A 72,089-nucleotide genomic window follows, 5' to 3' on the forward strand; every position below is an offset into this window, starting at 1 on the left:
TTGTGGGGTTAGTGATGCATCCGTTGTTGTGGAATAATCTGTACTTGCACGTTAGGCAGGTTCTTTCTGAGTTTAAAACTTATCTGAAAACATATTGATTTGCTGAAGCCTTTGGCACTATTTTAAGGGGCTGACCCAACTTTCTTTAAAAACATTTTTAATTAAATTATTTTATTTTACTTATTTGTTTATTTTTTCAAATCTACCTGTATATATACAGTACTTTGTAAAGTGCTGTATAAACTTTAACATAAAACCCTAAAAATAAAGCTGGTACGGTCGGATGGATGGAATAAAAGAGGAGTATGGATATCCAATCTTGAGGAACGGAGAGGCAAGAGCAGTGAAAAATAAGGAGAAGGCAAATGTGTTGGCAAAAACTTTTGTTAAAATCCACAGTTCAGGCAATATTAGAGAAGCAGGGCGAAGAGGAAGAGAAATGCCATCATAGAGAATAGGGATTTACTGAAACAGATAGAAGATACGGATGATTTATTAAATCACCATAAAAATGAGGTTGTGGTTGTGCCCATACATGAACCAGGAAAGGATGATACAAATCCAGGAAATTACAGACTCATAGCTTTAACATCTGACATCTTTAAAATCACGGAGCGAATAATAAATCACAAATTAATGTATTATACAGAAAATAAAGGATACATATCTAAACATCAAAGTGGTTTCAGAAGAGGGAGGAATACAATGGATAAAGAAAGGAGGGGACGATGCTTGTAATAACATTCAAAGGAGAGCAGGAGGAATGAGAAGCACAGTTTGGAGGAGGTGGTCATGTCTAGAATAAGGTTTGGACATACTGGTTTGAACACAAAACTATTCATGACAGGGAAACATGATGCAGGGAAACATGATTACTACAGAGAAGGGTGAACTATAGAACATGTTAGATTACACTGTCAGAAATATCAGGTGGAGAGAAGGTAACTGATCCAAAACCTCAGTAACATAAAAATGAAACTGGATCTTATTGATTTACTGCAAAAGGACTCAAGAGGTGAGTCTTATCAGGCCCTATTCCAGTTTTTAAAACAGAGTAAACATTTGGGGAGGGCTTGAGGGTCGACACTCCATACCAGTTGGTGGCGGTAACGCACCATTTTACTGTTTGCAAACCGCCAATGAAACTTAAGAAGACGAAGAAGAAGGGGTGTACGTGCTGTGTCTTGCTGCAGTTTTAAAAATGGGCACTTTTTGAAGAACCCGTATCAAAGTATTGTGGAGAAGCGTCGTGTTAAATCTAATTGATGAACGGCTTTTTGTGAGGTATGTATTGCAGCTGTGAAGGCGAGCGTACGTTCTCCTGTTGTGCTGGGCTTACACTGTGCGATTTTTGAGTCGTGCGACCGTTTTGGCGATCGGCCCGGTTTTGGCCTTCATCGTGCGTCGTGCACCGTGTAGTATACGTGGGGTAACGGGAAGCGATTAACAGCTCCCGACCAGCTCCCGATCACCAATCGCTTGGTCGGGAGCAGCTTCTCACACTGCGCACGCGCAAACACAAGTTTCAGTGAAAAAGACGGCGCATCACGGCAGTGCAGCGTGTGATCTGGACACAAGCGATGGAGGCACAACTTGTAGAACTATGGCAAGCTCACCCGAGTCTTTTTGATGTGGCATCACAAAATTATCACGACCTCAACAACCGTGAAAATAGTTGGATCTACATTGCTGCTCAATCACAGCTGCCTGATCAATGTTTTTCATTAGCAATTTAGCAAAGTTGATGGTGGTGTGTGTGTCTGTGTGAGTGAAAGACAGAGAGCGACAGATTTTCTGTTATAACCTTCATTTTATGGACGCCCAGTGTGAGTACTCGGGTCGCATCAGAGCATCGGGCGGGGAGACCCTGCATCGTGACCTACGAACTTCTAACCCCTGCGAGCCAGGGGCGGATTAGAGAAATTTTGTTAGGGTGGCATGAGGGTGGCAAAGAAGTCAAAAGGGGTGGCAAAATCAAAGTCTTTTTTTGCCCCCCAAACACATATGCAGGTGGTTAAAATGATTCAAATGCAGTAAGTATACATGTTTTTCATATAAATGTAGTCTAGAACTTAATTATTGTCTGTAGCCCACATAATTACACACTTTAGTTACATAAAATATGTGAGTTTTGATCTTATGTACTGTATAGCCTGTATAATAAATAAACATGTAGCCCAATAAGTATAAAATCCAGAAAGCTACACAACTTGAGGCGGTTCATTTACAAACACAAGTCTAACTTCAGTTTTACACTGTTTTTTGTTAGAAAACAATCACATTGTTACAGCTGACATTACACAAAATGTCAGAAATCTGCACTGTCATGAACAAAAATTTAAACCTAATTTTTCATGATTTGTTGGATTAAACCACTGAGGTCTGAAATACAACCGGACATTTTTGACTCCTTTTGAGTTTATGTTTGTATTTCCCCCTCAGATTGTTTCATTTTATTTTCTCCCCTTGGCTTGTTTGGTATCTTTTCAGCTCAACTGAATTTATTTATTTTTGTTCACTGACATACTGCATTATTACTACTATTACTATTAATAGTACTATTACTGAACTGAAATCACACAAAGAACTTAAAATCCTAGTAGTATTTTTTTACTGTAAAAAAAAGACAGAACAGCACAGGGACAAACCTGCAGGCCTGACAACAGCAGGTGTATCACTCCGCTGGTTTTCTACTTAGTGACAGTGTTTACGTTGCAAATGTGCCTTTGTGACATTCATTAGTGCCCTCACTGACACACAAAACAAAACAACGACTACACAACAGAACAACTACACAAGACAACACAACACACTTAAGTATACACTCCACACTAAACGTCACAAATCTCCCACATCTAAAAACTCTCTCTCTCTCTCTCTCTTGCTGCCGTTACCGTCACTCCCAAAACTCTCCCCTTTCCTAAACAACTAAATCCCACGTTTACTTTTTTTTAATTGGTCAACATAGTGCATTTTTCCATAGGAAAGAGGTGGCTTTTTCTCCTTTCTTTACTGTTTTCGCACTGTCCTTAGAAAACGCTTAAAACACACACACACACACAAAAACGTGACGACAGTATTTAGAAAAAAGCGTGGCTTATATATATTATCATTACTCTGGATTTACTGGCCTGTAATTAAAATTTAAAAACTTTGAAGTCCGAACTTTCAATGTGGGCTGAAATAGAGACTCAGCGTGGCTGCAGCTTGTTGCTATGTCAGCTTACATCAGTCATGTGATTTGGAGGTGCAGCCTGTCCGTGGACCACAGAGGGTTAATAACACTCACCTTCCTTTCATTTCCAGAGTGAAACATCCAACTACCTGTGTAAAATCTGAAATTCCCAATTTGTTGTTCAAAATGTGCTCTGGCACAATCATAAACATCGCTTGCTACTGAAAACAAGAAAAAAAAGCCGTCCTGCTATGGACTGAACCATTTCTTATTGGTGCAGGGGGGGACACTATCCAATATATTCAGTTTTAGCATTTATATTCACTGTTGACTGTAACTACGCTCGAACTGTTAATGCTATCTTATTTTAATAAACAACACTGTCATATGCAAAACTGGGGTGGCACTTGGGGTGGCAGGGATCATTTTAGGGTGGCACTTGCCACCCCATGCCACCCTTCTAGATCCGCCCCTGCTGCGAGTCAATCGTGCAGTTCAAGCAGAAGCTGAATACCGCGACTAAAAAAAAAATCGCACAATGTGAGCCCAGCTTTAGGTTACAGCTGGTAGGAAGGTGCGTTCAGTGTGTCTTTGTAATTTTAAGTTTCCATGTCAAACGAGAAAAAACAGTTATTTCTGGATGTGCAATTGTTTGCTGAGTTTGGTAACAATGTGTTTTTGTAAACCACGTGATGATTTAAGTCCTTTAATCTTTACAGAATATGTGAGCGAGGCTAAAAGAGCAATATTTTTATGTTTATTAAACTGACGTCTCTGAATGTAACTGCTTTTATTTTATTAGTTCTGACGAGGACAACTGAGTGATGTTGTTGGTGAGCTTGGATTAAATCATCTCTAAACAAAGAACTTGTCCTCGTGGTGACTGACTTGGGGAGTGGAGGTCAGTGAGCCCATTGTCTCTGCTGGTCCGACTCCAACTACAAAGCCGGCCCGCTCGCCCCCTCCTGAGTCTGAGAGGAGATCCAGAGTAAGTCAGTTATAACTACATTGGTTGCTTAACTTTATCATTTTCTACAGGGTCTCTCTCTCTTAGCTCATTTTGGTTTGATTTCTGCCTTCTGTTTAGCCTCTCTGTTTGTCTGCCTCAGTACGTCAATGTTTTATCATTTGAGATAAACTCTCTGTTTCCCTTCATATGAAGGTGATGTCTGTGGAGTGATCTATGTGGAGACTGTGGGAAATATACATGTAGCAGTATTTCAGTAAGTGTCAGTCAGTCAAGAAGCAAAAGAATATTTAAACTAAAAGGCATTAAAAGAAGTGTTTTGCTTGTAATTGCATGTCTGTGAAGGTTCTCAGTCATCTAGGTCATCGTAGTCAAAGGACCTTGCAAAGAAAAGGGTCTGGACTTCTTTAAGTTGCTTGAAGACGTTTCACCTCTCATCCGAGAGGTGGACAGAGAGGACAGATGGTTTGAAAGAGGAGTGAAAGAAGCCATTTACGTCCACTGTGAGCGACCATGTTTGAACAGAGGCGGTGGTTTACGACACCAACTGTCTGCCATCTATAATCCAGTTTTGAGATCCCTTCCCAGACGCTTTAATGCCCACTCACATCCTGGGCCATCTGACCTCAGGAAATCACATGATAGGGTGGGGCCAGGTTTCACAATGCTCTCACTCGAAACCCTGGCTGATTGTGACCCACACCCATTTTCACACCTTGGCTCATGTGATTAGGTAGAGGATCATCAGGGGGTCTTTTTGTCCCTCTTTGGGGGGAAACTCCCACTAGGTTTAAATCTGGGACTCCCCACCATTTGACCTTAGAACTGAAGAAGCTTCTCAGATGAGAGGTGAAATGTCTTAAAGCAACTTAAAGAAGTCCAGACGCTTTTCTTGTAACTGCATACGTGTCTGCACAGGGGCGGTTAGAACAGGATGCACTCAGCAGGGCTCGCAAAATCGCTAGCCCGACGTCCCGGGGCTAGCGATTTTTCCAGTCGGGCTACCAAAATCTATCTCAGCCCTGCCCGTCGGGCTATCATAGGAAGGGAAAATATATGTCAATGCTTTTGCATTCTTTCGAAAATGTAGCTGAGTAATTATGTCATTGGCATCGATGAGCCACTGCCAATATACGACATATTGAAATCGCGTTTGAATTTGTGCTTGTTTTTTGCTTTCACTTTCACTTTGCGATCGCGCGAACGGTGTGTAGAGAGCGGCAGCACTGATTGGTGAGTGACGATTAATTGCGCACCAATTCCTCTGACATCGTCTTATCACTCATTAGCTTACTATTCAAACGTGACAAGTGAAATCTCCCACAGCAAGCTTAAACATGTGAGAGGTTGATTGCGCAGAGAATCGCTGACCGTTATGTAAGTACGTGTGTAAAAGCAGCAGGATTTACGCTGGAATTTTAGTTCTGCTGAGCCAAATAAGACAGGTCAGGGTGAAGAAGGCACAGCCAAATAAAAGCCGACCACAAAACGGAAAAGTTATCGCAAATCAGACTATGAGGCAAAAAGAAAGCTCAGCTTTTTTGGTTTCATGGACAAAAGAATTTATGTGGCTGGAATATGACGAGCTAAATAACATAATGTTCTGCCAGGTGTGTCGTGAGTTTCATTTCATTTGAGTCGACAAGCGCCTTTGTAACTGGGACCAGTAATTTTAAGAAAGACCCCATCAGAACCCATGAGAAATGCAAGAAATGCATTATTGCTCAGTCTGCAATATCTTTCCCAGAACAAACAGCAATTGCAAAAAACATACTAAAAATAAACCAAGCACAAGAAGAAGTCCTGAAAAATCTTTCAAAAGCGTGCTATGGTGCACAGAGTGAACTACCATTGTCAAAATTTAGCAGTCTTTGCAAACTTCAAAAAGCAAATGGCCTCGATCTTGGTTCCACTTACCTCTTACCCTTGACTTCAGTGGAAATTTCAGATTCAGGATCTGACACAGACTGATTCATGTTCTACACAGTTCTTACAAGTTCATAGACATTTCTGTTCAATTAGAACCAAGTATTTGAGTTGATGATTGTAATTTTTATACAGTTGTTGTGATTTGTATTTTAACAACTTTCTGATTAATTTTTGTTTCCGTTACAATATTATACTTTAATGTATAATATTGTAAAGGAAACCAAACATTAAAAAATTGCTCTCTTTTTTATTCGGGCTACTTAAAATTTTTTTGGGCTACCAAAAACTGAAGAGTGCCTGCCCGAAGGGCTACCAGAGATTTTGAAATTTTGCGAGCCTTGCTCAGGATGTGGCGTACACGATCACGGGCCTCATAACAAACAACAGGAGACAGCTGGGGGTGAAAGGGTCTCGAAACAGCATTCTAAGTGTTGTAAAAAGGAGATGCAGCTAACTGTCGCTGATGCATGATATGTAACTTGCTCACGCATCTTGGGCGTGTACAACCCTTTAAATAAATCTCTTTGAGATCTACTGGACTACGCTGAGGGTGGTATCGTGTACGTCTCCCACATATGTGCTTAACACATAATTGTTGTTGACTGGACCTGGTCTGAGTATTGGTTGTTTGTTCTCAGCCCAACATAAAACAATCGGGACAAGAGGCTCAGCATGACCTCATTATGTGTGCCTATGCCAAGAGGCACACATATTACTATTCGTCGGATTTATTATTATGTGTGCCTATGCCAAGAGGCACACATATTACTATTCGTCGGATTTATTATTCTTATTATTATTCTTATTATTATTCTCCATCTTCCGCCTAAATTTCGCACGTATCACGCCCGCAGTTTTGAGAAAAGCTTCATATATGTTACCTCATTTTGTGCGGCTGGATCTGGAATGGTGTGCTATGACTTTTGGTGTTTATGACTATTATAGTTTTTAAATATTAATATTTTAGTGAAAATTTTCCCGCGCTCCTCTGCCAAACAGTTTTGACAATAGGGGTACATATGTTACATCATTTTGTGCGGCTGGAGCTGGGCTAGTATGGTGTGACTTTTGGTGTTTATAACTTTTATAGTTTTTAAATATTTAGATTTTAGTGCAAATTTAGGCCAATTTCTAGGCTCCTGAGAAAGATTCTGCTTTTGGCACCATAGAAACAGACTTCATTTGTGGTGTGTTGGCTCTCTCTAGTGGTATACCGGGAGTAGTACGGCCTAAAGAGTGCCATGCTTGGTGAAAACTACATATCCCACAATTCATAGCATGCCTCTACCGAGTCAAACAATGGCGGACACCACTGCTTTTATATGTCTTTTATTCGTGTTTCTAGGTCACAAAATACACTTTTAAGATATTTTCAGGCGAGAATGTAGGTGTGTAAACTTCAAATATCTGCTCGCTTTATCAAGACATCCCATATTAGCGACAATTCTCTTAAGTGTTGCTGATAGCCGGCAAGAAGTAGCTGGCTAGCTAGCTAGCTAGCTAGCCCTTCGCGAAAAACCACCCAGGCTTGGCTGATAGTGAGGTGGCTAAAATTTGTTTAATTGCCCGATCGCTCGGCAAGGGTCTGTGTCTTAGCTGGACTTATTTTTTCGCTTTATATGGGCCGATGATGCTGGTCGATGTGGAAAAAATAACTGAGTTGTTTGGTGGTGGAGCTACAACAGAGGGCAGCTATCCACCGTGTGTGACAGAAAGGACATGCCGCGAACGAGACATACAAGGCGGTGAGGCTACCGCCGATAGACCGGTGTTTGCTAACGCGAGGTCAATCGTGGATCAGGAAAGCGAAGGCAGGAGCGTGAGGTGAACTGAATTTCAGGTAAGAAGTTATGACCTGCCTGCACTCTATTTGGGTCAGATATAAACCGAGTTTAGGTGTAGTTTATTTAGCAACAGTTCTCTTACGTGTTGCTGATAGCCGGGCTGGCTAGCTAGCTAGTGCCGCTTAGCTTAGCTAGCTAGCGCGACTAGCGACCCTTCGTGAAAAAACCACCCAGGCTTGGCTGATAGTGAGGTGGCTAAAATTTGTTTAATCGCCCGATCGCTCGGCAAGGGTCTGTGTCTTAGCTGGACTTATTTTTCGCTTTATATGGGCTGATGATGCTGGTCGATGTGGAAAAATAACTGAGTTGTTTGGTGGTGGAGCTACAACAGAGGGCAGCTATCCACGGTGTGTGACAGAAAGGACATGCCGCGAACGAGACATACAAGGCGGTGAGGCTACCGCCGATCGACCGTGTTTGCTTGCGCGAGGTCAATCGTGGATCAGGAAAGCGAAGGCAGGAGCGTGAGGTGAACTGAATTTCAGGTAAGAAGTTATGACCTGCACTCTATTTGGGTCAGATATAAACCGAGTTTAGGTGTAGTTTATTTTCGTTGTGCTGACTTTTTCAATCACTTACAATAACTCGTACTGCGTGTTAGCTAGCACTACGGAGTTTGTATACAGCTGTGTGCGCGCTAAGTTACCGATGTTACCGATGTTGAACTTTATGACAGCCTCCCTGTCATTCTCTCTCGCCTGTTGAAACTTCAGTCATGAAACTGATCAATGATCGGCTTTTCTCTCTTGTTTGTTTATCGCGCTAAACAACAGCAGCACGTTTAAGCTTGATCAGCTGTTGTTAGAATTCTTTTGATTTTAATTTCTAGTATCAGCTGATGTTTGCTGGAGCATGAAGATGAAATCAGGAGATGTCCTTACTGAATCATCAGAGCTGAACTGGTGATGGAGAAACAGGTTTACCCTTAGGTGACATGAATGAGTTGAAGGAAGTTATGAACTGTTTCTGACAGACAAATATACACCAAGCTCCTTTTTTGTGTAGCTGACAGCTGGTAACTGTGCAGGGGCGGATCTAGCAAAGCTTTTGCCAGGGGCCAGGTAGGGCATTAACAGAGAAAGGTGGACACAAAGATATACTTTTCTTTCTTACTCTCATATAAAATATTTAGCTTTTATTAAATAGTTATCTGAATCTTACAACCAAAGTTTGTATAATAATACACAAGATTGGCTGTAGACCATTGTTCATCATTCAGAACACTGTGTAAAAATAACAAAAACAAAAAGTGAATGCAAAGTGCATAAATATTTATTTTACGTGTTTGATGTGTGTGGCGGGCGTGGTCTGCAGTGCCGCTGCAGGGGGGTGGACCCACCTGAGCGGCACCTGCAATCACGCCTCGGGCGTAGTCTGTGCTCTCTCGGCTGTTTTGAGTGTGTGTCGGGCTGTGAGTTGAAAAGCTACAGCCGGCTGTTTGGGTACATCAACCATGTGTGAAAAGTGGTCCATAACGTAATGCTTCAAAGCGTGTTCATGCAAACATTGTCGGATCTGCCGCCGTGGTACAATGGGACTTCTGCTCATGAACCTGTGTGCACAGCGCCTGCAAATCGGCGCTGTACGGCAAACTTCATCTTTACACAAAACTGTAAGCTGTCATCTGTGAAGCGTGAGCGGTGTTTGTTTTACCATAGTTCATGGTGGAGAATGGCTGCTCTTCTGAGTTTTGCTCTCTGTAGCCGTATGAATGGCAAACTACACTGATTACTAGCGGCATAGGCACACATAAAATTTCTTCTGAAATTTTCGCTTTCTAGTTCTTATTATTATTATTATGTGTGTGGATGCCAAGAGGCACACATATTATTATTCCTGTTTTATTATTGTGTGGATGCTTTAGGCATCCACACTATTGAGTTCCTGTTTCTCTTTATTCTTTATACTTTATTCTAGTTGCTTCCAGACGCGTTTTTGGCACTTAACTAGTCCCACAATTTTCAGCCGATTTTCACCGTTCAAATTTTAAACTATTCTGCTATTTCTGCTAATGATGGCTATGACTTTTGGTATTTTTGCTGTTATACTTTTTAAAATATTAAGCTTTTTTCCTTTAATTTGTCCCATTGAAATGAATGGGAAACTTCCGCAATTCTGCTAAAACTTGCTTGTTTTTGAAACTTAACTACTTTTTTATACTTTCACATAGAAACTCCATTCAAACTTTAAAATGTTCACAAATTATTGGGCTATTCCTGTGTGATTCAGCTTTTTCATATCTGTTACCATTTTCATCTTATCCTCTTAAAGTTTTGAGTTGCAAAATTGTGATTTTTCAGAAAATACATGCGTTGTTATGGTTGCTATGCACTTGGCTTCCAGTGTGCCACTGTAGGTTTCGTGAGTCTTCTCTTCATGTCCGAACAACTTCTTGCTACTTGGTCAATTTTCACTCAACGTCCACAAATTATACATCAAAACGTAGGTATTTTTGCTGGCTTTCAGAAAATGTCACTATCATTGTTGTGAGATTTATAGAATTTTGCAAATCTCCTCAGACCAACACAAAGTCTCAAAAATCCCCATAGAAAGTCAATGGAGAGTTCGTTTAAAATCACCGCTTGATTTCTGTAATGAGAGGCATTTTCGAATCGTCATATCTCCTTAACGAAGCGAAGTTAAGACATGAGGCTTGTGCCAATATATCTTCAGACACTCTGACGCTCACAATTCAAGAATTTTTTTCTCACCTATTACCATTTGGCCATGAATTGGGTTTGTTTGAGGGTAGGAAATTCATCCTTCTCTCAGATTTCTTCAGATTTCAAACTCTGGAAATGAACCACTTTTTTCTCTCGTCATATCTTTTTAATGGATTTTCACACAGACCTGAAAATTTCCATAATTGTTCACCAAAGCCTGCTGTCTCTTACGGTGAAAGTATGATATTCATACTCCAAATAGATTTAGAGTTAGAAAGCGTTGTTTGAGGGCAAGTCAAGGCAGTTTTGCTTTGCTCTACTCAGTTATGGTGCATTAGAAGTCAAATATCTTTAATAATTCATATTTTAATGATAAAGTGTCAACACTTTAAGATTCCCCATCTCTTCTGAACAAAAGCGGTGTAAGAATGACCGTTCTAGCCCCTACGGTTAGGAAATTATGGTCATTTGTTTGAGGGGAGTCGTCATTATGAGAAATAGACTGCAAAAATCCTGTGTCTCTCTGTGCTGCGTGCACCTGTTTTGGCGGGAAAAAGTGCACAGGCTCTCTGATTGGTGGATTCAAATTCAGCAGCTCCCAGGCTGCTTGACAGAGCTAGAAACTTACTTCTCTCTCCCTGTGTGTGTGTGTGTGTGTGTGTGTGACAGAGAGAGAGAGGGAGAGAGAGAGAGAGAGAGAGAGAGAGAGAGAGAGCCTTTTTATGGGATGATCTCATTGTAAGATTCAAATTCAATATATTTAGACTTGTTGACTGAATTGGATCTTGTGTGTGTGTGTGTGTGTGTGTGTGTGTGTGTGTGTGTGTGTGTGTGTGTGTGTGTGTGTGTGTGTGACAGAGAGAGAGAGAGAGACAGAGAAAAGCCTTTTATGGGATGATCTCATTGTAAGATTTAAATTCAATATATTTAGACTGGTTGACTGAATTGGATCGTGTGTGCGTGTGTGTGTGTGTGTGTGTGTGACAGAGAGAGAGAGAGAGAGAGAGAGAGAGAGCCTTTTTATGGGATGATCTCATTGTAAGATTTAAATTCAATATATTTAGACTGGTTGACTGAATTGGATCTTGTGTGTGTGTGTGTGTGTGTGTGTGTGTGTGTGTGTGTGTGTGTGTGTGTGTGTGTGTGTGTGTGTGTGTGTGTGTGTGACAGAGAGAGAGAGAGAGAGAGAGAGAAAGCCTTTTTATGGGATAATCTCATTGTAAGATTCAAATTCAATATATTTAGACTGGTTGACTGAATTGGATCGTGTGTGTGTCTGTGTGTGTGTGTGTGTGTGTGTGTGTGTGTGTGTGTGTGTGAGAGAGAGAGAGAGAGAGAAAAGCCTTTTCATGGGATGATCTCATTGTAAGATTCAAATTCAATATATTTAGACTGGTTGACTGAATTTGATCCTGTGTGTCTCTCTGTACATGTGTGTTTCCATAGTTGTCCATATTTGTGATTGTGTGACTGTTATACTTTTTTTTTTGCTTTTTTTTTTTTTCATTTAACAAGTACATTTGAAGGATCCTTAGCATGATCAGCATTTTTCAGCTGTCCATTTTGCTTTTCCAATTTTTCTGTTTAAGTTATTACTATTGTGCTGAATCATACTATTTCTGCTATTTTACAAGATTTGTGCTAAATATAGTATTTCTGCCAAATATAGTATTTCTGATTAATTATAGTTTTCTACCAAATCATAGTATAGTATTTCTGCTTTTTATAGGATTTGTGCTTAATATAGTATTTTTGCTTTTTATAGGATTTGTGCTTAATACAGTATTTCTGCTAAATGTAGTATTTATGCTTAATCATACTATTACTATATATTTCTGCCAGGTCCCCAGGCAGCCAATCCTCTGAGGACTGAGACATTCAAATTTACATATCAGGGCCTGCACGGCTTCCCAGCCAGCCAATCATATCTGAGGTCTGCCCTTTCTTCTCTCGTCATATCTCTGCGTCGGATGTACAAAGAGCAATGAAAATCGCAGTCAAAGTACACCAAAGTCCGCTGATTCACTCAGTACAAGAATTATGCTTCTAGTCCACCTAGCTTTTGAGTTACACGACGCTTTGTAACTCAAAACGGCATTCTTCGCCTCTCACCGCGATCTAATTCTGACTGCTCATCACCCTGTTTCTCCCAGTGGCGCAGCTGGTAATGACACGGTCTGCAACCCAAAGGTCGTGGATTCAAGTCCACCTTGGTCAACATCTTTTTGCCCTACAAATTAATACACTATCACAGACCACTAATTCATATTCATCATTTATTACAATTCTGAAAACTTTTACCAGCTTTTCTAATATGGACCTCAGTTTCTTGTTAACACTCCATGGCACAAATACTGTTCCCTTTAGGCTCTGTGTATGTGTGTGTGTATCAATATTTCTCCCATTTTAAAGTATTACTCCTCCATAATTGTATTTCTCTTAAATCAAAGTACTTTTACTACATCTTAGTACTTCTGCTCAATCATAGTATTTCTGCTAAATCATAGTATTTTGCCAAATTATGGTTTTTGTGCCAAATCATAACATTTGTGTTATGTTATAGTATTACTACTAAGTGGAGGAATTTCTGTCATGTTACAGTATATGTGCTGATTACAGTTTTTCTGCTAAATCATAGTATTTCTACTATATTATATTTTTCTTTCTAAATATAGCATTTCTGCTATATAATTGTATTTCTGCTATGTTAAAATATTTGTGCTAAACCAGTGTATTTGTGCTAAAACATAGTATTTCTGCCAAATGTAGTATTTCTGTCAAATTATAGCATTTTTGCTATGTTGTACTGTTTCTCTAAATCATAGTATTTCTGTAATGTTTAAGAATGTTTGGCTAAATATATTCTTTCTGTTATCTTATACTATTTCTCCTAAATTCTTGTATTTTTGAGAAGTTATCGTGTTTCTGGTAAGTTACAATATTTTTGCTAAGTTCTGCTATGCTATTGTATTTCTGCCAAGTATTATGTTTCCTCTAAGATATTGCAGTTCTGCTAAGTTACTACATTTGAGCAAAGTTCCTTTGCTTCTGCAAAGTTTTTACAATTTCTGCAACTTTTCAGCTTTTTCAGCTAGTTTCAGCAGAAAGCTTCAGCTTTAAAGCATCCACACTGCATTTTCGCAGGAAATGCAAATTTTTCTAGTTCTTATTATTATTATTATTATTATTTTCCTTTTTCCGCCTGAAATTTTGCAGTGTATCTCGACCCGCAGTTTTGAGACAAGCTTCATATATGTTACCTCATTTTGTGCGGCTGGATCTGGAATGGTGTGCTATGACTTTTGGTGTTTATGAATATTATAGTTTTTAAATATTAATATTTTAGTGAAAATTTTCCCGCTCCTCTCTGCCAAACAGTTTTGACAATAGGGGTACATATATTTACATCATTTTGTGCGGCTGGAGCTGGGCTAGTATGGTGTGACTTTTGGTGTTTATAACTTTTATAGTTTTTGAAATATTTAGATTTTAGTGCAAATTTAGGCCAATTTCTAGGCTCCTGAGAAAGATTCTGCTTTTGGCACCATAGAAACAGACTTCATTTGTGGTGTGTTGGCTCTCTCTAGTGGTATACCGGGTAGTAGTGCGGCCTAAAGGGTGCCATGCTTGGTGAAAACTACATATCCCACAATTCATAGCATGCCTCTACCGAGTCAAACAATGGCGGACAGCACTTCGTTTTATATGTCTTTTATTCGTGTTTCTAGGTCACAAAATACACTTTTAAGATATTTTCAGGCGAGAATGTAGGTGTGTAAACTTCAAATATCTGCTCGTTTTATCAAGACATCCCATATTAGCGACAATTCTCTTAAGTGTTGCTGATAGCCGGCTTAGTTAGCTAGCGCCGCTAGCTTAGCTAGCTAGCGCCTTTCGTGAAAAACCACCCAGGCTTGGCTGATAGTGAGGTGGCTAAAATTTGTTTAATCGCCCGATCGCTCGGCAAGGGTCTGTGTCTTAGCTGGACTTATTTTTCGCTTTATATGGGCCGATGATGCTGGTCGATGTGGAAAAAATAACTGAGTTGTTTGGTGGTGGAGCTACAACAGAGGGCAGCTATCCACCGGTGTGTGACAGAAAGGACATGCCGCGAACGAGACATACAAGGCGGTGAGGCTACCGCGGATCGACCGCTGTTTGCTAACGCGGAGGTCAATCGTGGATGAGGAAAAGCGAAGGCAGGAGCGTGAGGTGAACTGAATTTCAGGTAAGAAGTTATGACCTGCACTCTATTTGGGTCAGATATAAACCGAGTTTAGGTGTAGTTTATTTAGCAACAGTTCTCTTACGTGTTGCTGATAGCTGGCTGGCTAGCTAGCTAGCGCCGCTAGCTTAGCGCGGCTAGCGACCCTTCGTGAAAAACCACCCAGGCTTGGCTGATAGTGAGGTGGCTAAAATTTGTTTATTCGCCCGATCGCTCGGCAAGGGTCTGTGTCTTAGCTGGACTTATTTTTCGTTTATATGGGCCGATGATGCTGGTCGATGTGGAAAAAATAACTGAGTTGTTTGGTGGTGGAGCTACAACAGAGGGCAGCTATCCACCGGTGTGTGACAGAAAGGACATGCCGCGAACGAGACTTACAAAGGCGGTGAGGCTACCGCCGATCGACCGGTGTTTGCTAACGCGGAGGTCAATCGTGGATCAGGGAAAGCGAAGGCAGGAGCGTGAGGTGAACTGAATTTCAGGTAAGAAGTTATGACCTGCACTCTATTTGGGTCAGATATAAACCGAGTTTAGGTGTAGTTTATTTTCGCTGTGCTGACTTTTTCAATCACTTACAATAACTCGTACATGCGTGCTAGCTAGCACTACGGAGTTTGTATACAGCTGTGTGCGGCTAAGTTACCGATGTTACCGATGTTGAACTTTATGACAGCCTCCCTGTCATTCTCTCGCCTGTTGAAACTTCAGTCCTGAAACTGATCAATGATCGGCTTTTCTCTTGCTTGTTTATCGCGCTAAACAACAGCAGCACGCTTAAAGCTTGATCAGCTGTTGTTAGAATTCTTTTGATTTTAATTTCTAGTATCAGCTGATGTTTGCAGGAGCATGAAGATGAAATCAGGAGATGTCCTTACTGAATCATCAGAGCTGAACTGGTGATGGAGAAACAGGTTTACCCTTAGGTGACATGAATGAGTTGAAGGGAAGTTATGAACTGTTTCTGACAGACAAATATACACCAAGCTCCTTTTTTGTGTAGCTGACAGCTGGTAACTGTGCAGGGGCGGATCTAGCAAAGCTTTTGCCAGGGGCCAGGTAGGGCATTAACAGAGAAAGGTGGACACAAAGATATACTTTTCTTTCTTACTCTCATATAAAATATTTAGCTTTTATTAAATAGTTATCTGAATCTTACAACCAAAGTTTGTATAATAATACACAAGATTGGCTGTAGACCATTGTTCATCATTCAGAACACTGTGTAAAAATAACAAAAACAAAAAGTGAATGCAAAAGTGCATAAATATTTATTTTACGTGTTTGATGTGTGTGGCGGGCGTGGTCTGCAGTGCCGCTGCAGGGAGGTGGACCCACCTGAGCGGCACCTGCAATCACGCCTCTCGGGCGTAGTCTGTGCTCTCTCGGCTGTTTTGGGTGTGTGTCGGGCTGTGAGTTGAAAAGCTACAGCCGGCTGTTTGGGTACACCAACCATGTGTGAAAAGTGGTCCATAACGTAATGCTTCAAAGCGTGTTCATGCAAACATTGTCGGATCTGCCGTGGTACAATGGGACTTCTGCTCATGAACCTGTGTGCACAGCGCCTGCAAATCGGCGCTGTACTGAAGTAACTTCATCTTTACACAAAACTGTAAGCTGTTATCTGTGAAGCGTGAGCGGTGTTTGTTTTACCATAGTTCATGGTGGAGAATGGCTGCTCTTCTGAGTTTTGCTCTCTGTAGCTGTATGAATGGCAAACTACACTGAATAGCAGCGGCATAGGCACACATAAAATTTCTTCTGAAATTTTCGCTTTCTAGTTATTATTATTATTATTCTCCAGTTTCCGCCTGAAATTTTGCAGCGAATCTCGCCCGCAGTTTTGAGACAAGCTTCATATATGTTACCTCATTTTGTGCGGCGGATCTGGAATGGTGTGCTATGACTTTTGGTCTTTGTGAATTTTATAGTTTTTAAATATTAATATTTTAGTGAAAATTTTCCCGCGCTCCTCTGCCGAACAGCTTTGACATTAGGGTTACATATGTTAGATCATTTTGTGCGGCTGGAGCTGGACTATTATGTCATGACTTTTGGTGTTCATGACTTTTATAGTTTTTAAATATTAATATTTTAGTGCAAATTTAGGCCAATTCATCTTTTGGCGCCAAATAAACAGACTTCATTTGTGGTGCGTTGGCTCTCTCTAGTGGTATGCCGGGAGTGGTACAGCCTGTGTACCCTTATTTGGATTACCGTAATGATGACAATTTCAACGCGATGCGCACAGCGTCGCTGCTTTCAGGAGCCATTGGAATTTTTAAGGTTGCGCAAATCATTCAAAAGTTACGGTAATGCTTGGTGGAAAACTCAATATCCCACAATTCATTGCACGCCTCTACAGAGTGAACAATGGCGGCCACCACTTCGTTTTATATGTCTTTTATTCGTGTTTCTAGGTCACAAAATAAGCTTTTAAGATATTTTCAGGCGAGAATGTAGGTGTGTAAACTTCAAATATCTGCTTGTTTTATCAAGACATCCCATATTTAGCGACAGTGCTCTGACTACGTCGGTCCTGCCTGACAGCTAGCCGGCTACCTAGCTAGCTGCCGCACTTGGCTGCAAATGGATAGCGAGGGGACTCTCTCTGTCGTTTCACCTCCCCGGTCTCTCGCAAATGCTCGCATAGAATCGGAGTTACAGCTGGATGTGGAAAAAATAACTGAGTTGTTTGGTGGTGCTATAACGCGGAGCTACAACAGTGGGCAGCTATCCACGGTGTATGACAGAAAGGATATGCCGCGAATGAGACATACGAGGCAGGCGACCGTGTTTGCTAACGCGAGGTCAATCGTGGATCAGGGAAAGCGAAGGCAGGAGCGTGAGGTGAACTGAATTTCAGGTAAGAAGTTATGAACTGCACTCTATTTCGGTCAGATATAAACCGAGTTTAGGTGTAGTTTATTTAGCAACAGTTCTCTTACGTGTTGCTGATAGCCGGCTGGCTAGCTAGCTAGCGCCGCTAGCTTAGTTAGCTAGCGCCGCTAGCTTAGCTAGCTAGCGCGGCTAGCGACCCTTCGTGAAAAACCACCCAGGCTTGGCTGATAGTGAGGTGGCTAAAATTTGTTTAATCGCCCGATCGCTCGGCAAGGGTCTGTGTCTTAGCTGGACTTATTTTTCGTTTATATGGGCCGATGATGCTGGTCGATGTGGAAAAAATAACTGAGTTGTTTGGTGGTGGAGCTACAACAGAGGGCAGCTATCCACCGGTGTGTGACAGAAAGGACATGCCGCCAACGAGACATACGAGGCCGGGCAGGCGATTGCTAACGCGGTGGTCAATCATGGATCAGGGAAAGCGAAGGCAGGAGCGTGAGGAAATAACTGAGTTGTTTGGTGGTGGAGCTACAACAGAGGGCAGCTATCCACCGGTGTGTGACAGAAAGGACATGCCGCCAACGAGACATACGAGGCCGGGCAGGCGATTGCTAACGCGGTGGTCAATCATGGATCAGGGAAAGCGAAGGCAGGAGCGTGAGGTGAACTGAATTTCAGGTAAGTTATGAACTGCACTCTATTTCGGTCAGATATAAACCGAGTTTAGGTGTAGTTTATTTTCGTTGTGCTGACTTTTCAATCACTTACAATAACTCGTACTGCGTTCTAGCTAGCACGACGGAGTTTCTATACAGCTGTGTGCGCATGTTGAACTTTATGACAGCCTCCCTGTCATTCTCTCGCCTGTTGAAACTTCAGTCATGAAACTGATCAATGATCGGCGTTTCTCTCTTGTTTGTTTATCGCGCAAAAAACAACAGCAGCACGTTTAAGCTTGATCAGCTGTTGTTAGAATTCATTTGCTTTTAATTTCTGGTATCAGCTGATGTTTGCTGGAGCTACAGCTGTAAAACGGCAGATGTCCTTACTGAATCATCAGAGCTGAACTGGTGATGGAGAAACAGGTTTACTCTTTAGGTGACATGAATAAGTTGAAGGAAGTTATGAACTATTTTTGACAGACAAATACAGGGAGTGCAGAATTATTAGGCAAGTTGTATTTTTGAGGAATAATTTTATTATTGAACAACAACCATGTTCTAAATGAACCCAAAAACTCATTAATATCAAAGCTGAAACTTTTGGAAGTAGTTTTTAGTTTTAGCTATTTTAGGGGATATCTGTGTGTGCAGGTGACTATTACTGTGCATAATTATTAGGCAACTTAACAAAAACAAATATATACCCATTTCAATTATTTATTTTTACCAGTGAAACCAATATAACATCTCCACATTCACAAATATACATTTCTGACATTCAAAAACAAAACCAAAGCAAATCAGCGACCAATATAGCCACCTTTCTTTGCAAGGACACTCAAAAGCCTGCCATCCATGGATTCTGTCAGTGTTTTGATCTGTTCACCATCAACATTGCGTGCAGCAGCAACCACAGCCTCCCAGACACTGTTCAGAGAGGTGTATTGTTTTCCTTCCTTGTAAATCTCACATTTGATGATGGACCACAGGTTCTCAATGGGTTCAGATCAGGTGAACAAGGAGGCCATGTCATTAGTTTTTCTTCTTTTATACCCTTTCTTGCCAGCCACGCTGTGGAGTACTTGGACGCTGCGTGATGGAGCATTGTCCTGCATGAAAATCATGTTTTTCTTGAAGGATGCAGACTTCTTCCTGTACCACTGCTTGAAGAAGGTGTCTTCCAGAAACTTGCAGTAGGACTGGGAGTTGAGCTTGACGCCATCCTCAACCCGAAAAGGCCCCACAAGCTCACCTTTGATGATACCAGCCCAAACCAGTACTCCACCTCCACCTTGCTGGCGTCTGAGTCGGACTGGAGCTCTCTGCCCTTTACCAATCCAGCCACGGGCCCATCCATCTGGCCCATCAAGACTCACTCTCATTTCATCAGTCCATAAAACCTTAGAAAAATCAGTCTTGAGATATTTCTTGGCCCAGTCTTGACGTTTCAGCTTGTGTGTCTTGTTCAGTGGTGGTCGTCTTTCAGCCTTTCTTACCTTGGCCATGTCTCTGAGTATTGCACACCTTGTGCTTTTGGGCACTCCAGTGATGTTGCAGCTCTGAAATATGGCCAAACTGGTGGCAAGTGGCATCTTGGCAGCTGCACGCTTGACTTTTCTCAGTTCATGGGCAGTTATTTTGCGCCTTGGTTTTTCCACACGCTTCTTGCGACCCTGTTGACTATTTTGAATGAAACGCTTGATTGTTCGATGATCACGCTTCAGAAGCTTTGCAATTTTAAGACTGCTGCATCCCTCTGCAAGATATCTCACTATTTTTGACTTTTCTGAGCCTGTCAAGTCCTTCTTTTGACCCATTTTGCCAAAGGAAAGGAAGTTGCCTAATAATTATGCACACCTGATATAGGGTGTTGATGTCATTAGACCACACCCTTCTCATTACAGAGATGCACATCACCTAATATGCTTAATTGGTAGTAGGCTTTCGAGCCTATACAGCTTGGAGTAAGACAACATGCATGAAGAGGACGATGTGGACAAAATACTCATTTGCCTAATAATTCTGCACTCCTGTAAACACCAAGCTCCTTTTTTTTTGTGTAGCTGACAGCTGGTAACTGTGCAGGGGCGGATCTAGCAAAGCTTTTGCCAGGGGGGCCAGGTAGGGCATTAACAGAGAAAGGTGGACATAAAGATATACTTTTCTTTCTTACTCTCATATAAAATATTTAGCTTTTATTAAATGCTTATCCGAATCTTACAACCAAAGTTTGTATAATAATACACAAGGTTGGCTGTAGACCATTGTTCATCATTCAGAACACTGTGTAAAAATAACAAAAACAAAAAGTGAATGCAAAAGTGCATATATATTTATTTTATGTGTTTGATGTGTGTGTCGGGCGTGGTCTGCAGTGCCGCTGCAGGGAGGTGGACCCACGGGTGTAAAGTCTGTGCTCTCTTGGCTGTTCTTTGGGTGTGTGTTGGGCTATCAGTTGAAAAGCTACAGCTGCCTGTGTGGGTACACCAACCATGTGTGAAAAGTGGTCCATAACATAATGCTTCAAAGCGTGTTCATGCAAACATTGTTGGGTCTGCCGTGGTACAATGGGACTTCTGCTCATGAACCTGTGTGCACAGTGTCTGCAAATCGGGGCTGTGCAAAGTCACTTCATCTTTACCCAAAACTGTAAGCTGTCATCTGTGAGGCGCGAGCGGTGTTTGTTTTATCATAATTCATGGTGGAGAATGGCTGCTCTGCTGAGTTTTGCTCTCTGTAGCTGTATGAATGGCAAACTACACTGATTACCAGCGGCATAGGCACACATAAAATTTCTTCTGAAATTTTCCCTTTCTAGTTATTATTATTCTCCATCTTCCGCCTAAATTTCGGCACGTATCACGCCCCGCAGTTTTGAGAAAAGCTTCATATATGTTACCTCATTTTGTGCGGCGGATCTGGAATGGTGTGCTATGACTTTTGGTGTTTATGAATTTTATAGTTTTTAAATATTAATATTTTAGTGAAAATTTTCCCAGCTCCTCTGCCGAACAGTTTTGACATTAGGGTTACATATGTTACATCATTTTGTGCGGCTGGAGCTGGACTATTATGTCATGACTTTTGGTGTTTATGACTTTTATAGTTTTTAAATATTAATATTTTAGTGCAAATTTAGGCCAATTCATCTTTTGGCGCCAAATAAACAGACTTCATTTGTGGTGTGTTGGCGCCATCTTTTGGTCCCATTGAAACAAATTTCAAACTTCATTTGTGGTGTGTTGGCTCTCTCTAGTGGTATGCCGGAGAGTGGTACAGCCTGTCGACCCTTATTTGGATACCGTAATGATGACAATATCAATGGCGCCGCACAGCCTCGCTGCTTTCAGGAACCATTGGAGTTTTAAGGTTGCGCGAACCATTGAATAGTTACGGTAAACACAATGGCTTCTATGCTTGGTGGAAAACTCCATATCCCACAATTCATAGCACACCTCTGCCGAGTTAAACAATGGCGGCCACCACTTCGTTTTATATGTCTTTTATTAGTGTTTCTAGGTCACAAAATCAACTTTTAAGATATTTTCAGGCGAGAATGTAGGTGCGTAAACTTCAAATATCTGCTTGTTTTATCATATTAGCGACAGTGCTCTGACGACCTCGGTCCTGCCTGACAGCTAGCCGGCTACCTAGCTAGCTGCCGCGCTTGGCTGCAAATGCACAGCGAGGGACTCTCTCTCCTTTCACCTCCCGGTCTCTCGCAAATGCTCGCACAGAATCGGAGTTACAGCTGGATGTGGAAAAAATAACTGAGTTGTTTGGTGGTGCTATAATGCGGAGCTACAACAGTGGGCAGCTATCCACCGGTGTATGACAGAAAGGACATGCACGACCGCCGATCGACCGGTGTTTGCTAACGCGAGGTCAATCGTGGATCAGGGAAAGCGAAGGCAGGAGCGTGAGGTGAACTGAATTTCAGGTAAGAAGTTATGACCTGCACTCTATTTGGGTCAGATATAAACCCGAGTTTAGGTGTAGTTTATTTAGCAGCAGTTCTCTTATGTGTTGCTGATAGCGGCTTAGCTAGCTAGCTAGCTAGCTAGCATAGTTAGCTAGCGCCGCTAGCGACCCTTCGTGAAAAAGCACCCAGGCTTGGCTTATATTGAGGCGGGTGAAACCTCGTGTCAGCACCCGGTCGCTCGCCGACAGTATGTGTTTTAGCTGGACTTATTTTTCGTTTATATGGGCCGATGATGCTGGAAACCAAAGGCAGGAGCGTGAGGTGAACTGAATTTCAGGTAAGAAGTTATGAACTGCACTCTATTGGGTCAGATATAAACCGAGTTTAGGTGTAGTTTGTTTTCATTGTGCTGACTTTACAATCGTACTACTGCGTGCTAGCTAGCACGACAGGAGTTTGTATACAGCTGTGTGCGCGCTAAGTTACTGACGTTGGACTTTATTTTATTCATAAGGGTTCGTTCGTGAGAGTTGCCGTACAAACGGAATCGTGCCACATTCAGAGAAAATATTACGATTTATTCTGTCGTTACGAAGCCTCCCCTGTCATTCTCTGCCTGTTGCAACTTCAATCATGAAACTGATCAATGATCGGCTTTTTCGCTCTTGTTTGTTTATCGCCTAAACAACAGCTGCACGTTTAAGCTTGATCAGCTGTTGTTAGAATTCATTTGCTTCTAATTTCTAGTATCAGCTGATGTCGATGTGGAAAAATAACTGAGTTGTTTGGTGGTGGAGCTACAACAGAGGGCAGCTATCCACCGTGTGTGACAGAAAGGACATGCCGCGAACGAGACATAAAAAGGCGGTGAGGCTACCGCCGATCGACCGGTGTTTCCTAACGCGGAGGTCAATCGTGGATCAGGGAAAGCGAAGGCAGGAGCGTGAGGTGAACTGAATTTCAGGTAAGAAGTTATGACCTGCACTCTATTTGGGTCAGATATAAACCGAGTTTAGGTGTAGTTTATTTTCGTTGTGCTGACTTTTTCAATCACTTACAATAACTTGTACTGCGTGCTAGCTAGCACGAGGGAGTTTGTATACAGCTGTGTGCGCTAAGTTACCGATGTTGAACTTTATGACAGCCTCCCTGTCATTCTCTCGCCTGTTGAAACTTCAGTCATGAAACTGATCAATGATCGGCTTTTCTCTCTTGTTTGTTTATCGCGCTAAACAACAGCAGCATGTTTAAGCTTGATCAGCTGTTGTTAGAATTCATTTGCTTTTAATTTCTAGTATCAGCTGATGTTTGCTGCAGCCACAGCTGTAAAAACGGCTGTTCCAAACCAGATGTCCTTACTGAATCATCAGAGCTGAACAGGTGATGGAGAAACAGGTTTACCCTTAGGTGACATGAATGAGTTGAAGGAAGTTATGAACTGTTTCTGAGAGACAAATATACACCAAGCTCCTTTTTTGTGTAGCTGACAGCTGGTAACTGTGCAGGGGCGGATCTAGCAAAGCTTTTGCCAGGGGGCCAGGTAGGGCATTAACAGAGAAAGGTGGACACAAAGATATACTTTTCTTTCTTACTCTCATATAAAATATTTAGCTTTTATTAAATAGTTATCTGAATCTTACAACCAAAGTTTGTATAATAATACACAAGATTGGCTGTAGACCATTGTTCATCATTCAGAACACTGTGTAAAAATAACAAAACCAAAAAGTGAATGCAAAAGTGCATAAATATTTATTTTACGTGTTTCATGTGTGTGGCGGGGCGTGGTCTGCAGTGCCGCTGCAGGGGAGGTGGACCCACCTGAGCGGCACCTGCAATCACGCCTCTCGGGCGTAGTCTGTGCTCTCTCGGCTGTTTTTTGGGTGTGTGTCGGGCTGTGAGTTGAAAAGCTACAGCCGGCTGTTTGGGTACACCAACCATGTGTGAAAAGTGGTCCATAACGTAATGCTTCAAAGCGTGTTCATGCAAACATTGTCGGATCTGCCGTGGTACAATGGGACTTCTGCTCATGAACCTGTGTGCACAGCGTCTGCAAATCGGCTGTCTGTAAGTAACTTCATCTTTACCCAAAACTGTAAGCTGTCATCTGTGAGGCGCGAGCGGTGTTTGTTTTTACCATAGTTCATGGCGGAGAATGGCTGCTCTGCTGAGTTTTGCTCTCTGTAGCTGTATGAATGGCAAACTACACTGAATAGCAGTGGCATAGGCACACATAAAATTTCTTCTGAAATTTTCCCTTTCTAGTTAAAAATGCTCTGTTTTCCTTTTCCACTTTTCTTCTTTCATATTCTTTCTGAGGTCTTTTCTTGTGTAAGCTGCTAACTGTTGTGATGGACATTTCTTTATTTTATGTGTTGATCATATGTTTTGACAATATCACATAATCACATTTTGTCCGACTTTGTTCTACATACAGGAAAATATCAAATATGTATTTCACAGGTTATTCCACACACAGAGATGAGTATTGTGAGTGAGTTGGACTGACACTCCCAGGCACCATGAGACTTTAGGCAGATAGTGAGACTCCTTTTCGTTTTCTCCAGGGAGGCGGTGTTGAGGTGAAATTATTTGAAGTGCCTCAATTCTATGCCTTATATTAACTAAAATGCCATATAACCATATAGTGTAGTATTTAACCCTTTAAAACCGGTCAGAGTGGGCACGCTCTGTTTTGCGTAACCATTTTTAAATCCTGGTAGCACTGCAACCGCAATAATTTTTTTTGCATATGAAACCGGAGGAGTTGTACTTACATCTTATGCTATCAGCTTGTCCTAGGTCACGGTTTCCTTCCACATATAGCTTTGCAAAAACTGCATAAAAAGCGCTTGCAGCAACAAAAGCATAATATTCCAGAAACACGCCTTGCTGATCCGATCAGCTGTTCATAACACTTCCTAGGTTGGACTAGACGTCAGTGCGAACCTTCGCATGTCCGCAATTACCTGCCCGAAACCGGAAGTGACGTCATTTTCGCGGAAATGTAGTTTGTTTGTTTTTTTTTTTACCATCAGGGCCTTATGAGCCTATACTGGTGTTTTTAAAAGTTATGTTTGATTTTATGACTTTCTGTGTCGTTTCTGGGATGCTTAGGACTCATATTGCACTGCTGGAAATAGTTTATTTTGATGTACATGCTGCTTTTTTGCAAATTTGCATTATAATATTTATTTTTGTTTTTTCCTGTAGTATATAAAAATTGGTGTATTTTAAAAATAAAACCATGAAGACACTCAAAATAAATTTCCTGTGGTGGGAAACTATTTTGTGCAACTTTTTTGTATTTACAGTTTTGAGGGATGAGCCTATTAAATTTCTCTAACTAGAAATATATGTTAAAAAAACAAAAACGATTTTCAATTTTTTTGTACTTGATTGCACTTTTTTGCAATTTATGTAATTACTATGCACTTACTGCATACATATTATTAAAATTTGGGCTATAATGGTGGTATTGATGTATAGCAACTTAAAATGCTCCCAAAAATGGCACTACAGCATGTAAAAATATAATACAATACGGACTTGGTTCTGTGGTAGGTCTTAAAGGGTTAAGTGGACATAGCCCTAAAAAATAAAGGCATTAGACTACGTGTCCTTGGGGGGTAGAAAGCTGTAGACCAGCGGTCCCCAACCTTTTTTGCACCACGGACCAGTTTATGCCCGACAATATTTTCACATACCGGCTTTGTGAGGTAAGAGGGGGCACTTGGGGATGAGCTGAAGGTATAGACCTGATGTCACTGTTTGGGTTCTTTGTCATTACAGGAGAAAGAAGTGAAAGCAGGCCAAAACCTCAGCACATGGATGATATCAGCCAAAAACATCCAGCGCCAGCAAGTAAAGATGAGCCAGCGGCGATCCCTGTGGAAAAGACTTTTCCCGCTATGAAGCAGCCCAGAAGACGCAAGCGCGCCAACAGTGAGGACAGAAGCTTGAGCTGTGATCAGTGTGGGAAGACCTTTACTCAGATTTGTAACTTGAAATCACATCAGCTGATCCACACCGGTGTGAAACCATTCAGCTGTGATCGGTGTGGAAAGTCTTTTACTCAGATTGGTAGCTTGAAAACACATCAGCTGATCCACAGCGGTGTGAAACAATTCAGCTGTGATCAGTGTGGAAAGTCTTTTACTCTGAGTAGCAACTTAAAAACACATCAGCTGATCCATACAGGTGTGAAACCATTCAGCTGTGATCAGTGTGGAAAGAACTTTACTCAGAGATGCAGCTTAAAATTACATCAGCTGATCCACACCGGTGTGAAACCATTCAGCTGTGATCAGTGTGGAAAGTCTTTTACTCGGAGATGCATGTTAAAGCAACATCAGGTCATCCACACGAAATTTAAAGCTTTCAACTGTGATCAGTGTGGAAAGTCTTTTACACGGAAAGGTCACTTAAAGAGACATTATATGATCCATGTTGGAGGTAAATCATTTGTCTGTGATCAGTGTGGAAAGTCTTTTCAGGATAGATATCACTTAGAGAAACATCAGGGCGTCCACAGTGAAGTTAAACCTTTCAGCTGTGATCAGTGTGGAAAGTCTTTTACTCACAAGTACAACTTAAAAACACATCAGCTCATCCACAGTGGAGAGAAACCATTCAGCTGTGGTCAGTGTGGAAAGGCTTTTTGTAATAAGAGCAACTTAAAAATACATCAGCGCATCCACAGTGGAGACAAACCATTCAGCTGTAGTCAGTGTGGAAAGGCTTTTCCTTACGGTAATTACTTAAAAAGACATCAGCTCATCCACAGTGGAGAGAAACCTTTCAGCTGTGAGCAGTGTGGAAAATCTTTTACTCAGATGAGTATCTTGAACTCACATCAGCTCATCCACTCTGGAGTTAAATCATTTGTATGTGGTGACTGTGGAAAGGCTTTTTTTGAGATTGATAGGTTAAAATCACATCAGCTCATCCACTCTGGTACTAAACAATTTGTATGTGGTCAGTGTGGAAAGGCTTTTACTCAGATGAAACTCTTAAAAATACATCAGCGCACCCACTCTGGAGTTAAATCATTTGTATGTGGTCAGTGTGGAAAGTCTTTTCGTAATAAGAGCAGCTTAAAAAGACATCAGCTCATCCACAGTGGAGAGAAACCTTTCAGCTGTGAGCAGTGTGGAAAATCTTTTACTCGTTTGACTATCTTAAAATCACATCAGCTCATCCACTCTGGAGTTAAATCATTTGTATGTGGTGACTGTGGAAAGGCTTTTACTCAGACGACTAGCTTAAAATCACATCAGCGCACCCACTCTGGAGTTAAATCATTTGTATGTGGTCAGTGTGGAAAGGCTTTCTTCTTTAACAAAGATCTATTGAGGCATCAAAAGACCCACAAAGTGTCCTCCTGTGAGAAAAGGGGCAGACCAATGGGACATTACCCTGACAGGGTTCATTTGAACACAGTGGGAGAAACAGGGATCTGAACAAAGTTCTTCTGGATGCTGCGTCAAACTTAAAAAGCTTGAGATCAGGCTTCACAGAATTCAGCTTTAATTTCCTGAGAAAGTCAGAGCTTCACTATGTCTTTGTAGATCTAGTGAAACCATGAAAGGGTGCAAAAAGAGGCACTGTGGTACTGCATGATGAAGTCAGAAGTGACAGAGAAGTATGTGAGCGTGGTTCAGGACATGTATGTGTGGTAGCAGTGACTACCACACAGACAGGGTTGAAGGTGGGGGGAGGATTACATCAATTCTGAGCCCCTTCTTTCTTTTTCAAAGCGAGGGCAATACTCAGGAAAGGATGATGACAATAGAGCTGCAAGACAGGATGGAAAGAAAAAGAGTTTAAGAGAAGATCATCAATGTTGTTAAGCGATCGAGCCGCGATCACAAAATCTTAGCTTATGGAGTTAGTTATCCCAATACAAGTTTAGCAAGTTAAACTTCACTGGCTGTGTCCACAAACAGCATACAGAGCAAACATTACTCCATCATCTGATCACAAGAAAAGCAAAATGTCAGAACAGTTCACCTTCTGGGTCAAACTGTCAGACCTGTTACTGTTTATTTGGTTGTTCATCGTGAGGTAATTATCAGTGTCAGTGCTGTGCCACTTCTATTGTAACTCACATGAAATGTGTTTTAAATTGGCTCTATTGTCTTACAATATTGTGTGAGTCTGTTTTGCTCCACAAAGACACAACCCCTCCTGCAATGTTTAATGTTACAGTAAAAAATAAAAAGTAAATTCATAAATTTGTGTCATTTTTAAACAGGCAGTATTTAGAAAATTAAATATATTCTTACACATGTGTAAAGTTTTCAGTGGTCTTTGTTTTCTTCCAGGATGTGAGTGTGTTTTGCTTCATGAAGAGACAAACCTACATTTTTTCTACATTGCAGTAAAAATACTTTTATTTTAAGTCATAAATTTCAGTCGTTTTCATCCAGGCAGTATGTTAAAGATTAACTGAATCCTATGAAAAATAAAATGTAGAAAGATGTGATGTATCTTTCCGTTTTTTCTGAATAATTACACACTGCTTCAAATTAATTGCAGTATAATTATTTATTTATTTCTTCCTCTGTAAGAAACTGACTTGCTGTCCCTTTGTTCTCGTGTACCTAAGTAATTGTGGGTAACATCTTGATGCATGCTCAATCATCCAAGTTAGGAAATCCCAGAAGTTGATTCTGTTCATCTGGACGTGGCGTTTTCAGTGGGACAAACGTTTCATCACTCATCCAAGTGACTTCTTCAGTCTCAGCTGACTGCAGGTTTCTCCAATCTTATAAAAAGTACATTTGCATAATGAATGAACAATCCGCTCGTTAAGTGATGACTTGACGAATCCTACTTCGGGCCTAAAGTAGTTTAATATGGCTTTTGTGTTGTTAGCATGTTTAATGTTTTGTATTCTCTTCTATTTAATCTCAAAAGCTCCTAAAACAGTCATTGATCACTGTTGACCTCCCTCGGCTTTTATTACCGCTAATCATTTATTTAAGCTCAGTTTTTAAAACCTTACGATGTAACTACAGCCCAGCCCATGCAGCAGTATATGAATGACTAACCTCGTATTGTGGATGGAGTATCTCAGTTGTTCTCCTGGCTGAAGTTTGGTCCTTTTACAGCATCCTGCCATGCGATTACATTTGTTCCTGACCACCGAGAACACTCACGTTAACTTTTATCGAGTGGAAAAAAAGTTAGCTTGTTTATATCATGCTAACATAGCTGTGTTGCTAGCAGTCACGTAGCACATCATTACATACCAGCTAGCCAAACTTCAGTAATCCTACAAACGTCACTGCTGTTTAGTTTTCTGTCTTCATTTATGTTGGAAGTGATAACAGAGCTGTACGTTTTAATTTGTTTCCAGAACCCTGCAGTCAGGACATGCTATATTGTATTTATATAGAAGCTAGCGAGCTAACTTCCTGCTAACTTCTAACTCCATTAAATGTCATAAATTCCGTTTTCATGGATGCCTGGATGTTAAACTCAATGGACTACTTGCACTAAGGTATGTGACGTATTTCGCTTTCCAAATACTACCGCTTGGCGTTTCCGGTATGTTTGTTTATCTATCGGTAGCTACGCTAATGTCACTTCAGAATGAGTATAAAAAGGAAAGTATTTAAAACAGAATATTTTCAAAAACAGGAGAAGAAATACTCCGAGCATTGCTGTGTCCCACTTTGTTCGGCTTCAGCCAAATTTAATGGCATACTAAGTTTTCATGGCTTTCCGACCCATTCCGACTTGAGAAGACAATGGCTGGTAAACATACGCCGGGATCATTTCACGATTACCTCTCACACCAGGGTCTGCAGCAGAAACTTTGCCAGTGATCAACTCATAGAGCCAACAACCCTTGATGGTGGAAGGAGGCTTATTAAAGGGCTGTACCAACACTTTTTGAGTGGAATGGCTATAAAGTTCAACATCCGCGGCATAGTGTTTGGGAGAGAACGGAGCGATGCCCTGAACTAGTTCCTCCTGACGATCAAGAAGACCACAGTCTTACAAGAGATCATGACTACTGCTCAGTCCCTGAGCCGTCTGCATTGGACATATCTGCAAGTAGTTAACTACCTCCTTAGTTAGCCAACTACCTAACGCTATTATAACAGTGTCTAACAACAAAAGTGACATTAGTTAAAAAACCTCAACTATAGTTTCGGACGACATAAAACACCGTTTAAAAAAAACATGTAATGTAGAGAATTGACATCAAATGAAGGACATAGCAGAGTAAACGTAGTGTTTGCATTTGACGTTAGCTAACGTTTCTTTGTCGGTAAATTTACGTTTTCTTACCTTCGTAGTTGTGTATATATGATGCAGCATATAACTTAAATCCTTTATCTAATTTGCTGGCTGGGGTAGTCGTCACTCTGCAAATCCGATGAACATCAATGATGTTCAATTTTGGGAGCTCTTGTAGGCAGCGAGTGTAGAAAGTCGCCATGGTTTAACCATACCGGAAGCACTGGGGCATCACTACATAGAACGCAGAAGTGATTGTGCAAGTAGTCCATTGTTACACCTGGTAGAGCAGAACGCTGATCATTTTATTAAAGATCAAAGACTTTAGACAGTTTTCAGCTCTCAGTAATGCCATTGTGATCATTTGATATATGGACCTGCAGCGGAGTTTAGGCCCAGACACGGCCAGTGACGTCAGACTTTACGACCGGATAGGCTGTGAGGCCAGTTCCTTGATCATTAATATGCAAAGTGTCATGAACACTGATCAACTGACAATTGATTGTCACGGGACCACACACACACACACACACCTGTAACTGCACTGCCATATTCCATGTAAACTAAATCCACTATTGGAGTGTACATTGTCTGGTCCATTTCTAGCTAAATGCATCACATTTACTTCTCCACATTTTGTACCAGAAGATTTACCAGCCTTTAGAAGACAGTGGTCCCGAACCAGAAATGGTAAAGTCTGTTAATAAGAGCAAGGATATTTTATAGGGTCTATCTGACAATATAAATGGTACTTTCCATGATTAAATATTAACAGCAGTACTAGGCAGCAGCCTGACCATTGATCCAGATTGAACAAATAATTTTCTCTGGGAGCAGGTTCGTTGTCTGGAACATGCTTTATATTTACTGCATGGAGGGCATCCAGGTGGGTGCTTATAAATTGCTTGCAAGTAGTCTTACGATCACACTTTGCAGCCTAGCAGGCATGGCCACAGCGCCAGCAGTTCTTATAAACCTTCACACATGTACTTCTGAAGTTGTTTCAGATGCTCACAACTGGAGCAGTACAGACAATACACCTGTCACTCTTCTGGCATGATGCTTGATGGTGAAGGTAACTCAGGCGTGGTGCCACACCTGAGTTACCTTTACCAGCAGTGGACCTCTATGAAAACAGCCATCTGACTTAGCAGAAAGCTTTATACCCCAACAATAACACATCATTATTATGATCTTCTTCAGGAACCGGCGTGACAGTCCTGTCGTCTCCCTTTGAGTTGCCTTCTCCGCTCACGACTATCGTTATCTGCTCCTTTTCCAGGAATGGCAGAGACAAAGACACCTGCCTGCCTTGATTATTTGATTTTATTCTACTACTGATTCTTATTTATCTACTTCTGGTTCATTGTGTTCAGACTCTTTTGGCCCAGAAAATATCCTCCTGACTGTTATGTTGATGTGATGTGTAAGCAGATAGCAAAAGACCCTCTACTGTCACGGACTGTAGTAGGACTCAGGCGCAGAGCACAGTTCAATGCAAAGAACACCGTTTATTTACAAAGTCACCAAGTAAAGAAATATACAGTGGGGGAATAGCGGGGTCCAAGGTCATAAAGGAAAGTCTGAGAAGGAATCACATTCACTCTCGCTCCTTTCTTCACAAAAGGTTCACACATCGGGTTGGTCATGGGTCCGGGAAACTGTGCACAGGAAAAGGTGGGAAGCGGAGCAAAACAGCTCCTTAAGCATGAAAAAGCCCATTCAGCATCCGGCGTCCACTGAAAAATACGATCAGGGAACGTTAAACTAGTAAGCGGGAGCACAACCCGACTGAAATTCTTAATGAACCGCCGATAGAAATTAGCAAACCCCAAAACCTCTGCAACTGCTTGCGTGTGGAAGGGTCAGCCAACTAACAATGGCCTCGATCTTACAGGGGTCAGCTCTGAGCTGTCCCTTTTCTAGCACGTAACCCATAAAGGACACCGACCCGCATGGAAGACACAATTCTCCGCTTTCACGAACAGTTTATTTTTCAACAGCCGCTGTAACACACAGTGCACCTGCTGGACGTCGTCTTCCAGTGAACGGGAAAAAATGAGAATCGTCCAGATACACAAAGATGAAACAAAAATCCCGCAACACATCATTGATCAGAGCCTGAAACATCGCTGGCACATTGGTCACCATATACTCATAATGTCCCAGTAGAGTGTTGAACGCCGTCTTCCACTCGTCCCCCGACATATGCGTACCAAGTGATAAGCATTACGAAGGTCCAACTTAGTGAAAACAACTGCCTCCTGTAACGGAGAAAAGGTGGAAGAAAGCAGTGGAAGGGGATATTTATTCCTCACAGTGATGGCATTAAGTCCACGATAGTCAACAAATGGTCTGAGAGAGTCGTCCTTCTTCCCCACAAAAAACCCCCCTGCAGCCACGGGCGAAGAGGATGGCCAAATCAAGCCTGCCTCCAGGGACTCTGTGATGTAGGTTTCCATGGCAGCCCTCTCCGGCCCAGACAGGTTATACAGCCAACTAGTAGGCAGCAAAACATCAGGCAACAAGTCAATAGAAAAGTCATATGGCCGGTGAGGAGGCAGAGACAGAGCGCGACGTTTGCTGAAAACTGACCTCAAATCATGATAGACCTCCAGCACAGATGACAGGTCCAAATCTTCTGGTGTTGATTCGGGAGCAGGAGGTGGTAAAGCAGGAGGTGGAGGAGGTGGTAAAGCAGAGGTGGTAAAGCAGACCGCAGACAGTGTGACAAACAGTGACTACTCCAACTCTCTATACGATGGGTGGCCCAGTTAATATGGGGATTGTGGCGCTCGAACCAAGGATAACCCAAAATTATGGGGAATGAGGGATGCAAAACAAAGAACCTGAGAAACTTGCGATGAAGCCCGAAAAGAATTAATAAGATAGGTTCCGTGTCATGGGTGACCGAGGGCAAGGGCTGACCATTGAGGGCAACAACTAAAACAGGGACCTCTAGAAGGCGTGTTTTAATACCGAGGAGATGTACCAGATCGCTGTCAATTAAATTCTGTTCAGCCCCAGAATCTAGAAGAGCTTGAGTAGGGTAGGTCTTGGTGTTATTAGATAAGACAGCGGAGAGCTGCATGCGGGGAACCTGAGACCGAGAAAAGGTGCCACCCACCAGTACCCCCGCAGTTACTGGTGGGCCCCCCCTTTTAACCGAAGCTGGCAAGTAGATATAAAGTGGCCTGACTGACCACAATACAAACACAGCCGCCCCTTAAAACGCTTCTGATGCTCTTCCGGGGTAAGTCTTGTGCGCGGGGCTGCATCGGTTCCTCAGTATTATTGAAAACGCTTGGACTGGAGCGGGAGGGAATGAAGGTTGAGTGACCGTGCGCGTCGAGGCACTTTTCCCGAGGTCGTGCGACCCTGGCCTCCTTCTCCTCTCTCTCTCTGTCATGTTCCTGGGTCTATTGACCCAGCGTTTTGAGTTTTAGTTTATTTAGATGTTTTAAGTTCATTAGGGTATCTAAGTTCATTTGTTTATTAGTTTCTCTTTGTGTTTTTCTACCCCTGTATTTAAGTTCCCTCACCCTTTATATGCTGCCTGTCTTATGTTATCAAGTTTGTATAATCATGTCTGTCTCATGTTTCCTGTTTTATTTTGAAGGAGTCGTGTGTTCTTTGTTCATTGTATTTAGTTTCACTTCCCTTGTCCAGGTTTTTTCATATTGTTGTTTTAGATTCCCCAGTTTAGGTTGATGTTAGTTTACGTCAGTTTGCCTTGCCTTTTCTTTGCACCTTTTTACCAGCCTTATTAAACAGCTCGCTTTTTGTTAACATTCAAGTTCTGTTCCCTGTTCCTTGGAGTCTGCGTTTTGGGTCCTCTCGTGAATTCATGCAGTCTGCCCTTGCCAGACTGTGACAGAACGACCTGACCAGACAATGGACCCAGCAGCTCATAATCCCTCCGCTGAGCTCTGGGAGGACATGATCTATGCGGTGGAGTTTCTATGCCAGGAATAGTTTGCGCTGCCATTTGAAGAATACCAGGAGGAGTTAGCCATCCGTCTGCAGAGGATGGTTTCTGGACTTCCCTGGCTATTTGGCGCGCTAAACCCTCTCATCCAGGACTTCCTCGTTTCCACCTTACGCGTCCGCCCGGATCTGCCTCTACAGTATGAAGACTCGGAGGAGGTTCAGCCCGGTCAGCTGGAGGATTCGCGGGCTGTCACGTCTCCTCCTCCTTCCCGGAGAAAACGGCGTTCACGCCGTCAGCGATCCCGAGCAGCGGAGCAGTTTTCTTTCATTGCTGGAGGGCCCAAGAAGCCCGTCCAGCCTCATGCCACGTCAGCTGGAGGGCCCGAGGAGCACGTCCAGCACCATGCCACGTCAGCTGGAGGGCCTGAGGAGCCCGTCTAGCACCATGCCACGTCAGCTGGAGGGCCTCGCCTGGTCCCGGCTCGGCCCAGCCAGAGGTCGCCGCCACGCCTGGTCCCGGCTCGGCCCAGCCAGAGGTCGCCACCACGCCTGGTCCCGGTTTGACCCAGCCAGAGGTCACCGCCACGCCTCTGCTCGTCTCGCCTGCCACGACCCAGCCAGAGGTCGACGCCACGCCTCTGCTCGTCTCGCCTGCCATGATGCAGCCAGAGGTCAACGCCACGCCTCTGCTCGTCTTGCCTGCCAAGCCACATCCACGTCCAGCATGGCTGTTTCCGGGGCCTGTCAAAACAGCCTGTCTACGGAGACCCACCAAACCACCTGAGGGGTCACGTCCACATCCACACTACCATCGACCGCCTGCCAAGCCGCCCGACGGGTCTCGTCCACGTCGCCGCCGGCCGCCAGCCAAGCGGCCCAAGTGTGGGCAGCCATACCTGCTTCACCACTGCCACCTTCCAAGTGGTCGGCCCCCTGACCCATTGAACTATGAATTTTAGAGGCGTTGTCGGCAAATGCATGGGGAGAACGCTGAAAAAGCAAAGATACCTGAATCAACTCCCCACACACACACACACACACTCTATGTCAGAACACACAGAAGTGCAGAAAATGCAGGAAGTGCTCTTTATTTACAGTGTCAAACTTATTTAAACAGGATGGGATATGTACGCTGATAAATAAACAGAGGGAAACCAGGGAAGGGGCTGACATGCATTCAGAGGAAAAGGGTAACCCGCATTACACGCAGGGTGGATCTATGAGAAAAAGGAAAAAAAAACTTTAGGAAAGATACCAAACAACCGTAAGAAACGCAATAAATATGGGAGAGTTGGAGAGCTCACGGGATGTGAGAGAAAAGCTGAGATTGATCTCTGTAGTGATCCCAGAAATGCGGCTTCACGAACAGCTGACAGGCAAGCGGGTGATGGATCCGGCTGAGGATACAGGACAACAGGTAAGCAAACAAAATCCAAGACATAGGTTGGCCGTAATGCACACCGCTGAAAATTACACGTTACCACTCGGGAGGTGGCAATACTCCGACACCAGGCGTCTGTCGTGCTGCTCTAAATAACCCTCCATCAAATGACGTCTGATGTACCCCGGTGTGCCAACATCCCGTGACACACCGCCCGCCTACCTGTGCTGAAAACAGAAGCAAACCCCATGACACCACACCACAGAAACGCCACCAACTCCTAATGATCAAAAATGTCGTTTATATATAAATTAAAAGTTTTGGTCCTAAAACAGAACCTTGAGGGACCTCACATTATATTTCCATTCTATCAGATAAACTGCCTAAATACTGCACATACTGAAACCTATTATCTAAATAACTGCTTAACCAGTTCAATACTATTCCTCTCACACCATAAGTACTTAACTTAGAAATCAAGATGGAGTGTTGCAGAGTGTCAAAAGCTTTTTTTTTTTAAATCAATGAAGACCCCTATAGTATATTTATTATTATGTGTTGCTGATGAAATGTCTTCAATAGTATTCATTAATGCTATTGCTGTTGATCTGTTCCATCTAAATCCGTACTGACTTTCACTTAACAGTTGGTCTTTTTCAATGAAACTATCAAATCTTTGTGCTAAGAGTTTTTCAAGCACTTTAGAAAACTGTGATAGCAATTATACTGGTCTATAATTATTAAAACTATGTCTGTCTCCTGATTTATAAAGATTTATAAACTTTTGCCACTTTCATTCGGTCAGGAAATACAATCCAAAGTCTTTTTAACGATGACCATATCTAACCCATCACAATCAGTGGATGTCTTGTTTTTAGATTTTGCTACAATATCTATGATTTCTTTTTCAGTGATTTCCCCTAAAAACATAGACTTTACCACTCTGCTATCTCCTTTCCATTCATCATTCCATTCTGAATCATCCTGTTTAAGTTTTGCCAGGTTAGGCCCAATATTTACAAAAAAAAAAGAAAAAAGAATTAAAGTAATTTACCACTTCATTCATATCACTTACGACCTTATTTTTCTTATTAAAGTAAGTAGGTAAATTTAAAGATGTATATTTATTAACCAATAAGTTTTTTTAAGATATTCCACGTACCCTTAACATTATTTTTGTGTTTGTAAAATAATTTATTATAATACTCTTTCTTACCCTTTCTGATAATTAATACTAACTTATTTTTATAAACTTATCTTATATCTGTCCACACACACTTCCTCCTTTCGTGTCATTTTATAATCTAAAGTAACAAAAACAGGTAAATGATCACTTGTCATTTATGACGACCACTTATAATGTTGCTTTCCAAGCAATTATTGAAAATGTGATCAATTGAAGTAGCTGACTTTTCAGTTATTCTACTAGGTTTAGTAATCAGAGGGTAGAACCCTCTTCCAAATAATAACTCAAAAAATCTGATGATGCCTTATGATTGGACATTTTAAAAAATCAATATTATAATCACTGCAAATACAGAATGTCTTATTTCCCTTTACCTTGCTCAATAAATCTTCTACTACATCTGTGAATGCTTCTATCAGTGTCCCAGGCCTCCTATACATACAAGTAACAATAATATTACTCTTTCTTTCCATTTCTATTTCTGCTGTCACACACTCCATTAAATCATCAATAGCCACAGACATATATTCAACCTGTTTACATTTCAAATCACTATCAACCAAAAGTGCCACACATCCTGCCTTCTTATTAGATCTATTTAAATGATATAATTCATACCCATCAATGTGAAAGTCCCAACCCCTTTCCTCATCTACCCATGTTTCTGATAGTGCTGTCACTTTAAAATTGCCTTTCAGATTATTCAAAAAATCATTGATCAGAACAAAAATTTTTATAGAGGCTTCTACAGTTGAAATGAATTAATGAAAATATATTGCCTAAGTCAACACTATCCCTAAATTGATTCTCAGTATAATACTCGCATGTAACATTCATTGCAATACGCACATTCCATTCTGGATCGATTATATTTTCAAAAACAGGTAATCTGTAATCCGAATCTTCAGTCATTGTGATTGAGTATTCTTTAAATGTCTGTTATCCTTATGACATACCCATTAACATCCGTACAAGTATTACACAACATATTTGGAGAAACCACTCATACCTATAGTTCTTTCTGATCCATAAATAACTGAGGCTAAGATCTATATCTCGTCTCCGCGCATAATGGTGACTGTTGAGCTAGTTATTAAGTATGCCCTAATTGTCATCTATTGTGATTTTATTTTGAAAGGATGCTTCCTGTTATGCTGCGGAGTATACCCGAGAGTTCAATAAACAAGGACACCTTTTGGTGTGAATGTTCCGGTAAAAGCCGATGCCCCACGTGTGATTATTCCTCCGTCTAAATAATAAGTATCTTCAATATTCATGCAGATTCTGCTTTAAGACCCGTCTCTGCTAACAGGTTATGGGCCCAGGAAAATATTGAAGCTACGCCAGGGGAAAGTTTACCACCAGAAAAGTCGCAAAGTACAGCGTGTTCGGTGAGGACTAGCATGCTAAGTTAGCACCATGAGTAAGCGTGCTGGTGAACCCAGTGGCCGATGGGCAAGGTTGGTTTTTGACGGAGATGAGAAGAATTATGAACTGTGGGAGACAAAATTTTGGGACATCTTAGATTACAAGGTCTAAAAGACACAATATTGAAAGGTGATGACAAAGATGTGGATGACGGAGATAAGAATGCCCAGGCCTATGCAGAGTTAATACAGTTCCTGGATGATAAGAGTTTATCGCTCGTGATGAGAGAAGCTGCCGATGATGGACGCGCGGCACTGAAAATTTTAAGAGACTATTATGCGGGAAAAGGTAAACCAAGAATTATCAGCCTTTATACTGAACTGACTTCTCTGAAGAAGGCAAGCAGTGAGAGCGTCACGGAGTACATCATACAGCGCAGAGAGACATTTATTACAGCCCTGAGAAATGCTGGAGAGACACTTAGTGATGGTCTGCTTGTAGCGATGGTGTTAAAAAGTTTACCAGAAGCATTTAAAACTTTTTCTGTTCACATTACGCAAAGTGAATCAGAAATCAAGTTTGCGAATTTAAAACAAAACTGCGCAGCTATGAGGACACTTCAAAATGCGCTTAGTGGAACAAGAGGATAACATCATGAAGGCGAGAGTGCAACCTAGCGCGAGACCGCAGCAGCTGCTAGTGACCACAGGACAGACATGTCAGACATAGCCTGTTTTAGTGTGTGGCCAGCGGGGACACAAGGCCAGAGCATGCCGCTACAAACAGTGGTGCGGTCACTGTAGAAGCAACACCCATCGAGTCGACTTGCAGGAGGCGACAACGGAATGATGAAGCGCGCACAGCCTCGGAGGAGGGCGGCAACGCAGAGCGCGACGACACCTATGTCTTCCGGATGAGCGATGACTATGCGGAACCTCAACAGCGGCAGGACATCAGGACCAAAGGCCTGATGGTGGATACTGGCGCAACATCACACATCCTGAATGATAAAACAGCGTTCAAAAAATTTAATGACGACTTCCAGCCGGGAACACACTGTGTGGAATTAGCTGATGGCACCAGGTGTAAAGGAGTGGCCGAAGGCAGAGGAGATGCAGAGGTGTGCTTGATTGACAGCAGAGGGAGACAGTGTAAAACAACACTGAAAGACGCTCTATACATTCCCTCATTTCCATAGAATATCTTCTCTGTGAGAGCGGCCACCGCGAATGTAGCTACTATCATCTTTAAGAAAGGAAGGAACGTCCTTCAACACAGAGACGGTACAAAGTTCTACATCCATGAGCACAACAGACTTTATTACCTTGAAACTGTAAGTGACTATGATGATAAGTGTAATAATTGTTTTGATGTGCAGACATAGCACGAAATTTTGGGACATTGCAATCATAGTGACATTCTGAAGTTACAAAATGTGGTTGAAGGTATGAAAATCAAGGGGAAATCTGTGAGGTGTGTATCCAGGGAAAGTTTGTCCAGACTAGGAATAGAAACCCTGACAGAAGAGCTGAGAAACCTCTTGAGCTGGTACATACGGATCTAGCAGGGCTGATAGATCCAGAATCACGAGATGGACACAGATATGCATTATTGTTTACCGATGACTTTTCCAGTGCAGTATTTGTATATTTTCTCAAAAACAAAAGTGAAACAATGCAAGCAACTGAAATCTTTTTGGCTGATACAGCCCCACACGGGAAGGTAAAGTGTATCAGGTCAGACAACGGCACAGAGTTCATGGCAAAGAGTTACCAGGCATTGTTAGACAAACATGGAATAAGACATGAAACTTCAGCCCCATATTCCCCTCACCAGAATGGTACAGCAGAACGTGGCTGGAGAAGACTTTTTGATATGGGAAGGTGCATGCTTATTGAGAGTGCCGTACCAAAGGAATTATGGACGTATGCAGTTCAAACAGTGGCTATTGACAGAAACAGGTGCTTTAACAACCGGACAGGACAGACACCTTACTTTTTGCTGACTGGGCGGAAGCCCAATCTATCCAGAATGCTCAAGTTTGGGTGTGAGTGTTATGTTTACAAGCAAGACAAGGGTAAGCTGGATTCTAGGTGTACAAAAGGGATTTTTGTAGGCTACGACAAAAACAGTCCAGCATACAAGGTTTATTTCCCAGACAGCGCTAAAGTGCAAAAGTTTAGGCTGGTTAAGTTTGTAACCAAACACAATGAGGAAAAGCAAACACAAACTGATACGACATCTGAGGATGAGGACATACAGGTGAGGGAGAGACCAAACATGAACAGGGAAAGCCCCAGTACCAGTTCACAGGAACCAGGTACTGACAACCAACCAGAAGTGAACAGTCAGATGCCACTTCGTGATGAGACTGAAAACTCCAGAAGGTATCCTTCTAGAACAAGAAAGAAACCAGATTATATAAATGAATATGAGTCAGGAGACGATATTGTTGGGAAATCAGTTTTACCCCGGTTCTTTTTTATTCATCGGGCATCCAGAGATGGCACCGGACCCAGTAGTCATTTTTACAAAAACTTTATTCATCTTTATTTAAGTGTAAATTCTTCTAGAAGGGAAGACGAGGCCGGTGTCCCTCTGCAAAAATCTTCACCCCTTTGTTAGTTACAGCCAGCTTTATAGAAGCGACCCCATCATAAATCCCCTATGGTGTGCTGCAAACTCTGTGTCTGTGTCTATGTGCACGAGCATGTGAGTGCCTGTGTGTGCGCATACCTGTGTTTATGTGTGAGTGTACGTGAGTGAGTGTGCGTGTGGATGTGTGTGCATAAAAGTTAAAGCACTATGTGCGAATATCTCTATGTACGTGCCTTCCTGCGGGTCCATCTCCCTTCCAAACCACAGTTATCCAGTTACAAATGTTGAGACCCCCACCCAGGTATCCTCTGGGGAATTTCCACTCAGTATTAACTCCTCTTTGTCTTACTTTCACAGTTCAAACTGGGGGAGGGTCTCCTAAAATCTACTCCTAAGTTCATGACACAGTCAGGCCTTTATTTATATCCAGGGCAGTGTCAGTGTCTCTACAATAATTCTACATTCTACCTACACATTTTTAAAATCACAAATAAGCTACGCATATCTTCAACATTGTTGATCAAATGCTGACTAACATAGACTGTTACAGACTGATAAGTAACTCACCCGTGACATTCAGTGAAGCTGTAAAGTCACCCAACTCTAAAGAGTGGAAAGCAGCTATGGATGAGGAAATGCAATCCTTAAAAGAGAACAACACCTTTACTCTAACAAGCTTACCTGAGGGAAAGAAAGCAGTGGGGGGTAGATGAGTATATGTGAAGAAAAACAGTGGTGATGGATCAGAAAAATATAAAGCACGGTACGTTGCTAAAGGTTACAACCAGTGTTTTGGGATAGACTATGATGAAACTTTTTCTCCGACTGCTAACCTGACTAGTATAAGAGTATTGATGCAGTGTGCGATACAAGAAAACCTGATTTTGCATCAGATGGATGTAAAAACTGCATACTTGCATGCACCAATAGATTTTGAAGTTTATGTTGAGCAGCCAGAAGGCTATGAAGTAAGAGGAAAAACAGATGAGAAACTGGTCTATAAGCTGGAAAAGTCACTTTATGGGCTTAAACAGTCAGGCCGAAACTAGAACAGGACATTACATGACTATTTGATAGAGAACGGTTTCATGCAGAGTCCTGTAGATCATTGTGTTTACACAAGGAACACAAGAAAAGTGATCATGATCATATGGGTTGATGATATTAGTATTGCAGCCAGTGATGAAAGTGTTTTGAAATCTGTGAAGGGAATGCTAACTGCAAGGTTCAAAATGAAAGATATGGGGAAACTCAAACCTTTTCTTGGTATTGATTTTGAGCAAACCAGAGATTGTGTAAAAATGTCACAAGAGAGATATGTAGAAAACATACTGGAAAGATTTCAAATGCAAGACTGTAAACCAAGATCAACTCCTTGTGAACAAAAGTTGAACTACAATGATGATGCTGAGAAAATGAACAATGTCAGGATGTACAGAGAGGCAGTAGGTAGCCTCATTAACTTGACCTCTTGCACATGACCAGATTTGAGTTTTGTTGTGAGTAAGCTGTCACAGCACTTTAAAGAACCAGCTGTGGAACATTGGACTACTGTGAAACGTTCTAAGGTATTTGAAACAATCAAAAGACAAGACATTGTGCTACAGGAAAAGTGACAAAGATTTGAGAGTACAAGGTCACAGTGACTCAGACTGGGCTGCAGATGTGACTGACCGGAGGAGTACTACAGGTTACTGCATAAGCCTGAATGAAGAAGGTACTTTGGTGTCATGGCGAACAAAGAAGCAGCCAACTGTTGCCTTGTCAACTTGTGAAGCAGAGTACATAGCTTTGGCAGCAACAACACAAGAATGTTTGTACTTGACACAACTGTTGCAAAGCATGTATGAGCATCAAAAGGGACCACCTACAGATTTTTGAGGACAATCAAGGGACTATCGCATTGGCAAAGAATCCTGTTAACAGACAGAGGTGTAAGCATATCGATATCAAGTATCATTTTGTAAGATCAACAGTTAATGCTGGAAATTTGATATTGGAATATTGTTCAACAGGTCTGATGGTGGCCGATGTTATGACAAAGCCAGCAACAAAGGGGAAGTTATTGAAGTTTGAGAAATATATGTTTGAAGCGTAAACAAATAGTAAAGAAAAACTGTTTCTTTTGGAATGCGTGTAAAGCTGACAACGTGAGTGCAAGTGGGGGTGTTGAGCTGGTTATTAAGTATGCCCTCGTTGTCATCTATTGTGATTTTATTTTGAAAGGATGCTTCCTGTTATGCTGCGGAGTATACCGAGTTCAATAAACAAGGACACCTTTTGGTGTGAATGTTCCGGTAAAAGCCGATGCCCCACGTGTGATAATTCCTCCGTCTAAATAATAAGTATCTTCAATATTCATGCAGATTCTGCTGGAAGACCCGTCTCTGCTAACAGTGACACCGTCGATCCCAGTTCCATATCCACCTGCAGCTTCACACTAATACTCTTCCAGTCTACTGACTCATAACTTGCCATTTTCCCCTCCAACAGTCAGAAATAGTGTCTTTCATTGAATAAGTTCGGCTAGTTGTTAGCAAACAAATCATAACAGACTTTCTGCCGTCCGACCACAACAGTGTAATCATCCCCCGTAGTTGTCCAAATCATGAAGATCCCTGATCATTACAACCTTGGCCTCTTCTGGTGTTCCATTGAGCTTTATCATCACTTTGCAATTTCTTGTCTATGTTGCTTGGATTTTTTTTTCTTTACGCATGATACGGGCTTGTCTGGTAATATCAGCATTCTTTTTTGTGAGATGTTCATTCACATATACTCCACTCCCTTTCAGTTGTCTAGACTGCCTCAGTAGCTCAATTTTGTGTTTTCGATTCACACATTTTACTACTATTGCTGGAGGTGCCCTGGCATTCTTTCTGGGGAGGGTATAACATGCCGTGATGTTGTTGCTATGCCGGGGAAGTCGCAAAAAACTCATAATCACGTAATAATCACGTCCTCCAGTCGTGCATGCTGTTCTAAATCTTCCACTCTCCTTTCTAAGAGCTGGATTGTTTTATCCTTTTCCTTGGCTGATGGCTGGTGTTTCGCTGCTGGACCTGGAAGCAGGGGTGCAGGCCGTGCTGGATGAGGACGCAGGCGAGCAGGCGTAGTAGATATGGACAGCTCGCAGACCCCTGGTGCTCAAACCTCCGATTTAGGCTGAGCTGGCCTATCCAGCGCTTAAAGCTCCAGCTAAGGCTGAGTGGACCGCTCCAGCATCCAGACCCCGCCGGTGCGCAAACCTCCAGCTAAGGCCGAGCGGGCCCCTCCAGCACGCAGACAACTAGCTACAGGCTGCGCCACCTCAGCATTTGCAGTCTCACTGTCCACTGTTATCAAACAAACAGACAGAGTGGGTAAAGAAAATTTGTCCTTATTACTCACCACACCCGGCTTTTGAGATGTCTGGTAATCCGGGTGAGGTGAGGAGTGGCGCGTATGATTCTGACTTGCCAGGCTGTGAATCTACCGGCTGCCCAAGCAGATGAGCAACCTGGGTCGGAGGGTGGAGGTGGAGCATGTTAATTACCAATTACCAGTAACTAATTACCAATTACTTCCCCCAAACAGTAATACAGTTACTTTACTGATTGCTTATTTTTGAGAGTAATTAGTTACTTAGTTACTTTTTAAAAACATGATTTACACCCTGAACAGGTAATGAAGGATAGATCTTCAGTCGCTTCAATCCTAATTCAACTTTTTCTGCATAATCCATCATATAAAATGTCATCAAATGAAAAAGTCTCTTTTCAAAACTTGTTTTATTAGTTTTAATCTTTTAATCTTTTAATCTTTTAACTTTATGCATCAAGCACAAATTAAATTGTATGCAACATTCTCTGACTGGAAGAAATTTGTTTAACATTTAAACACATTTTCTGCACAACTCCAGCATATAAAATAAAATTGTTAGTTTTGTTTACACTCACTCTTTCCAATAGATGCAAGTAAAACACAGCAGAAATTAAATAAAATCAAAGAATCAGTGGTCCTGTTGCTCTATTTTCACCTGTTCAGCGGGAGTGGGGTAGGCGGAGGTTTGCCCTGGTGCAGGTGTGCTGCAGCCGTCATGTCAGTGGAGGAATCCTGAGTTTCTCTGTGAATTTCACATTCCCATGGCAGTGTAGCCTAATCGGTGCTTGTGCGGAAGCTTAGGGGGATTTTTCGCTGTTAAAATAAGTTTTCTTCGAACAGCGGCCGCTAATGTTTTTGTCACTTTTTACGTAATCAAACTCAAAGTAAAGTAAATACTTCCACGCTTTAAACGCTGCATGGTCGTACACTCTCCCACGCTCGATATATTATCCACTGTTGATCTGCACATAGTTGTTGCCAAGAACGTCACACTCGCAAAAAAAAAGTCACGGTTTTAATAACACAGTAATGCCATGGGCAGTAACACGTAACGCAGATCTTTTTTTTCTGAGTTTAAAAACTATCTGAAAACATATTTATCTGCTGAAGCCTTTGAGACTCTTTTAAGGGGTTGACTCAACTTTCTTTCAAACATGTTTTATTTTATTTTATTTATTTAGTTTTTTAAAATCTATTTGTATATATACAGCACTTGTAACCCCTGGTTTTATGTTAAAGTGATTTATAAATAAAGCTGGTATGGTATAAAGAAAAGCGAAGGTAAAAAAAAGAAAGTCGTACCTTTGTGGACAAAGGAATGTGATAAACTAATTAAGTATTGGAATAAAGCTTTTAAAATATTAAAGAGGAATCACAGTTTAGGATGGATGGAATGAAAGAGGAGTATGGATATCTGTCTGTGAAGGTTCTCAGTCATCCAGGTCATCGTAGTCAAAGGAGCTTGGAAAGAAAAGCGCCTGGACTTCTTTGAGTTGCTTGAAGACGTTTCACCTCTCGTCCGAGAAGCTTCTTCAGTTCTAAGGTCAAATGGCCGAGAGTCCCAGATTTAAACTCAGTGGGAGTATCCCCAAGGAGGGACAAAGGACCCCTGGTGATCCTCTAATCACATGCGCCAAGGTGTGAAAGCGGGTGTGGGACCTAATCAGCCAGGGTTTCGGGTGAGCTCATTGTGAAACCTGGCCCCACCTTGTCATGTGAATTCCTGAGGTCAGATGGCCCAGGATGTGAGTGGGCGTAAAGGCGTCTGGGGAAAAAGAAAGACAGACGCAACAACATTGTCATCCCTATGTAGCCGGTGTATCAGAGAAACTCAGGAGAGTTTTCTCCAAGCACGACATCCCAGTGTACTTCAGACCCAGCAACACACTCAGACACAAACTGGTTCACCCGAAAGACAAAACTCCAAAACACAGACTGAACAACGTGGTGTATGCTGTACAGTGCAGTGAGGAATGCCCGGACCTCTACATTGGAGAGACCAAACAGCCACTTCACAAGCGCATGGCACAACATAGAAGAGCCACCTCCACAGGACAAGACTCAGCAGTCCACCTGCATCTCAAGGATAAAGGTCACTCTTTCGAGGATGCCAATGTTCACATTTTGGACAGAGAGGACAGATGGTTTGAAAGAGGAGTGAAAGAGGCCATCTATGTCCACTGTGAGCGACCATCTTTGAACAGAGGCGGTGGTTTACGACACCAACTGTCTGCCATCTATAATCCAGTTTTGAGTTCCCTCCCCAGACGCCTTAATGCCCACTCACATCCTGGGCCATCTGACCTCAGGAATTCACATGACAAGGTGGGGCCAGGTTTCACAATGAGCTCACCCGAAACCCTGGCTGATTAGGTCCCACACCCGCTTTCACACCTTGGCGCATGTGATTAGAGGATCACCAGGGGGTCCTTTGTCCCTCCTTGGGGGGATACTCCCACTGGGTTTAAATCTGGGACTCTCGGCCATTTGACCTTAGAACTGAAGAAGCTTCTCGGATGAGAGGTGAAACGTCTTCAAGCAACTCAAAGAAGTCCAGACGCTTTTCTTTCCAAGCTCCTTTGACCAGTATGGATATCCAATCTTGAGGAACGGAGAGGCAAGAGCAGTGAAAAATAAGGAGAAGGCAAATGTGTTGGCAAAAACTTTTGTTAAAATCCACAGTTCAGGCAATATTAGAGAAGCAGGGCGAAGAGGAAGAGAAATGCCATCATAGAGAATAGGGATTTACTGAAACAGACAGAAGATACAGATGATTTATTAAATCACCTTAAAAATGAGGTTGTGGTTGTTCCCATACATGAACCAGGAAAGGATGATACAAATCCAGGAAATTACAGACTCATAGCTTTAACATCTGACATCTTTAAAATCACGGAGCGAATAATAAATGACAAATTAATGTATTACATGGAAAATAAAGGATAAATATCTAAACATTAAAGTGGTTTCAGAAGAGGGAGGAATACAATGGATAAAGAAAGGAGGAGACGATGCTTGTAATAACATTCAAAGGAGAGCAGGAGAAATGAGAAGCACAATTTGGAGTAGGAGCGAGGAGGTGGTCATGTCTAGAATAAGGTTTGGACATACTGGTTTGAACACAAAACTATTCATGACAGGGAAACATGATGCAGGGAAACGTGATTACTGCAGAGAAGGGTGAACTATAGAACATGTTAGATTACACTGTCAGAAATATCAGGTGGAGAGAAGGTAACTGATCCAAAACCTCAGTAACATAAAAATGAAACTGGATCTTATTGATTTACTGCAAAAGGACTCAAGACGTGAGTTTTATCAGGTCCTATTCCACTTTTTAAAACAGAGTAAGCATTTGGGGAGGGCTTGAGGGTCGACACTCCATACCAGTTGGTGGCGGTAACGCACCATTTTACTGTTTGCAAACCACCAATAAAACTTAAGAAGAAGAAGAAGAAGAATGTGTTAGTACCTTGGACTTTTCTGTGTCTTATCGCAGTTTTAAAAATTGGTACTTTTGAAGAACCCACATCAAAGTATTGTGTTAAATCCAATTTATGAAGCAGTAGGTGCATGGCATGGTCGTTGCTTGTTGTCAGGTATGTATTGCAGCTGCGAAGACGAACGTACGTTCTCCTGTTAGGTTACAGCTGGTAGGAAGGTGCGTTCAGTGTGTCTTTGTAATTTTAAGTTTCCATGTCAAACGAGATAAAACAGTTATTTCTGGACGCGCAATTGTTTGCTGAGTTTGGTAACAATGTGTTTTTGTAAACCATGTGATGATTTAAGTCATTTAATTTTCACAGAATATGTGAGCGAGGCTAAAAGAGCAATATTTTTATGTTTAGTAAACTGACGTCTCTAAATGTAACTGCTTTTATTTTATTAGTTCTGACGAGGACAGCTGAGTGATGTTGTTGGTGAGCTTGGATTAAATCATCTCTAAACAAAGAACTTGTCCTCGTGGTGACTGACTTGGGGAGTGGAGGTCAGTGAGCCCATTGTCTCTGCTGGTCCGACTCAACTACAAAGCCGGCCGCGCTCGCCCCTCCTGAGTCTGAGAGGAGATCCAGAGTAAGTCAGTTATAACTACATTGGTTGCTTAACTTTATCATTTTCTACAGGGTCTCTCTCTCTTAGCTCATTTTGGTTTGATTTCTGCCTTCTGTTTAGCCTCTCTGTTTGTCTGCCTCAGTATCGTCAATGTTTTATCATTTGTTTCCATTCATATGAAGGTGATCTCTGGAGTGATCATGACCTCATGAAAAATGCTCTGTTTTCCTTTTCCACTTTTCTTCTTCCATATTCTTTGTGACGCCTTTTCTTGTGTAAGCTGTTAACTCTTGTGATGGAGATTTCTTTATTTTATGTGTTGATCATATGTTTTGGCAATATCACTTTAGTAATATCTATAGTACATTTTGTGTGACTTGGTTCTACATACAGGAAAACATCAAATATGTATTTCACAGGTTATTCCACACACACAGATGGGTATTGTGAGTGAGTTGGACTGACACTTCCAGGCATCATGAGACATTAGGCAGATAGTGAGACTCCTTCTCCTTATCTCCAGGGAGGAGGTGTTGAGATGAAATTATTTGAAGTGCCTCAATTCTATGCTTTATATTAACTAAATGCCATATAACCGTATAGTGTAGTATTAAGTGGACATGGCCCTGAAAAATGAAGGCATTAGACTACGTGTCCTTGGGGGGTAGAATGCTGTAGACTCTCGCCCACGCTTGCCTGTGAAAAAGTAGATAACAGGGGACCATCTTCTAGTGGAGATGCTTTATAACTCACCTGTGCATTATAATAAAAGGTGTTGATTGCAGCTGACAGTGTCTGCAGACTTTGATAACTGTGTGACACCCTTGTGGTTAATCAGAGGGAAATCTGAGTCAGTGTGGATTCGGTTGTACAGCTCTCACACATACAACCTGAACTGCACATTGTACGTGTGATGTTCTTCAAATTTGAACAAAGTATAACTAAAAAACTTTGAAGTCATACAAGCCAATATTTTATTCACAAGTTGACCTTTTACTACTTTGTCTAACTGTTTTTCCCCACTCGGCGACACACCTGCCAGGGGTCAAACTCTGATAATTGGTGATTCTGTTCTCAGACATGTGAACCTAGAGACAACCATAGTCAATTGTCTTCCAGGGGCCAGAGCAGGCGACATTGAGGGAAATTTAAAACTACTGGCTAAGGGTAAACGTAAATACAGTAAAATCATAATTCACGTCGGCAGTAATGACACCCGGTTACGCCAATCCGAGGTCACTAAAATCAATATTGAATAGGTGTGCAACTTTGCCAAAACAATGTCGGACTCTGTAGTTTTCTCTGGTCCCCTCCCCAATCAGACCAGGGGTGACATGTTTAGCCGCATGTTCTCCTTAAATTGCTGGCTGTCTGAGTGGTGTCCCAGAAACGATGTGGGCTTCATAGATAATTGGCAAACCTTCTGGAGGAAACCTGGTCTTGCTAGGAGAGACGGCATCCATCCCACTTTGGATGGAGCAGCTCTCATTTCTAGAAATATGGACCAATTTATTAAACCTCTGTTAAAATCTCACAGTTCTTTTAATCTTTGGGCTGAAGGAAGGACAATACTCGGTGTATCAATGCTCAATCAACAATATTTTATTTCCATACAATTCAACACTTAAGAGCATAAGAACGTCCGGACGGGAGAGATGCTTGCAGAGGGTCACAGCATGTCTCAAAATGGTGGCGGATTTCACAGCCTCTTATAGCTTCTGGCGACCCCCACCTAGTCATAAAAGTTACCTCTTCACATGTTTTTCTAATTCTTAGCGAGACTGGCTCCTGACCTCGGCTCCCCGTTCTTCTACACTAAACAAGGTGGGGGCATGGAATGTGGTTTATCTCCCCTGTCCTAGACACAGCGTCTCCTGCATACAACCTTACTTTTATGATTTCAGCAGTAAAACATGTCAAGAAAACAGTGTAAGACATTCACAGCAGATTAAGGATACAGAGTGATGCACACTTATCTAATGAACTATATAATAATTATATTCTTTTAACCCAAAAGTATAATTGGGGACTAAACTAAAAAGAACCCACCCACCACTTTAATCGCACTCTAGATCTTGTTTTAACATATGGCATAGAAACTGAACATTTAACAGTGTTTCCTGAAAACCCTCTGCTGTCTGATCATTTCCTGATAACATTTACATTTACAATAATTGATTACACAGCAGTGGAGAGTAGACTTTATCAAAGTAGATGTCTTTCTGAAAGTGCTGTAACTAAGTTTAAGAATATAATCCACCCACTGTTATCATCTTCAATGCCCTGTACCAACACAGAGCAGAGCAGCTATCTGAACGCTACTCCAACAGAGGTCGATCATCTTGTTAATAATTTGACCTCCTCACTACGTACGACTCTGGATACTGTAGCTCCTGTGAAAACTAAGGCCTCAAATCCGAAGTACCTTAGTCTGTTGTATAATTCTTAAACACGTAGTGTTATGATGATTGCTGATATGAGGTTCAGTTCTACGGTGGTGATCACAGGGTGTGCACAGGTCAAGTGCCACTATGACCCTCCAGAAAATAACGAGGACAGGGGATGATCGTTCAGCTCTTTAATGGCAGATTTAGCATGGGTGCGGGTATGTGTGTGTGTGGTTCAGTCTTATGGACGCACACTGTCATTGAACCCACATAAACTGCTCCCGAGCATAACTTATGATTCACACTGCCTCCATGAACACCATTTTTCATCCCAGTCAAAACATTACTCACAAAACGGCCGCGCCCTCTAGTGGCTAGGCAGAAAACTGCATCACAGTCCTGCCTTCAGAACAGCCGCCCCCAAACTTGCACTCGCAAGTTTGCAGAATGTAGTTTACTGTCCATTGTGTTCTGGTACTGCAGGTAGTCGAATAAGGCGGCTCACTGGGCGTACATAGGTACGGTCCTTTACGTTCACTTCTGCAGACCGGATTAAACCATCAGCTCCGGGGAATACCCTGTTGATCTTCCCAACAGGCCATGACGCTCTGGGAAGTTGGGGATCCACTATCATCACCACAGTGCCCAGCTGGATCGGAGCAGTGTCCTTCTGCCACTTTGACCGTGTCTGCAGTGTAGGCAGGTAGTGGCGTATGAACTGTGTCCAGAAGCGATCGGATAACACCTGACAGGTCCTCCATGGTAGTCGTCCAATGAGCTCTGAGTCGTGGTATATCACTTGGGGTAGGGAAGGGTCTAGCCGTCCCATCAGCAACAAATTTGGGGTAATGGGGTCTGGGTCAGCCACGTCTGATGACACGTACCCCAAAGGTTTCGAGTTGAGCATTCCCTCGATCTCGATCAACACTGTTTGGAGGATTTCCTCTTTTACAACCTGTGAGCCCAATGTGGAGGCCAGAGCTGCCTTTATGGACCTGATCTCTTGCTCCCAGGATCCTCCAAAGTGGGGAGAACTGGGAGGGTTAAATCGAAACTTGATCTGCTGCTCTGCTAACTTGCTTTGTAAAGAGGGATGCAGGGCATTGAAAGTTTCCTGGAGCTCCCGATCCCCACCTCGGAAATTTGTTCTCTGGTCACACAGTATCTTAGCTGGTTTCCCACGACGAGAGACAAATCTTCTTAATGCCATTAGAAATGAGTCGGTGTTGATGCTAGACAGCACCTCAATATGAATGGAACGAGTCGTCAAGCATTTGAAGAGCAGGCCCCAGCATTTCTCATTTCTCCGACCAACCTTCACCTGCATTGGCCCAAAGCAGTCGATGCCTGTTGAGAAGAAGGCTGGCTGATGTAATTGTAGGCGTGCAAGGGGAAGGTCAGCCATCTTTGGGTTGGCAGGTTGGGCTCTCCATTTTTGGCACTCAGGTTAGGAGCGCTGTTCACTTCTTACTGCTTCACGGCCACGAAGAATCCAGTATTTCCTTCTCAACTCTGCAAACAATCACTCTGCTCCTGGGTGTTTCAAATCACTGTCAGCCTGTCGGATGAGTAGTCTGGTGACTGGATGTTTAGGGTACAATACTACTGGATGTATCACAGCAGCTTCCAAATCATGGCATCGTCTGAGACAACCACCTACTCTTATGAGTTGAAGTGACTTATCAAATTCCGGGTCTAGGCAAAACAGACGGCTGGATGAGTGAACTGGTTTCCCAGTGGTCAGGCTCTGGATCTCATCTGGGAAACTGTCTTTCTGAGCAGCTCTCATCAGAATAAGCTAAGCCTCCTTGCAGTTCTCTGATGTGAGCTTGTCCGCCCCTTGAAGGCACCTGGCTGTTTCTTCCAAAAGCTCGCTAAAACTGGTAAACTGCTGTGCATCAGGCAGGGAGATACAGTCAGTAGACACAGCTAAGCAAGTTATTGGTTTACACTGCTCCTCAGCAAAGTCTGTACATGGTGTGGCTGGGTGCTCTGGCCACTGGTCTCGATGTAGCTGCAGAAACAGGGGCCCACCTGCCCACCGGGACTGGACTGTGAGGTCTTGTAGCCTTTTACCCCTAGTTAGATCATCTGCCGGATTGTCATATGTTGTCACATAACGTCAAGACTGGCTGTCTGTCAGTTCCTGGATCTCAGCTATCCGAGTTCCCACGAACACCTTGAAATGACAGGACTCTGACTGGATCCATGTTAGGACAGTGGTGGAGTCTGTCCATAACACCACTCTGCATAGTGGTAGGGTGAGCTCTTTGGTCAGCGGGCTAGCGAGTTGAGCTCCGGTCAAGGCTGCACATAGTTCCAGACGTGGCATGGACATCTGCCGTTTAGGGGCCACCCTAGAGCGGGCAGTCAGGAAAGCAACTTCCACCTTTCCAGCAGCATCTTCCGTCTGTAGGTAGGCAACGCTTCCATATGCCTGTTGAGATGCATCGCAGAAGATGTGCAACTCACGCCTACTGTCGGATTTGTCCAGCTCTGGGCTTACATAACAACGTTGTAGACTAATGTTGTCCAGATGCTGCAGCTCACCTTCCCATTCGTTCCATGCAGAGAGCAGGTCACTTGGTAACAGGGGGTCATCCCATTCACGCTTTTTGTCCCACAACTGCTGGACTAGTACCTTCGCCCTCGTTGTGAAGGGGACGAGAAACCCTAGTGGGTCATACGGACTCGCCACAACATGGTAGATGTTTCTCATGGTAGGAGGATTCCTCTCCAACTGCCTGGACTTGTAGTGCAGAGTGTCAGAGCAGCATATCCAGCGCAGACCTAGAGCAGGTTCTTGAGGGTCCATATCAGTTCGATTCAGCCACTGTACGCTGCTCTCTGATCTTATCTCCTTTGGTAGATGGCTGATGAGATCTGGGGTGCTGCTGGCCCACTGTCTGAGCTCAAATCCTCCCTCCGATAATAGTGACCGTAGCTTGTCCACAACCTCTGTGGCCACATCTGGAGAAGAGAAGCTCTGTAACCAGTTGTCAACATAAAAATTCTTCTCAATGGAGTCACGCACGTCATCTCCCTGGTCACTGTGGTCATGGACGTGTCGCTGGAGTGCATAAATTGCACAGCATGGTGAGCATGTTGTCCCAAAGGGGAGCACCTGCCATTCATACACCTTGGGATGGGTGTCTCTTTGTAGATCGCGCCAGATGAAACGTAGTAGTGGCCGGTCCTCAGGCAGTAGTCTCACCTGGTGGAACATCCCCTTGATGTCACTGCTAACTGCGATAGAGCGTTCTCTGAAGCGTAGCAGCACACCAAGAAGAGAGGCCCCCAGGTTCGGGCCTGGTAAAAGCAGCTCGTTGAGGTTCTGATCCCTATAGGTGAATGAGCAATTAAACACCACATGGTTCTTTCCGTTGTGTGTCACCATGTGGTGGGGAATGAACCATGATTCTTTGGAGGCCCTAATTTCCTCTTCACTGACTTCTCTGACATAGCCTGCTGCTATCAACTTTGTCATCTCCGCTTGATAAGCTTTAGCTTTCTCCGGGTCTTGACTGAGGCGCTTCTCCGTGCCACGTAGATTGGGGAGTACTGCTTCAGGTGGCACCCGGAGTGTAGGCATATCACTGATACGCAGAAGGGGGGGTTGAATATCTGTTTACTCCCTCGACATTCAGTCTTGTCGTCTTTGCCTCCAAAAGCCTCATAGCTTGCTCTTCCCTCCGAGACCGTGTCACTAGTTTCTCACTTCGATATGGGAGAGTGTCGAGTTGCCAAAGCCTCTCTACTTGACTATGAAGCTTTGAATGAGGAGAGGCAGTTGAGAGGAAGAAGCACTGTTGCGGTTGAGCAGAGTGCTTAAGGGAGGGGGTTGGTCCCTGTAGTACCCAACCAAGTCTAGTCTTGACTGCAGCTGGTCCTCCAGGTAAGCCTAGGCGCACAGGTTTGATGGGCGTTACTAGGTGAGGACAGTCAGAGCCGATCAGAAGGAGTGGCTGGGCATTTGTGAAGGGCTGCAAGGGAAGCCTTCTCAAGTGTCTATATTTCTGTTGAAGTGCTTTCACAGGGTATGAATGTTCAGCCAAGCCTAGGTCATCAGTTGTGAAGGCTCTCTCAATGGTGAATGTTCTGGATGGTTGGCTGGCAGGGGAGACTTTGACTGTCACTGATGCGCCATGCAAGGTTCTCAATCCTTGTCTCACCGTACGTAGAGTAAGACTCTCTGCCATGCCCTGTAACTGCAGTCTTTGAGTGGCCTCATGGAGAAGGATCGTCCTCTCAGATCCATCATCCAATATGGTGAATGTCTCCAGGGTGTGCTCACCGTTCTGCAGCAGCACTTTGGTTATCTTCAGAAGCACTTGGCTACAGCCCACACGCCGGTCTAGATAAAGTACCTCAGTAGATGGTTTACTCCCCAGCTCGGCGATGTGTTCCATTGGTGGATTGGGTGCAGCAGGTCTGAGATTCACTTCATGCAGGGCCTCTAGGTGTTTTCCCCTGCATGTCTTACACTGCGCTTTAAGTCGACACTGAGCGGCCTGGTGGTGCCGCCCACAACGCCAGCAGCGATTGTTGGACTTAATCCAAGTAGATTTCTGCTCCTTAGTCAGCATCTTGAAGTTGACACATTGATCTAGGAAGTGCAGAGTGGTATTACAATACGGACAATAAGCCGTGGGCTTGTCTTGGACCTCAGAAGTGGAAGGGGTTGTGGCTGAGGACCTTTGGGGGGCAGTGTTGTGTGTTGCACCATGCAGCACGGTGGTAGTCCTTTTGGTGGCTCTTTTATCTCTTTTCATGCTGCTCCTGTCTCTCGAGCTCTCCTCTACCTTCTCTGTGTGATCTCCGCCCTCTTGAATGACCAGCTCATACTCCAGCCACTCTGCAAAGTCTCTCAATGATGGTATTCCATCTTTCTGTGGGTAACGGTAGCGGCGGAAAGCAGCACGTAGGTCTTGGGGTAGCTTTTGTGTCAGTCTAGCAACATGAGACCCGCATTGCAGCTCTATGTGTCCATCTTCCCCAAGTTGCTCTAACGTGCCGACCAGAGCACAGACTCTCAGTGCAAACCTTCTGAATCCAGTTGTGTCACCCGGGCGGATGCTGGGCTCATCCATAAGCTTTGCTATTCTCTGCAGTGACAGCTGGTGCGGCTGACCATAATGTTTAGTGAGCGAGGCCATCGTGTCAGAGTAGGGGTGAGGTGAGTTACTGTAGGAGTCAGCAATTAAAAGAGCTTCCTCAAATTTAAGGTGGTCACATAAGACCTGATATTTGAACCTCTCGGTTGCATCAAAGGGGAGAATATTGTCTAGGGCAAGCCTTAATCTAGCAAACTGCCTGGGATCACCCTTCGTGAACTCTGGGATGGAGGGCGATGGTCCTCTGTAGATCTTCTCCTTTACAGCTATGGCTGTAGTGGGAGCCAACACTTGTTCTGGGGGGAGCATGTTCGCGTCGAAACTAGGTCCAGCTAGTGTTCGAGATAAGGGGGTGGACTGTGGTGCACGAGGCTGAAAGTTGGGAGCTTCAGTGGCTGAGGGTTGCTGTAACTGTAGCTCTTGTAAGCGTTGGCTAAGCTCTTGTGCAATGGCTGGTAGCGGTGGAGGTGGAACAGACTGTATCTCTGGTAGATCAGGATGATCTCTCGGGAGAAAAACTGGAGGTGGTGGTACTGGCCATTCTTCAGCTGCATCCTGTGTGTAGGATATATTGTGCTGCTCTGGTATCAGGGGAAAAGGCTGTGTAGTTAGAGGTGTGGAGACCCAAGTGTCATCAGATGTAATGTAGCCTCCTGGTTGCTGGGCAGAACGTAAGCGGGTGGATTCCAACGTGGTGACATTACGATCCATCTGCCTCCTCATGTCTCCTACCATCAGCTGAAGTTGCCTGTTGTCCTCCTGCAGTTGCTGCACAATGTTCATGAACTCCTGAGGGATGCTGGATGACACTGGGGTCTGTCCTGCAGCTCCAATAGAACCAGGAGTCTGGGTGAGGGGCGTCATCTTGGTGTATCCCTCTCTAGTCTGCTGTTGCTCCAGTGTAGCAGTGGGTGGCAGTGTGTAGCCTTCATACTGAGTCATCCATCCTGGTGGTCGCACAGTCCTCCGTGGACGTGCACCTGCTCTCTGGGGGTCATAATCCATCTTCACTCTCTGTAATCACCTCATCCGGCTCGAAGGACCAATTTTGTTATGATGATTGCTGATATGAGGTTCAGTTCTACGGTGGTGATCGCAGGGTGTGCACAGGTCAAGTGCCACTATGACCCTCCAGAAAATAACGAGGACAGGGGATGATCGTTCAGCTCTTTAATGGCAGATTTAGCGTGGGTGTGGGTATGTGTGTGTGGTTCAGTCTTATGGACGCACACTCTCATTGAACCCACATAAACTGCTCCCGAGCATAACTTGTGATTCACACTGCCTCCATGAACACCATTTTTCATCCCAGTCAAAACATTACTCACAAAACAGCCGCGCCCTCTAGTGGTGAGGCAGAAAACTTCATCAAAGTCCTGCCTTCAGAACACGTAGCCTAAAGCAGATGACTCGTAAGCTGGAGAGGAAATGGTGTGTCACAAATTTAGAGGATCATCATTTAGCCTGGAGAAATAGTTTGCTGATTTATAAGAAAGCCCTCCGCAAAGCCAGAACATCTTACTATTCGTCACTGATTGAAGAAAATCAGAACAACCCCAGGTTTCTCTTCAGCACTGTAGCCAGGCTGACAAACAGTCAGAGCTTTTTTAAACCAACCATCCCTTTAACGTTAACTAGTAATGACTTCATGAACTTCTTCACAAATAAAATTTTTATCATTACAGAACAAATTACCAATAATCATCCCACAGATGTAATATTATCTACAGCTACTTTTAGTACCATTGAAATTCATTTAGTCTTTTTCTCCAATTGATCTTTCTGAGTTAACTTCAATAATTACTTCCTCCAAACCATCAACGTGTCTTTTAGACCCCATTCCTACAAAACTGCTCAAAGAAGTCCATTTTCCATCCTCATCCGCTTTATCCGAAGTCGGGTCGCGGGGGCAGCAGCCTAAGCAGAGAAGCCCAGACCTCCCTCTCCCCAGCCACCTCCTCCAGCTCATCCGGGGAACACCAAAGGCGTTCCCAGGCCAGCCGAGAGATATAATCTCTCCAGCGCGTCCTGGGTCTGCCCAGGGCCTCCTCCCGGTGGGACATGCCCAAACACCTCACCCAGGAGGCGCCCAGGGGCATCCTTGTCAGATGCCCGAACCACCTCAACTGGCTCCTTTCGATGTGGAGGAGCAGCGGCTCTACTCTGAGCCCCTCCCGGATGGCCGAACTTCTCACCCTATCTCTAAGGGAGAGGCCAGCCACCCTTCGGAGGAAGCTCATTTCTGCCGCTTGTACCCGCGATCTCGTTCTTTCGGTCACTACCCACAGCTCGTGGCCATAGGTGAGGGTCGGGACGTAGATCGACCGGTAAATTGAGAGCTTCGCTTTTACACTCAGCTCCCTCTTCACCACGACGGACCGGTGCAGCGTCCGCATCACTGCAACCGCAGCACCAATCCGTCTGTCGATCTCCGGCTCCCTTCTCCCATCACTCGCGAACAAGACCCCGAGATACTTGAACTCCTCCACTTGGGGCAGGAACTCATCCCGACCCGAGTGGGCACTCCACCCTTTCCGGCTGAGAACCATGGCCTCAGATTTGGAGGTGCTGATCCTCATTCCCGCTGCTTCACACTCGGCTGCGAACCGTTCCAGTGCGAGCTGGAGGCCCCCACCGATGAAGCCATCAGAACCACATCATCCGCCAAAAGCAGAGATGAGATTCTGAGGCCACCAAGTGAAAGCCCTCCGCCACTTGGCTGCGCCTAGAAATCCTGTCCATAAAAATTATGAACAGAATCGGTGACAAAGGGCAGCCCTGGCGGAGCCCATCACCCACCGGAAACAAGTCCGACTTATTGCCGGCAATGCGAACCAAACTCTTGCAATGGTTGTATAGGGATCGAATGGCCCGTAACAGTGGGCCAGACACCCCATACTCCCGCAACACCTCCCACAGGACACCCCGAGGGACACGGTCGAATGCCTTCTCCAAGTCCACAAAACACATGTAGACTGGTTGGGCAAACTCCCATGCACCCTCAAGTATCCTCGAGAGGATAAAGAGCTGGTCCAGTGTTCCGCGACCAGGACGAAAACCGCATTGTTCCTCCTGTATCCGAGGTTCGACTAACGGACGAACTCTCCTTTCCAGCACCCTGGCATAGACTTTCCCAGGGAGGCTGAGGAGTGTGATCCCCTGTGGTTGGAACACACCTCCGGTCTCCCTTCTTAAAGATGGGGACCACCACCCCAGTCTGCCAGTCCAGGGTACTGCCCCTGATCTCCACGCAACATTGTAGAGGCGTGTCAACCAGGACAGCCCTACAACGTCCAGAGCCTTCAGGAACTCGGGCGGACCTCATCAACACCAGGGGCTCTGCCACCGAGGAGTTGTTTAACTGCCTCAGTGACCTCGACCCCAGAAATTGGCGGGTCATTCCCTCATCCCCAGACTCTGCTTCCTCCTCGGAAGACGTGTCAGTGGGATTAAGGAGGTCCTCAGTATTCCTTCCACCGTCTGACAATTTTCTCAGTCGGCGTCAGCAGCGCACCGCCAGCACTATACACAGTGCAGGTAGAGCACCGCTTTCCCCTCCTGAGACGCCTGACGGTTTGCCAGAATCTCTTTGAGGCTGTCCGAAAGTCTTTTTCCATGGCCTCTCCGAACTCCTCCCACACCCGAGTTTTTGCTTCAGCCACTGCCTGAGCCGCATTCCGCTTGGCCTGTCGATACCTGTCAGCTGCCTCTGGAGTCCCACAGGCTAACCAAGCCCGATAGGACTCCTTCTTCAGCCTGGTGGCTCCCTTCACCTCTGGTGTCCACCATTTGGTTCGGGGATTACCACCACGGCAGGCACCAACCACCTTGCGGCCGCAGCTCAATGCAGCAGCTTCGCAATGGAGACGCTGAACATGGTCCATTCGGACTCAATGTCCCCAGTCTCCCTCGAATGTTGTTGAAGCTCTGCCGAGGTGTGCGTTGAAGATCTCGCGGACTGGGGCCTCTGCTAGACGTTCCCAGCACACCCTCACTACGCGTTTAGGTGCACCGGGTCTGTCCAGCGTCCTCCCCGCCACCTGATCCAACTCACCACCAGGTGGTGATCAGTTGACAGCTCAGCCCCTCTCTTTACCCGAGTGTCCAGAACATATGGTCGCAGGTCTGGTGATACGATTACAAAATCGATCATCGACCTGCGGCCTAGAGCATCCTGGTGCCACGTGCACTTATGGACACTCTTATGTTCGAACAAGGTGTTCGTTATGGCCCAACTGTGATTTGCACAGAAGTCCAATAACAAAACACCACTCGGGTTCAGATCAGGGAGGCCGTTCCTCCCAATCACGCCTCTCAGGTCTCGCTGTCGTTACCCACGTGAGCATTGAAGTCTCCCAGTAGGACAACAGAGTCTCCAGGTGGGGCACCTTCCAGCACCCCCAGGGACTCTAAGAAGGCTGGGTACTCTGAACTGCCACTCGGCGCATAAGCGCAGATGACAGTCAGGACCCGTTCCTGACCCTGAGGCGCAGGGAACAAACCCTCTCATCCACCGGGAAAAACCCCAACGTGCCGGCAGCAAGCCGGGGATATTAGAATACCCACCCCAGCCCGCCGCCTCACCAGGGGCAACTCCAGACTGAGACAGAGTCCAGCCCCTCTCCAGGAGACTAGTTCCAGAGCCCAAGCCATGCGTGAGGTGAGCCCGACTATATCTAGCCGGTACTTCTCAACCTCACGCACTAACTCAGGCTCCTTCCCCACCAGAGAGGTGACATTCCATGTCCCTATTGCCAGTCTTGGCAGCCGGGGATCGGTCCGCCAGGGCTCAAAGAAGTCCTGCCATTAATTAATTCTTCAATCTTAAATATAGGGATGGGTATCGTTTAGGTTTTATCCGATACCGGTGCCAAACCGGTACTTTTGAAACGGTGCCGGTGCTTAAACGGTGCTCAAACCGGTGCTTAAAGAATGGAGAAGACAAACTTTGTCCAAAAACCTCTCATGTTTAACTGTTTTCCACTTTTTCTTTGGTCATTTTAGCCTTTTTGGCCAGGGTGAAGGGAGTATCTGCCATCAAACAACAAGACAGCCGCATGTAACTACGACGGTGTTTGCTAGTTCACCTTACATGCATTAATGTAATAATGTGGTTAGCGTACTCAACGTTAATTACACACGAACAACATGAAGCTACTCACGCAGAGGAGAACGGCGACTGCTGCCATCATCATCCGTCATCATTTCTGCTACGCTGACAGGGCTAGGGGCCAGGACTCTCCTCTTTGGGTTTTTGGGGGATGTTGCTAACTCCGGGTCCAATAACAGGCACCACACCCGCAGTAGATGTGCACGGTGTGAGGTCTCGCTGCAAGCTATCAAACACGGCGCATTTCTCGGCTTTAAAAAAAACGCTATGCGTCGCCAGGTGTTTTATCACATTTGAGGTGTTACCTCCTTTGACAGTATCACAGTATCAGCTTAAAGCACTTGTTGCAGGCTGCTGAGTTTGCATCTTTTGCTGTGAAGTACAGCCAGACTTTTGATCGCTTCGCCTTGGGCATTTTTAATCTGTAGCTCTGCTCTAAAAGAACGTACGTACCTAGCCCCGCCTACTATCCTCGGAAACGTAAAATGATTGGCTAGAATTGGCTCAGGAAAAAAAAAGCACCGAAATAAAGCACCGAAATGTGCGCTGCTTTTCGGTCTGGTTACTACCGTTTATGTGAGAACCGGTGCCATCATGGCACCGGACACCGGTACCCATCCCTACTTAAATATGATCAACCTATCTCTAATAATCGGCTATGTACCACAGACCTTCAAGCTGGCTGTAGTTAGACCTTTACTCAAAAAGCCATCTCTAGACCCAGCAGTCTTAGCTAATTATAGGCCAATCTCCAACCTTCCTTTCATATCAAAAATCCTTCAAAGAGTAGTTGTCAAACAGCTAACAGATCATCTGCAGAGGAATGGCTTATTGGAGAGTTTCAGTCAGGTTTCAGAGCTCATCACAGCACAGCTTTAGTGAAGGTTACAAATGATCTTCTTATGGCCTCTGACAGTGGACTCATCTCTGTGCTTGTCCTGCTAGACCTATTAGAGCAATTAGAACATGCTGTAGGTAGGTAATACAGGTACTGTGCTGCAGTGGTTTGTATCATATCTATCTAATAGACTCCAATTTGTACATGTAAATGGAGAGTCCTCTTCACACAATAAGGTCAATTATGGTGTTCCACAGGGTCTGGTGCTAGGACCAATTCTGTTTACATTATACATGCTTCCCCTCGGCCAGTGGTCAGCAATCTTTAACACCCAAAGAGCCATTTGGACCCAGTTTCCAAGCAAAAGAAAACACTGGGAGCCGCAAATACTTTGTGACATCTAAAAGAAAGATAACACTGTATATATTGTTTTTTTACCTTTATGCTTTGTGTGAACAACTAAAGTGTGTTGCTTATGAAATCCATGAAATGCTACAGAGAAAATTACATTTTATTTATGTAATTAACACATTTTGAACTCTTAAAGAAATATAACGAAAAGGAAAGACACCCAGCTGAACTAAAATGATCCATGTAGCAAAGAAAAACTGTTGTGTACCCCCACCCTTACATCGCCTTTGGGCTTTTGGAGCCTTGACCTGAATTTAAAAAAAAATAATTGGAAAAAAAAGAAAAATAAATATTTGCAAAATTCTGCATGAATATTTATTTATTTACTTATAGGGCTGTTCGATATAACGATATATATCGGATTACGATATAAAAACGTCTATCGTTTCATTTTACGCTATCGTTTGTTTCGTGGTGTCGCAAAATAAACTGTTTACGACAATATTTTTTCATTATTTTGATGGTCACTGTAGTGGCTATATTAATTTCTTAAAGTTCTCTCTTTCTCTTATATTTAATATAACCACACTACAGACGGACAAGCGCTTGTTTTTATGCGTTGTCGTTAGCAACAACGACGGTAAAACCACCTCGTGTCCGCTTGTTTATTTTCCACATAAACCTTTCACAATAAAGCTCAAGATCCTGTTGAGACTTTTCAAAATAAACTGAATCACGTGAAAGATGCAGAGTATTTACGGATGAGAAGCAAAAAAGAGCCGTCAGGTGCTAAAAAATAAACCTTAGACTCAAACGTTAGAACAGGCTTTTCCCCGCAGCACGCTGTGTAATAAATACTCACAAAGAAAACGGCGGCTGTTACAACTTGTCTAAAAATGTATCGTTTCATGCATCAGTTAAAACACTCTACTCCAGGTACGCGACACCCAGCTGGAAACACTTCACGCAAGTCGAGCTGCCCCAGATTCACAGAATTTACAGAAAATGTTACATTTTTGTGATTTATATCGTTGTCGGACGATAGATGTCTTAATATCGGGATATGAGATTTTGGTCATATCGCACAGCCCTATCTACTTATATTTATTTTACATGGTAAATGTGTGTAGCGGGGCGTGGTCTGCAGTACCGCTGCATGGGAGGCGTACGCCCCTGAGCCACACCCGCAATCACGCCTCGCCGCCTAAAAGTCTGTGCTCACTGTCACTACCCGATCCGTACCGGAAACCCAATCGGTACCCCGCAAGGTGTCTACTTCCGGTCGAAGCGTTTTACGATAGTTACGGGTCAGAGTATCTGTTAAGATTTTAAGAATAATAAGTGTCTCTTAAAATGTTTCCGATAATTAAACATTTAATATAATGTAGACAATAACAAAAAAATAAAAACATAGTTACGGATCAGGACTCCCCGATCCTTACTGCGCATGTGCAAAGTCGGACCGTACAAATCGGGTCTACCCGATCCGTACCGCGCATGTGCTGGGGTTTTCTTCTTCTTCTGTTCGTTTAATGGCAGTTTACTCCCCAGTATTCAAGGATACTGCCACCTGCTGACCGAGCGAATGATCCCTATTGTAAACTGAATTAGCGTCATTACAAACGTGTGTTAAATTTGATTTAGTGATAGTCGAGTGTGTTTATGCTTGTCTGTGCGGAGAGGATTGATTGGAATAGTGATGATGATGTCCGCTATCACTGTCAGTTGTCAGTAAACACTTCATCTGGCTGATGAATCTTCACGTGACATATTACAAAGTCTGTATTATTAACTCTGTAATTAGGCGCCATTCTTCTTATTTTACGGCGCTGTTGTTCAATTGGGGGACGCTCTCTGTTGAGGAGAAAAGCATGAATTTGTTTGTATACGGATTATCCATTGTTTAAATGTCCCGGTACACTCAGAAAAATAAAGGTGCCAACTGGAACCAAAAGTGGTTCTTTAGACTGATGCCATAGAAGAACCTTTTTTGGTGCCACAAAGAACCTTTCAAACAATGGTTCTTTGAAGAACCATTTCTTTCAGTGGTTCATTGAAGAACCTTTAAAGGTGCCCCAAAGAACCATCAAGAAGAACCTTTTTAAAGAACCATTTTTCAAAAGGTCCTTCAAATGGTTCTTTATAAAACCATTTTAAAGAACCTTTTTTGAAATGGTTCTTTAAAGAACCATTTTAAATCTTTCAAAATAAAACGTATCATAAATTGAATTTAAGTAGGGTAAAATAAATACGAGCACAGCATAGACATATATTAATGGTTTATTGCCATTTAGCAGTATACCAAAAGACAAAAAGGCACCACATCACTACTAATACATGTCACATATTAGTCATTTAAACAGTAATAACATTTTTACTATACTATAAATATATATATATATATCCTGTGGGACTTCCAGATGCAGACGGACAAAATGGTGGTGGCTAACCAACCGGACATAGTGGTGGTAGACAAACAGAAGAAGACGGCTGTAGTGATCAATGTAGCGGTTCCGAATGACAGCAATATCAGGAAGAAGGAACACGAGAAGCTGGAGAAATACCAAGGGCTCAGAGAAGAGCTCGAGAGGATGTGGAGGGTGAAGGTAACGGTGGTCCCCGTGGTAATCGGAGCACTAGGTGCGGTGACTCCCAAGCTAGGCGAGTGGCTCCAGCAGATCCCGGGAACAACATCGGAGATCTCTGTCCAGAAGAGCGCTGTTAAGGTTCAAAAATATGGGGAAGGAAACACAGGAGGAATGCAAGTAACCACACTGGTCCAAAGGGTAAAGACGATGATTTTAATGAAATGACACGCGTGGGAGAATGAGCGGACTCTGTAAGCAGACAGCCCCACAATCTCATCCTCCTAACATCAAAATACAGTTTTATATGCATCAGAGTATATTTAGTGACGCCCCCTCATTGCGTCATCACATACATCAGCTTCAAAACCACAAATGTTCTATTTGACAACTTAAGGCACAATTAAAAGTACATTGGCTTCCATCTTCTCCCGGTGGTTTCCGTAAAGCCAGCTCAGCTCTCGCATCGTGCATCTACTGCTTCATCAGTCAACTTTCACCTACACCCTAACAGTGTGTGTGTATGTGTGTCTGTGCGTACACGTGCGGGGCGTGCATGCTGTGTACTGCGTACGTGTCTGGATGTGTATGTCTCGCCCTTAAATGCTCTCTTTGCTTTCAGTTTCACTTCTGCAAAAGCTGCAACTTCAAAGACATAACTTCCTGTCTCATTTTGGCACAAAGTGTATTTTCCTGTCTCTGCCCTCTACACAGAGATCATAAAAGCATTAATAACATTTAAATTATAGATTCAACTCAACCATTTAAAATGGTTCTTCTTTGGACCTGTAATAAAGGCTAATATAATACCAATATATTTGAACATCTGAATGCATCTATGAAAGCAACATCCCTATTAACATGAAATGGTAATGATGATTATAAAAATAGCAGCAAATAATAGCAGTAAAATATTTCTATTCCTGACACTTCCCTTTTGACCTCTGGATGACATCCAGAGGTCACCAAAACAACGAAAAGCATGACCGAAACTAATAATTCACAGAGTAGATCCTAGTCTAAGACTAGATCCACCTTAACTGTAATGGATAAGAACCTTCTCCCTACTATGCTCTAAGTTACTCTGTTCCTCGATTGTTCTCAAAACATGAACCTAATTTCATATTTGGTTTTTGACTTTTATTTTCAAATCTTAATCAACCGTACTCAGCATTTGTAAAACTCTTAAAAAGCACTGCCTTTAAGAGAATCGAAGGAAGCACGTCTCTGCATGTGCTTCCTCTTTGCTCCTTATCTGATCATCAACATCCTGTGCACAAAACTGTCACTGCTGCAAGGGCCTACCTCTCATCTAAAGTCACCTTTCACAAGAAAAATCCTAAACACTTATTCTACTAAAGGATCAAAGAAAAAACAACCATTTTAATCAACTAAGTTTAAGCATATAATCAATTACTCCTAAATAACTTTCATCATAGCTAAAAGCTCCCTAGGAACAACTTCTGTGTGTTGACACTAACTTCATTGTAACACTCACAGTTCCTGTGTTATAACCTGTTTTAATATATCATTTTATTTCATTTTACTACTCTTAATGTAATGGTACATTCTAATTATATTTTATCAGTCATTATATTTTATCAGTTTTAACCAAAATACATAAGCTTTTCCCCCCTTGGACCTGGTTTAAAGCAAAAACTTGATCCCTTCAACAAGTATTTGTTATCCTGTAGCTGCACTTTATATAATAAGACTCATTTTGGAGCTGCATGTGTTATCTCAATATTTTACCTGTCACACAGTTTAGTTACAAGCAAAACTCCTATTCGGTTCCTCTTGTCTGTCACTTGTTACAGGGCCAACTCAAATTCAGTTAAAAGCTAAATGAACTTCAGGCCCTAGGCCTCAAATCAATACTGTCCTGTGTGTTGATAAACTCTATACGTCTGTAAGCGTGTGCAATCCTTCAATAACTCAGGTCATTCTCACAGTAGATTGGCTAATCATGACGTTAACCAAAAGTCTGTGACCCTCAAGAGACGACTCTCTGAGCCACAACTCCGTTAAAGACACAAAAATGCAATGTGTATGAAAAAATCCTTTCTACATATATAATCTCCAATATTATTCATTTGAGTCAGCGAGACTTTTAACATCCTCATAAAAGCTCTCCTCTACCCTAGAAATAAATCTATTTACTATCTGTTTCTAAAGCCTACATTATAACAACATTCTAGCATTATGTCACTGTGACATCTTATCCTAAAAATCAAAAAGAAATCCCACATTTTCTACTCATAAAATCTTCACTATTTTCCCCAAAGCATATCCTTTATTCCCACAGTTTCCCCTTTAAGTTTTGTATACAACTTCTTATTAACACCAGCAATTTATCTTCTAAACAGAATTCAGTTCATTTTAATCCTTTCTTTTAACAAATCCTCAGTTTTACTATATCTAGATTATCAAACAACCCCTATCATTATAAAATCCTAGTAAAACCCTTTCAAATTAAACAAATTAAATCTTAAATCCTCTCTTTTTGACACATCTCATGTGGCAAAAACTCAACATGCTTCACCCAAGCTTAGGAAATTAAAAGGAAAAAGGTTAGTCATTTCATTTCTCAGAACAGCTCAGCAATTCTCCTCTCCGGTGTTTTGCTCCAGCCCTGAAAACCTGTGTTTAAGGAACAAAATCAATTTAATCATCATGTCAAATCTTCTCCAACTCGTTGCTCCATTGAACTCTGGATCCTTGGAACTTTCCTGAAACAAAACCTGTACTTTACATTTCATACTCTCCTCTATGATCCAGTCTGCGTCATGACAAAAACAAACTTAAACAAAACAGTTATTAATCATGAGTTACCTCAGTTAATGGTAACTTGAATCTCATCAAACAATGTTCCCCTTTTAGCATTTTGCATTCTCCCAACAATATAATGTAATCCCATAATCTAACCCCAGTAAAAAGAAATTTTCTCCAAACATACATCAGCAACCCAAAATCAGCATCCCCTTTCTTTTCCTCACATAGTAAATTTGTCCACATTTATTCATCCCCACCTTAGTCTAGTCACTCGCATTCACTCCCATGCATTCACACATGATATTTTTTGCTGATCTGCAGCCTTCTGCGCACGTCATCAAATGCTCCACATCAGCAAAATGAGCTCAATCATTTGTTTTATTTCGTTTTCCTTTTTAGGAGAGTAGTTCTCTATATTTTTGACTGGATTGACACGCTGCAATCATTTTTTAGACAGAGACTTGCCGCCAATCAGTCTCTGATTGTAATCAATTATAATTCTGTAAAGCCCACCTGATTTTCAGTACTTGGTAATTTTGTCAACGCCGTCCGTTCACTGTCTTCCAGGCCTGCTTAGAACAAAATGAAAAAAGAGAGCTGATTATTAGCTCATCAAAGTACAAAACAAAATCACCTGACAGGTTTTTTCCTGAGTGCACTACTACAAAAAATTTTTGGGGCCCCTCTCAGACATATCCATGTCTTAATCAAACACCCTCTCTGGAAATAAAACAACAGCCTCAAAAATCTGAAACAATCTTAAATTTCACCCATTCAACACACCGAAAACCTCGTCAAAAGATCAAAGACCGTTTGCACACTGTCTCCCTTCCTCACTTTGCCATATGTTTTCATTCAGCACAAGATAAAAACCAATTTCAACAACGTATCATCCTTAACTTATAAATTTCCTGTCCAAATCTGCCCTCTGAACAGACCTGACCACCGTAATCAAATATCCTGATACTTTACCATTATATTTCGCCCAATACTCTTCAACAGCCACCGCTCTCTTGAACTGAACTGAAAGCCTCCGACACACACGCACACAGGAAGTGTCTCTGCTCATAGACTCACAGCTCAACAGCCAACTTAACAAGAGGAATACATGTTTAAACCTTATCACATTATTGAATTATTTTCATTTTCTTTCTATACTAATCACTTACTTTGATCAATCAGTGCAAGAGCACTCCTAAGTAATCACTTCTCTTTTGTTTTGTTTTTTCCATAACTCACTCCTTGTCATACAGCTTCGTTTGAGTTATTCCACAACAACTCTATTTTATCCAAGTGTGTTTTAAGTGTATTTTCTTCAACATTCACACCATTTTAACCCTTATGAACTTAACAGGCTGATTTAATTACATATGTTTGTGTTCTTAGCCAAGTTTTAATCACTATCTATGCATTACTCTTCATGAGCTTATCTCTGTAAGGTTAGTGCATTTTCTGTTTGTATGTGTGATTTTTATAAATGTTTCTTTTGCAGTGTTTCAAACTCCTTTGACAGGGTGTGTTTTCTCTCTGGTTCATCACTGGTCATTGTGAATGACATTTCCCTTCTGCCTGTGCCCAGTGGCCTTACCTGTTAAATCCGTCTCCTCCAGTGACTCCAAGGTCACTCCGGGACTTAGGTTCAAGCAATCGTGACTGCGCCTTGCCTTAGGTTGTCCCAGGGTTTCGAGGTGGGATCTTACCCGTCATGGGCTGTCCAGCCTTCCATGCCCGCCTACTACAGGGGCCAACTGGGCAAGAGTGTTATCAGATCTAGGGGACACACTGGTTCTGGAAATTAAAGGTGTAAACTGCTTTCTTTATTAAACTTTCCAACAATAATTTCACATGTAACAGTTTGTGTACGTGCGTTTTCAATTCATTAATGTAATTGTTAGTTCATGTATTTATTTCTCTCGGTCTGTCTCTTTTCTAAAACCTGTAATTAATATAATTTTATTACTTTATTACTTTTTCTTAAAACATGCATTCGCTTCATCTTCTTAGAATTTAACTCTGTCTATTTCTCTGGGTGCTCCCCTGACATCATCAGTCACACACACACACCTTCCTGTTTCTTCAGGCACCAGGCAGACTCTGTCTCCCTTTAAATCTCACAGTCTACAAACAATCAGTAATTCTACTAAATCTTGATCCAAAAACAATACACTTTCATTTCATTCACACACATTTAAATAGAGCTCTTTCAAACATCAGGACAATCAACACTCCTTCTCACACAGGACCATTCTTTAGGTCAGTTTCATAGCATCAGTCACCCAATAATCTCTTAACTGGGTTTCCCAAGTATATATACTTATGTATTTTCAATCGGAAAAAATAAACTCAACCTGTCATAACATCTCTCATGGATTTCTTGAATTAAAAGCACTTTCAAACTTTAAAACATCCTACTTTTCATCACAAAAGAAATATATTTCCCACTCCTTTATTTCATACACACGCGCTAAAAGTTCTAACATCTTTAGTCATTCAGTAATCGTCTCACACACTGCCTTTTCTCTCTCAAACTTCCATTTTCCACTCACTCAGACAAATCATGCAGAGTCACTCAAATCAAATACTGACAGCATTCACACAGTTAAAATCACTTAAAATACACTTTCATACGAGTATTTTAAACATGCCTTCCATGATCAGAAAGAGCAAGTCAAAAGAAAAAAGAAAAAGAAAACTGAAACCTCTCATCGTCTCACACCCCGCTTCTCCCCACACACACATAACTGAAAAATAAAACACACCAACATTTATGGCTCACGAAATATACATCTATCAAAATTCAGTCATTTACTATACATCCACACTAATATATTCAAACTGTATTCATACTCTCATAATAAGCAAAACCAACCTCTTATATACAGGCATTTAGCAAAAAGCTCAATTCTGTCGAGATTGAAACCACCCTCTCTGCGCGTCACTGCTGCTCATTTGCATTTACACACCATCCGTGCACATCCGGCTGTGCATTACTGACACAGAGATTGATCCTACTCATAGATCTCATATTTTATATTACAGACGTCTTTAATTACAACTGCACAGATTTTAGGCCTCTTAAATCCTATAAATTTCGACAAATTTATCCATAACGGTCCGACCGATAAAGTCCCTGACTTTTTTGCGACCAATTTTAGCCAGTATTCCGTCCCTGACGGTGGCCCGATTGCTAATGCCCTAACCAAATTTATCGTAGCCAAAAAAGCGCAGATACCGTTCCAAACGGTAAAGTGGTCCAACCACTGGCTTATCTCAGGATGCCCTGTACCCCACGGTCAAGCCAAACCGAGCTAACCCTACTCTGTGATAGGTCAACAATGCGCGTCCACATCGAGGAGGGATCGCAACGTCCGGGCTATGCGCTTCTTAAGGGTCCCAGACTCCTCGTCCTAAAGTAATTTAGAATAATTTGAAACAACAATCTACACCCAAAACAGGATTAAGATTAAGGACAACCCTCAACAGTTTTGGAGATTCCCGAGTCCTCCTCGAATGTTGCCCGAAACTATCCCTAGTCGCCGCTAGGTGAAGGATAGATTTCTCTATCCAGCAGGGAGCGTCACCTCCGAGAAAGTTCTTAAGGGTTGCATAACCAATGGGACTTGAACCCACACAATGACCAAATTCCCTATCATTCTAAGAGTTCACTTAGCAGTCCAACTGCTTTAATTCTCTTCTCATTCCTTTATTCTTTACTTATTTTCTCTTATTCTCTTTACTCTTTACTTATTTTCAACGTTTCATCATCTTTACTTCAACTTATACTTTAGTTCTCATGAGATTTTCACCAAAATCAAAACAGACATCTATCAGTAATTTCAGTGAGTAGACTTTTAATTTTGTAATGATGTCCAATCTGGCACACTTAGAAATTCAACAGGTGGTGCCTACCTTTTGTTATATGCCGGCTTGTCACTCACTTTGACCACTGACCAATGCCTGAGCGCCTGACGCCTCGGACCTTTCTCCGTCCTGTCTCACTTCCCCCCTCGGACGAAGCCCCCAAATGTTAAGGTTCAAAAATATGGGGAAGGAAACACAGGAGGAATGCAAGTAACCACACTGGTCCAAAGGGTAAAGACGATGATTTTAATGAAATGACACGCGTGGGAGAATGAGCGGACTCTGTAAGCAGACAGCCCCACAATCTCATCCTCCTAACATCAAAATACAGTTTTATATGCATCAGAGTATATTTAGTGACGCCCCTCATTGCGTCATCACATACATCAGCTTCAAAACCACAAATGTTCTATTTGACAACTTAAGGCACAATTAAAAGTACATTGGCTTCCATCTTCTCCCGGTGGTTTCCGTAAGCCAGCTCAGCTCTCGCATCGTGCATCTACTGCTTCATCAGTCAACTTTCACCTACACCCCAACAGTGTGTGTGTATGTGTGTCTGTGCGCACGCGTGCGAGGGCGCGCATGCATGCTGTGTACTGCGTGCGTGTCTGGATGTGTATGTCTCGCCTTAAATGCTCTCTTTGCTTCAGTTTCACTTCTGCAAAAGCTGCAACTTCAAAGACATAACTTCCTGTCTCATTTTGGCACAAA

At 42.9% G+C, this 72,089-nt stretch overlaps 1 protein-coding gene across 1 annotated transcript; it reads left to right on the forward strand.

Moving 5' to 3' along the window:
• The first annotated feature begins 1,148 nt into the window (after positions 1 to 1,148).
• On the forward strand, positions 1,149 to 27,687 carry LOC120441845 (oocyte zinc finger protein XlCOF6-like). Its single transcript, XM_039617293.1, has 3 exons — positions 1,149 to 1,284; positions 3,978 to 4,163; positions 26,018 to 27,687. The coding sequence occupies exon 3, from the start codon at positions 26,053 to 26,055 to the stop codon at positions 27,685 to 27,687; it is 1,635 nt and encodes a 544-aa protein (XP_039473227.1). The 5' UTR covers positions 1,149 to 1,284; positions 3,978 to 4,163; positions 26,018 to 26,052.
• Positions 27,688 to 72,089: the final 44,402 nt, after the last annotated feature.

Source organism: Oreochromis aureus, linkage group 9 (assembly GCF_013358895.1).
Source record: "Oreochromis aureus strain Israel breed Guangdong linkage group 9, ZZ_aureus, whole genome shotgun sequence".
Taxonomy (NCBI): Eukaryota; Metazoa; Chordata; class Actinopteri; order Cichliformes; family Cichlidae; genus Oreochromis; species Oreochromis aureus.

What these genes read in the sequence shown, in the direction of transcription:
- LOC120441845 (XM_039617293.1), top strand. Translation starts at nt 26,053, where the DNA reads ATGGATGATATCAGCCAAAAACATCCAGCGCCAGCAAGTAAAGATGAG.